Source organism: Rhea pennata, chromosome 14 (genome assembly GCF_028389875.1).
Source record: "Rhea pennata isolate bPtePen1 chromosome 14, bPtePen1.pri, whole genome shotgun sequence".
In the NCBI taxonomy this organism is placed as follows: Eukaryota; Metazoa; Chordata; class Aves; order Rheiformes; family Rheidae; genus Rhea; species Rhea pennata.
In genome coordinates, this window is record NC_084676.1 from 14,229,367 (window position 1) to 14,298,675 (window position 69,309).

Here is a 69,309-nt window from a genome sequence, read left to right on the forward strand (position 1 = left end):
AGAAATATCAGTTGATTAAAGGCACTCACTTTCCCAACCCCCGAACCCCATAGTTTGCTTTTGTTCAACCAAGTCTAATTTCTCACTACCTTCTAAAACAGCAAGTTTTTGCTTTTGCAAGTAACAAAGAACCCCAGGTTGAAGGCAACAGCATTGGGCTGCAATTCCAGCATCTATCACTATACAGCTGATACAGCCAAACTGGAATGCACCTTGCAGGAAAAATACCATTCCAGGTGAGTGAGTACAACCATTTTGAACATATGGTAAAAATAATCTTATCCTTAGTGATTAGCATGGTCAGCTATGCCATTCCAGTGTTTTAAGCAATTGCGCAGTCTGGGTAAGGGGAAGATGGGAGACAACTCCACAGTTGCATTAGGAAAAACTGCTATTTAATGAAGAAGGCAGTGTCCTGCAGGAAGGGAAGCTTTTTACCATCTCAGATTTGAGCATGACCTTTGGCCTGTTACCGCTCATTGCCTTATATCGCTTCTCCTTCTTTTTTCCACATGGCTGTTAAACCACAGTTGTGAATTGTTTCTAACTTTGGGTTGCTTCGTGAAATACCAGATTTGGCTAGGATGCTCCCATGATCTCCATGGTAACATCTCCTCAGTGTTCCTGAAATCTTTACGAGGCTGAGTAGCTACAGGGTTATCATGTTATTATCACTGCCCTCTTACCACTTTGATTTTGTTTTCTGGCTGTACTCATCTGCATGGGGGAAATGTATAATAGAGAAACACTTCTGAGGACCATGCCTTAGGGGAGGCTGGGCTTGTATCCTTCCTCTCTTCCCAGGCCCCACCAAAGCAAGCAAATACGGAAAGCAGCCTGCTCTCCTCCAGCCTTGGAGAGGCCAGTGCGGTGCTCCTCTGCAGAGCTGCTGTCTCTCACGGCTGGACCCACGCTGCTCTTCAGACTGCAGAGTAGTGATCTGAGTTTTGGTGCGAGGTGACCCTCCACAAAGCACTGTGCTAGTTAGTGAGTGACACAGGGTTTTGCTCCAAGTTTAAAGCTCTGTATGGTATTACAGTAAGCTTTCCCGAGGTAGCCACTATATTGGCCTGTGCTTACCTCTCTTACGCCACTCTCTTGCAACAGGGAAACAGTTCCTACGCCTCTGAGTAATAACATTATTTTGTGCAGCCAGACACATTTCCTACGGGGATCTCAAAGCCGTTTACAAACTGCGGTGATGGGCTCCAGCAGAATCCTTGCTGAAGGAAGTAAACATGGAAATTCACTCATACATCCACTGTATAAGGATTAATTTTCTGCAGGATATGGAGAACCAAAGGTTACCTCAGTCCCCCCATTATCAGATATTGTGCCCTGTCCAGCTCCTTCCTCCATCCTCTGCTCCCTTCATCCCAGACAGCAGCTGCATCCAACCATATCCCCTCTTCTGAATGAGGAATTGGACTCAGCACAGGCTTAATATATGTTCAGTTAAGGCACAGAGGTAAGAATGCACTGTAGGGTTTTTCTGAGTGTAAAAGAGGACACCTTTAAAAAGTCATTGTGTTTAAGCCATGAGAAAAAAGCCTTAAAATCAAAGAGGAAAGGAGGATTAGAAATGGAACCCAAACTAAGCTATTTTTTCTTCTTATGTCTCATGCTTTCAAAAGCATATCCCTGAAATCTCCATGGCTAAGAAAGTGTTTGAGTTGGCAGCTCTTTTTTTCTGAGTTTTCACAATTTCCGGTCTTTGGGTTTCTGGTACAACATATGGATGCTGCTGGACAGGGACATCACAAAGACACCAAAGGAGCAGAGCCAGTTTTTTGGCCACTGAATGAATACCACTTTAATATGGAACTACCGAAACGTACTCCAGATAAGTGGAACTTGCTAATACAGTCCCACAAGGAGCAGTCATTGCCAATCGCAATTATCAGGCTAAGTTGGTTTCCAGAGAGACATCCAATTAAAGAGTCCAGCAAATTTGTTACTGCTATTCTCAGATAGGGAAATGCAATACCCACCTTGCTTCTCACTGCTTTTCCCAAGGCAGCTACTGTTGGCCACTGCCAGAACCAAGCTGGAGGTTTGGTCTGATCCAGTGTACCTGTCCAATCCTATCCCACCCTCACCTGCAGAAACAAACGCACTGTAGGGGCAAGAGGCTGTGTCGGATGAGAGCCTGGTCCTTGTTCTTACCTCTACCTGGTGTTGTGAACATGTGTTTTCTTCTTGTTGGCTCCTTGCCGTATTACATCATTCCTGATACCATTACCATAGTAATGGGTTCTCATCAAATGAGAGTTAAATAATACCAGGAATAGAAATGGGTAGAATTTTTCTTGACTTTCCCTACTGGAAATAACAACTACAGCAGCATTCATAATAACAATATTAGGACAAAGTTAAATGCTAGATTCAGTGCTGGTACATACAAAGAAAAACTATTTAGTTCAAAAAGCAGAGCGGCCTCTTCTGCATTTCTTGTAAAACTGAATCTGGAATTGAAGGACCAATATGAGTTTTAGGGTTAAAACTGCAGAGATTTTCTTTTTTTTCTAGAATATGTAGGAAGACTATTCAGGTCAAACAAGCAGGGATATTCTAAGATACTATAAGACTTTCACAAATGTTGCAGCAGACAGGATCAGTTAATGGGATAATAAGAGACACTGATAGAATTGGCTTCTATAACCATTTAGAAGCTCTTCAGAAAGAAAAAAAAACTGAAGTAAAAATGTAGTTCTTCAAGAAGAAGGATGTTGAGACATTACTTAAACTCTTAAGTAAAGCTCAGCATATATAATACAGACAAAGGAATAAACTTATGTCATCCCAGTAATAAATGGTATTCAAATGCAATAGTAATCTGGACAAGGTAGACAAAAGGATTATCAAGAAATTAGCAATGTATCAAGTCATAGACATGAAGTTACATGAAGATGATGAGAAGGTCAGAGAAAATGATGTGAGGATGTTGTAGAATAGGAATATATAATGGTAGTAAACTATACGAGAGATTGACAATAGATTGAGTGATCCTCTAGTACCAAAGATAAGTGAGGACTACGTCATAATTAAGATACAGTCATCAGACAGACAATGGCAAGGAATACATAATTAAAGAATGAAAAAGGAAAAATATGGAGATGGTTTGCTTTGAAAGCATCACATTAAAAAATGTGGCAAATAAGAATCTTGTGAAAGGTGCACTAAAAAGAGAAGTATAGTCATGTCTGCAGCAATGTGCAAAATATATGATAAAATGTAGAGAAGATGTAATGCAGAATATGCAGACATGCTCCAGGGTGTACTAGAGGTACTAAAAGAGGATGTACAAGTTAGCCAGAGGTAGATATAAAGTACAGTATGACAATGGTGGTAGGATTGAGCGTTGGACACTTTGCCAGTGTGAGCTACATATTCCATATAAGCCTGAAAATATGATAAAGAAAGAAGAAGATAAGAATAGTGTAATTTCTCATTTGTTGCTATTAAAATATTTCCTAAAAGTCCTCGCAAGATTAGCATAAACGTAAGGTGTGAGAGTGCTTCACTGTATATTCAGTTCACTGTGGATTTGTTTGGTTGGAAATAGAAAAAAAGTACATAACTGCAGCAATAATATATCTTGTTAAAGGTTGTAAAAAAGAAACAAAAAGTCTAAAAATCATACCAGTTATTCACACAGGCTTGGGATCTCATGAAAGAGGTATCACACCACACAACTGAGCAACTGAATCTACTCGGCCCTTCGAGAGCCGTGCTGGTGGCAGTGTCTCAGATTTAGGGGAAAGCACGGGAAAGGATTCCCTGGCTAGCCTTGCCCTATGCTTGTGCTAGTGGAACGCAAAAGTCAGCCACTGATGGCGACTATATCCTTATGGTTATGTCATGGGAGTGTCACAAACTGGAAACAGGGTAAGTCAGGAAAAGCATCACTGGAGGATCTCACACTACCAAAAATGTTACCAAACTGCATATTCATAGTAATTCCCTTTTCTCCTAGCCTAAGCGTTAGATATACTGTTTCAATATCTTGAAAAGCCATGCTCAGCAATTCATACTTTGCTAGCTGGTACAATTTACTGCAGTCTTATCCTCGAAGCCGTATTTAGCAGCCTATGCAAGGTTCATGAACATCTGATCTGTAAACAAAAGCACAGTGTCTATGTATCCTTTGGATTATAAATTTCATCCAAGGACTCTGAGGGTCAGGGCTTACACTGTGCACTCATTTTGAAAGGGAATATTTTAAATTATATATGTATTTGTATAAAATGGCAGGCTTTTGCCACAAGCTGGGTTAATAAATAGGTATAGTGTACACCTGCCTCATTCACTGTGAAAAGTCACTTTGACCTGCAGAGTCACCAAAAGCCAAAGCTAGAACTGTGTGGGTCAGCTCAGCTTGACTCTTCCTGGGACTGGAGTTACCCATGGACTTTCTGTTCAGTTTTTGTTACACAGTGTTTGCAGTAGCAAATTCCTGGGACTATGATTCAGAGATGGGGTTTTAATTCAGTTCCCCTCTCTCCTACATGTCATCTCTGTTCATAACTATGTCCAGGCCATTTAACTTTGCTGGGCCTCCTTCACTCTGGTCTCTGAGTTGAGCAGAGGTCTTCCCACCTCCATCCTATAGTAATCATGTTTATTTTTTGCATTTTTCTGGCTTCCACAACTGAACATGATGGAGGCATTTGGTCCTCCATAGCAAACATCTAAACTTGACCGTACCAGTTGAAAAATTAAAGGCAGGTTGTGGCACATTTCCTTTTCTCTCCAAGTGTAATATCATTGTAGGAATATGTGCAAAACCCTCCCCTACTGCCTTTTTTTGGGATGGTTTTACCACATGTCGATGGGCTGCAGTATAACCTCCACAGAGAAGGTTACATCCAGCCAGTGTCTTTGCTTCTGAGGCCAAGGCAAAGTTGTCTCTGTCTCGTTGTTTTGGAAAGCCATCAAGGTGACCAAGGGAGTTCATGCTGCACAGCTACCTTCACAACTTTTCTCCTGATCCCTGGTCACGGCACAGACCATGGTCCTGACACCCCTTTATGTCATTTGGCTAAACTGGGATTGAAACATGCCTGGAGCTGCAGCTGAGTCTAATTGGGAGAGACAGCAGTCCAAGTGTGTTTGGAGCCTCCTGTAGCTAAGAGCAGCACAAATGCTCTTTAATATCCTGTATATCATTTTGATTAACAGCTGGGGGACATAAACACTGATATCAGTCTCCACACAGCAGAACTAGTCAGAACAAAGGTAACAGCAAAAAGTCTTTCTCTCATTCCTAAACTCTTTCTGGGGGTGGGTGGAAGTGCTAAACTTTCCCAACTTGGAAAGAGGGAAATGATCATATGAAAAGGATAGTGTCAAAGAAACAGCTTCCATTTTCAAATCCTCCTCCGACTTTGTACTCCCCTCCACCACCTCCTCCCTACACACACATTCTTCATCATAAGCTTTAGGAACTTTCAGGCTGAAAAATGTGATGTTCATAATGAAAGAAGTAGGGTCTTTTTCCCAACACAGTGGCCACACGTACAAAGGCTGGGTCTGCACGCCCTGGTTTGTCATGGTAGCAAAGCTCAGGAAGAGAAGGCCTCTTCGCTTGGGAAATCTCCTCTGGGAGCAATACCCATGAAGCTCAGTTTCAGACTCCCATAATCTCCCATAACAAATAAACCAAGGTCAAAGGAAATGTGTCATAATTCAGGCCTCATCAGGGTTCCTTTAGTTATACTTTATCTTTGGAATGTCTGAGATTTAATCCTGAACATTACTGCAATTAATGCAGGATAGAAGTGTTTACTCTGGTCCCTCGCATTGATATTTTGACAAAATGGAGGTGCTGAGAGCAGAGAATAAAATACATTAATGAGTAATAGAAACAACTGTTCTTTATTCTACACCTCACTAAATTAAATCATTTTCTTCTAGTTTGCTTAGCTCCTGAGTAGGAAGATTGCTGAAAATGGACACGACTATTAAAGAGAGTTATAGCTGGCATAAACAGGCCTTCAAGGAGAGAGACAATAGAACTGTATGAGAAAAACAGATCTCAGTGCAGCCCAATGCTTTGAGTTTACATAGTAATTTGGAAAACCTGCAGGTGATTGCAGGAATACAGACAAGCTAAAAAAATCAGTGGTGCGAATTATTAAAAACAGACGACCAGATCTTCCATTGGTGTGAATGGGCATGGTCCTTAGCTTCTCTAGTAATTAGAGAGAATTATACCTGTGTTTAGATAGACAATTCTGCAGTGAAAAACAAGAGTGAGACAAGAAATTGTCTCATTGTAATTTGGGATGAGTATATTATTTGGTAGTGGTGAAGCTTGGAGTAAATCACCCTGACTGTTCCTAGAACAAGCTGAAAACTCCCTTAAGCCACTTTATTCAATCATAAATATTGTGTGTAGTAATGCATTACCAAAAACAGTTTGAAAAATGTTTTAGAAAGCTAAAAATATGTCTTTCTTTGATGCTGTTTACTTCTAATACCTAAAGCAAGATTTCTTGGCATCATACAGGATTTAGAGAAAAGCATCTGAAACACCTGAAATTACCTTAAAATAGTCATTCTAAATCTAAAAGTTACCTTAGTAAAAATCTAGGGTTTTCAGTCAATGGGAGATTTGCTGTTGATTCCAACAGGTCCAAGAACCCGCCTCGTGGTAATGCTCTCCAATGTGGTGACCTTCCACGGCAAGGGTGAGTGATGGCTCCTCACAAAGTGGAGACTTGGCCCTTTCTGCTCCAACAGAGCTACAGGGATGGATTTTCCAAAGAATTTAGTTCCTGTGCAGATTCAGGCCTCATTGTGAATGAAAAGGTATTCTGAAAATCTAGACACTCACTTCTAACCTCAGAAGGGCTGTGAGATAGTAGCCTGGAGACCTAGTGAGTTTTCTTGAAGTGAAAGTCTGCCGTTATGATGGGCTCATTCTTCCCTGTCCAAGTTATCATCCCAGCACTTCAGAACCACTGAAGCAGTTGCTTCAGAAGCACTTCAGAAGCAACTGCTAATCTCAGTTGGCTTTGCTCTTAAACCTGGGCAGGCAAACTCCCCAGAAACTGCTAGGCTAAATTCAAATTGCCAAGTAGAAGCACAAAGGCAGCTGATGGCTGTGTGTACAGACTGTCTCCTAAGAGCCTTGGGCACCAACATTTCACCCCTCTCCATGTGCCTTAGCAGCCACCACCACCTGTTTTCCGTTCTGACATTTCTGAGGTAGGATTAGTTTGGAATAAATTTGATAGTCTTGTCATGCCCTATTTTAAGGGGATCAGACAGTAACATCCTCTTATTTCTGCACAGAGCCATTTGTCAGCAGGTGCTCACGGTTATTCTGAGTTACATAGTACCTGGTTCTTTTTATAGTACAGACTCATTACATTGATAATTAATCGGATAATGCCTATATGTCTCCTGTTATGTCAGGAACAGGCAGCCTGAGCAGTGAACCATTAACACACCTCACCACTCATTGTCTTACAGCAATGACAAAAGCTTCCCTGAACTTCACTGAAAACTCTCTTTGCAGCTAGACTTTACAGTTGATATGAAACAGTAATTTTTTTATTTAAATGTGATTTTCAATTAGGGAGCGAAGCCTTGTTCTTGCAGCTGGTTGTGGCATTCCCACCAAAGGCGAAGTCTTAAGTGGACAGGATCATGAGCTGAAAGACAAGTGAAAGAGACCCTCTTCGGTGGCTTTCCAGGGTGTGCAGAGTGCTGGGACTTCAGCCCTTTCCAGCTCTCTGAACTAAAGCAATGCAGCAGCCGTCCCACCTGGGCAGAGGACACTTGCTAATCAGTGGCAACCTATGATGGCCGCAAACTGCATCCTCAAAGGCTTATTTCATGCCTCATCAAAAATGAAGCAAAAATTAAGTTGGGCTTTAAATCTAGCATTAGGTGAAATCTTTGACGAGAGCACGTGCAAGCCTTAGGAGCCTGTGCCTAAAGCCTGGCTTTAGGAGAACCCCACATGCATGCGCTCAGCACCTCTCTGGGTCAGTTAACCCTGCAGGAAAGGCGATTTTTATCGGGCACAGATTCTGAGTTTGTGCTTTCTCATTTCCACATACCTAAAGGAATCAGTGATTGGCCAGGCGTCCATTTCCTTTGGTAACATGCTATTTGCCTTGTGTTCCTTGTGTCATTACAAAGTCCTAATATAGGGAAAGGCAATAAAGAACAGACTTTAGAAACAAGGAGATGGCACTGTGCAAGTGATTTCTGCTGAAGCAAATGGAGCCATTCTGTTGCTAGAGAGGAAAAAAAAACAGAAAGAAAAACACAGAAAAACGATTTCATCTCAATTACAATGCTCTTCTTTCCAGTAGAAGCTAAATTTAATGGTTTTCAAACAGTCTGGAGATGAGAATTCAAATTGAAATTTTAGATCACCTGCTCTCAGCCTGCTGATGTATGCTATGACCGCTTGAAGAGGCAGAGATGCACCGTCCGCCGGCCACGTGCCTCCTGCACCAACCCGCACGGCGCGGGAGTCGCAGAGCTCCCACAAGCACGTTGCAAAGGGGTCCCGCAGCCCCGGAAAGCTATAAGCAGCAATTGCTCGCAGCATCGCCAGCCCCTACGCTTCCCTCTAACCTCGAGAGGTCGTTCCTTCAGCGAGCAAGAAAGATCGTGGCATCAGACTGTTTCCCTAAAATTGCTGTGATGAGTTTTCTCTCTCACAGCGTGCAGCTCCCCTGCACAGAATACATCACAGGCAGAGGTAATCAGAGATCCCAGACCAGCAGCCTAACACAACAACAAACTTTCTCTCATCTTTCTACCCAATTATATGCTGCAAAATGCTTTCTCTGAAAGTAATTAGGTTGTCTTGTTTAGTCCCTGCACAAGTGATTACAGAGAGGCTCTTGCTCCTGTGAGTGGTGGAATTACTCACAGCAGATATATCCCAGATAAAAGCCTTACTACTGTCTCAGCGTGCTTCAAGAGCTTATTTGTGTCGTCTGATTTTAAATACACACCAGACACTAAGCTGATGTCTCTTCAGTGCATCGCACCAGCCACTGCAGGAACAACTCTTTGCTTTGTAGCTCTGAACAGGAAGAAGAGGAGCACTGCTGTTTACTAATTAAAAAAAAATAAAATAAAATTTAAATGTCTGTATTCTCATAGGAGCAAGCAAGCCTTCTGATGTAAAGAGCTGCATAGCCAAAGGCTGTGACATTACTGGCGTTCCTGGCAAGGCCCAAGCGTCCACGTCCTCGCTCGCAGATGGCACAGATCGCTGTTATCAATCTCTCTATCTCGCTATGCATTTTTCATTCCGATCTCTGATTCATAGCTCTGGAGTGAGCAGTCTGAACCAGGTTACTGCAAGCCCAGTTTTGGAGGCAACTCGCACAAAGAGCGAAGCCCTTTCTCCAGGCAAGAGAGAGAGGAAGGGCCAAGTGAGCTGCAAAGCAAGCTCAGCTGGTCATCGTAGACCGCTGCCCCATGGGCTTGGCAAGCAGGCAGGTAGGACATATTTTCTTAAACTGTCTGCTTTGCAGGTCACAACTTTAATAATTGTTAGCTTTCTTCCTGCCTGGCGAGAGCCTGATCCTGCCCCTTCCAGAGGCCGTGCGGCTCTGGGTGCTGGGGCTCTGCTGACGGCCACCGCTTTCAGGCTGTGCCTCTGCTCCATAATCGTTTCTAAGGCTGCTCGGCAGCAGGCACCGGAGTACTTACTGCTGCAACGTAAAGCTCTATATACCGCCCTGGTTGTTTTCCAATCATGCTCCTTCTCTGTCTATCCCATAAACTTCCCACCACCATCACCACTCTCCTGCATTTCACTGTGTTATGTCAATTTTTAAAGAGTTCCCCCAGGAATAATTTTATTATCTGTGGCAGGGTAGAGGCAGATTTAAATACACTTAGCTGAAGTTGTCATTCATATTCTCTGAACAGACTGCCTCCCACCGCGGGGCGCTGGGCTTTGTTCACACTGCTCTCCCCGAAGGCCCGATTACGGGGAGCCGGTGATGGGATTTGAGATTGAATTAGGTAATACAGGACTGCGCAGTCTTAGCAGTTTATATTGTTTTTTTTTTTCATAGACGCACAGACTTTAAAGGGAAGGAGGGAAAAAAATCTATTAAATCAGCTGGCTCATGCATGGTTGTTCAATGAGGCAGGACAGTTCCCGTGCTCCAGGAGCGTGTACACACACCTCTGCACACTTTTCCAGGCTGTGCCGCGATACGGGCAGCACTTCCAGACCGGCTTTACCGTGGGAGCTAGGAGAGGAGCTTTGCAAATGCCCCCTGTGCTGTCGGTGCTGACACATCTCGAATAAAGTTTTTTTTTTTTTTTACTTGCACTTGGACAGAAAGGATGAAATAACCCGCGGAACAAAGGCGAAGTGAATAGTGACCGCAAGTACGGAGGAGTTCCTGTGTGCAGCCTGACTTCTGGGAGGGGTGAAAAGCTGCCGGTGCCCTCCGGGAGCCGCTGGCATTATTTCCAGGCGCAGGTGGAGCGTGGCAGCTCGGGCATGGCTCACCTCTGCTGCTGGTCTTCGGTGGCACGAGGTCTCCCTGTGCACGAGCTGCTCGCGGGTGCGCAGCCCTTCTGCGAGCATCCAGCGCAAACTCGGCCCTCGCTGCCTTTTACAGGTCGTTGCCTCCATCCCACCGTGCGTGGATCCTACCTGCTGCCTGTCATGCTTTCTTACCAAAAGATCTCACAGCCTGACACACAGACAAAACATTTGGAAGTAGCTGGATCTACAAAAACAAAGTGAAAACTTCATGATGAACAGATTTACCATCCAGAAAAAGTCAGTTTTAGGGAAATACTCTATTAATCTGTTCTGTTCTACACTGTATTTTTGCAAAAGTTTACGTATGATCTGAACTTGGAGGACTTTACTCTTTCTCTGTAGGTTATGTGGTGCTTCCTAACCCACGATTCCTTAATTCCTTGTTGCCTCACACAAGCATTCACCAACATGATACAAAGCTCACGATAGTCTCTGCTAGTGTTTCAGTCCACTACATATGTTTTACTAACATGCATTAATTCCTAAGCCCAAGACAGTTCATCAGTCGCTTGCTCCAGGTAAACTGAGGCAGATATGTGCAAAGTGCTGGGCTGGGACTGTCACTGCCACAGCCCTGGTTGCAAGGCCAGTGTGCAGCCACTCACCTGGGGTCAGCCCTCTCCAGGCTTGGGATGCAACACTGTTGTGGGGGGAAATGTTTCCCAATTTTTTAACATATGTTTTTAAGTCTCCCCCCCTTTTTTTTAATTTATGTTGCATAAATGTCATCAAATTGAGGACGGACTGTATGCTAAATTACCTGTGCTATATACTCTTGATGCTCAACTTGCACCAGCCGGCTGTAACCTGCTAAAGCAATTCCCTGCACCTCCAAACCAATTAGCGGGCAGCTCCATCTCATCCGGTGCTATTCATTTATTTATCTCAATAAACAAGGGCAAATTGTTACAGAAAATTACTCTGTGTATTTTAATCAGGTGGAATATTAGACAGTGCTGGAGGGTGACGGTCAAGGAAGTTATTCCTGGATACGCATTGCTTTCTGAACGGACACTTCAATTCACTGCTTGCCCAGAGACAGCTCAGGTACGTGGGGCTTACTGTTTCTGCAGAGTTTATTTTCTCCTTATGGTGCCCGACCACCACATTGACTGCTGTTTGCCAGGGAAAAGGACTGAAGTATGCAAACCCTCTTGGAGACTCCCTGGGGAAACCCTGTTGGTTGCACCCGTACCTAAGGCAGGATCATGCCCCGGCTGCCAAGGGGGCGAGCAGAGGCACCCCAGCTCTGCTTCGGGCTGAGCGTGTCTGGACCAAGCCTGCTAGCTCCAGTTCATTAACAAGATCACAGGGACATAAATACAAGAAGTCACAGCTTTGTGTCCCATTCGTGAGCTCCTCTATTCTGTAGGTTTTCAAAATTTTTTTTTTTTTAATTTAAAAAGTTAAAAATGTTGCATTTTCGCAGCAGGGTGAAGATAGCTCTGGGGTCATGCTGGATGTGCCTAGGGGTTGGAGTCGCAGCATGCCTCTCGTGGAGCCGGGGGTCCCAGTGTGTCAAGTCGTTGCAAGGCTCAGGGTTTCCCTCCACTTTCTTTTATATCTGCAAATCCTCTGAGCTAGTCACCTGAAAAGCCTCTCCACATTTCAGCTCCGACTGCACTGGTAACTGCCCCAGTCTGCTTTGTTTTGCTCCTAGTCCGAGGTGTAGTCAGCAATCGCTCAGCATCGAGGCGTTTGTCAGCCCTCGGGCAGGTAACGTCTCCTCTCTGCACAGTTATTACTGTTCCTTCCTCCTTTAGCTGCCTGCTCTTCTAAATCACGGCTTCCTGAGGCAGGCGCTCGCCTGTTTGCAGCGTGTTTGCAGAGGCCGTAGCAGGGAAACGCTGTGTTCACCTGGGACCTTCAGGTTTTCCTCTGTGCAGCAATAACTCCATAAATGGGGTCCACAAAAAAAGCAGTGTAAGGCCCATTGCCTTCCGAGCAATGGCATTTTAACAGCAGTAAATCGCCGCTGAATCACGATTAGTCCTAGCAGGTGGATTTTGGCTGCATAGCCCTTGAAATAATAGTAGTGGGAGGAGCTGTTGTTTTCTTCAGAATATATTTTTGGTTTACAAGCCTTTCCTCATCTTGCGGTATTTGCGGGGCGTGCTCGTGTGTGTGTGCATCGTGTGTGTGTCCATCTATAGGTGGACAGAGAGGAAGACGGACACAGATGCATGCAGGCAGCACACGCACCTGCGCCCACACACGCATGTCAGTAGGGCTATCAGTTAACAGCCAAACCAGCTGCCCTTTTATATTCCCTCCAAAAAAAGGAGGCCATGCTTCATCTTTTTCCATCATGCTCACTGACGGAGGGCTCAAAAGCTTGCTGCATTTCTGATGGGCCTCATAATAAACTTTTCACAGAAGAAACCACTGATGTCTGCTAGTTATCAGCTGTTGTAGGGGCTCAAATGTTTCATTTCCTCCTCTCCACCATGCTCTCCAGCCCTTTCGCTCTCTCCCTCTGTCAGGCAGGTTATTAATATGGCTCTGTGTGAAAATCAACAGCTTCTCCCTTGTGTACATGTCTAAATGTTCCTGGAAATAAACGGCTGAAGAGGGGAGCCAGTCATCCCTTTTTTATAGACAGTCACCACTACGCTGCACAGATTGAATGTGGCAGGAGAGAAGCAACAAAGTCATGGTGCTGAATAAGAAACAGGGTGGATTCCTCCCTCCCCTCCTTCTTAGTTTATTTAGTTTGGAGAGGTTAAAGTGACAAGTCTCACTCTTTTTCGTAAAGCTTCATTGTCATTTTCTAAGCAAGGTCGAGACACAGAACTGAGCCGATAACAGGGCAAGTTCTAGGCTGGGGTAATTGCCCAGACGTGCTGCGTGCACAGATTAATATCATTTGTATGAGCCAAAGTATTTAGCATGTTAATTATTCACTTTAAAGTCTCACTGATTATGCCAATTGATCAAAAAGATCAGGAAAATGTCTTCTCAAGAGATAGCATGGAGCAAGGGGAGGAATGCTACATCGTTAAAGGTTAAATGAGTGCAGCACCTCCGTGAGCTCGAGCCCGACCCAGCTGGCTCTGAACGATGTCACCGGAGCTCCGCGAGGGCCTGCTGACACCGCTGCTTCCTCAGCAAAAATTACAGACCCCCTTCCCTCACTCCATTTTCCTCTTCTAGACCTTCAGCTCTAGGAGCAGATTGAGAAAAATGGTTCCGCTAAAATACCCATTACTTGCAGCATCAAACCACCGCGCTACTCTCATGAGACTGTGCAAGGCTGCGATGTGTCCTTAGGGGTCTCGCTCGGTCCCTCGGCAGCTGGGGAGGCTGTTTCTAAAACGCTGTCCCCGCTCCGATGCAAGGAGCAAGCGGTAGCTCCAGACCACGTCCCTGTGGGTTTGCTTGCACCCTCCTTGCGAAAGTCGTAGGTGCCCTCCGTTGCTGTAAGGCTAAGGAAACAACAACTGCTACTTTGCGATAAAAGCTGAGGCTTCGTAGTGGTCCCGCTGGCGTGATGTGAGCCTGTTCGCGTGGCGGCTGCAGTATGCTCCAGGTGCCCGTGAGGAGAAGTGCTGGGGAGGTTGGTGAGTCTCTTCTTCAGTAGCAAAAGGCATTTATTTATGAATTTGTCAAACTACATGTGATAAAATACGTTTTTTTCACTGTTTAGCTACTTTCGTTCACACCACTCTTTAGAAACACTCTTCACTTTTATTTTTTTCAAAACATTTTTAAGTTTCTAAGAATGCTCCAAATTACAAGATAGTCCACTTTTTACTAGATGAAACTATCTTACCATTCCCCTCCCCTCCCCTCCAAAATTGATTTTTTTGCCTTTTTTCTTTTTTTAAAACAGGGAGAGATGGGTTGTTTTTCCAAGGATCCAAAACTCAGCAATTCACACAGTAATTCTCCTTGCTGCTTTAAAACTAGGCACATCTTCCCAGTGGATTAAGCTGTCTTGCTCAGAAAACTAGCCAGTCCGGAACTCTGCCAAATGCTATATTTACATTTCCAAACTAGAATCTGTTTCTAATACATTTTTATGGGGCATTTTGACCCTTTATATTTATTGTTAATGAGCTTTCATTTCTATAATAGCCTTTCATCCCATAGGATCCTGAAGAGTAATTGTAATAACCTGGCATACAAAATATACGCAGAAATCAATTTGCCCGCCGTTGAAATGTAGCCACGACTGGAGGGGTTGAGAGCAAGCGACTGTTTAGCAGAAAACTGTGCGAGGTTGCAGTGCTGTTCCCGTGGCGGGCGAGGTAATTTCCTGACCTGGCTGTTGGCCAGAAGAGGGGGGTTTTGCCCATCGGGCTGCGCAGCAGCGTGCCCAGAAGAGATGCGCCTGTGAGTGCTCGGGACCTCGGGCGTTTGGGTTGCCCAGTGGCCACCAGCCCTCGTCCAGCAGGGAGACGGTGCTGGTGAAGCATCTGTCAGCGCCGCGCCGCGCCGCATGCAGCCCGCTCGGGATGGACTCGCTCTCCAGGGAGCTTGCGTGAGGTTGAAGCACATCCAAAACGAGAGCTCGTGATCTCCTGCCTTAGAGAGAGAGCGCGGCTTGCTGCAACTTCACAGTCCCACGTAGCGTGAACTCTGCTGGTTTTAACCTCAGGAACTGCAAAGTGCCAGACTGTTCTAGACCGTGTGCAGCTCGAGAAAGCTGGCATTCAGTAAGCCATGCAGACAGAGGAGAGTGGGGAAGAAGTAAGTAGTAATGTTATCATCAATCACTGATTTCCACTGGGAAGCTTTGGCGCTCAGTTTGTCTGAAATGCCATTGACTGAGTGGTGTAAATATTTTATTAATGGCTGCCTCAGTTTTCAGAGTTTCCATTACTGCTTGCACCAGTGTTGCTCACACTTTGTATTATCAGCAAGGGAAACCACGGGGAGCCTTGCTCCAGGCTCTCCACGCGTGCTAATGGAGGCTGCCAGCCGCAGAGCAGGGCCCTCCATGCAGGCGGCAGCCAGGTGCCTGCAGACCAGGGGCATGATGCACATCCGCAGTGGCAGCTCGGGACGCTAGAAAGGGCTCCAGCTCTTACGATGGCAGTCTGGCATGTCAGAGCAGAGCAGAGCACTGGCGACACAAGGATGAGCTGTGCAACACACCGCTCCCTTGAAGAGGCTTTACCATTTCCTCTTGCTCTGCTTTTACCATTCATATTCTGCCTATAGCAGGACAAAAGCCTCTTCAACACTAATCCTGTCCAGTGTCTTCCCAGTGCTGAGCAGTTCAGGCATAATGCCGTTGCATTTATCACATTCCTCTACCTGAACTTGCTGTGGATTATTTTCCATGATGGAGTCACCCACAACTGTCTGCCACCCTCCCAAGTAACATTCTCAGTTAGAGGGATTTTACCTTAACTTGCCTGCAAATGCCCAAGGGCGTGTGTTGTGGGGGCACCAGTGCCTCAGAAAGGCACTGGTCCAGGCCAGAAGGTGACCTGAGTACCAGAGACCTCTGGCTTTGCTGGGAAGACATCCAGTGGGATCCCTTTCGCACCACTGACACTGCACGGTGTTTTAAAGAAACGTACAAAGCAAAAGACATAGGAGGGAAAAGCCTTCCCTGTACCCCCACCTCTCCCCTAAGTCATTTTCTGTGGCCTATTTTACAGGAGCTGAAAATCTATTAGAGCAATGGCTTAATCCGGTTTGACTGTAATAATTAGGGTGCTTTTAAAAAACCCTGACTAATCGTATAAAATGTGATTGTAGACAGTTCAGTGCACGACCCTTACACTTATCACTTGAGGTATTATTGCAAACCAGAAACAGCTGGCAAGCATAGAGGAGGAGGATAAAGGAGGAAAAAATTCACATGCAGAGGGACATGGACTGTTCCTTTTCCGATTTCATAACACGATCCTGACACTACCTTGAGCTGCCTTTCTAGCCCGGATCCAAAGCATGGAATCACCTCCAGGAGTTACTCAGGCCCTCGAATGATACTACTGCTTTTGCAAACTGTGCCCCTTCCTCCCCTCCCGAGCAGGCCTTCCCTTTAGCCCCCTTCTTTCTCGCACTGCTTTTTGTAGCGAGTCCAAAAGGATTGGGATGACTGGCGGAGCTGCTCCCTTCCGGGCACGCTGCAGTCAGCAGATGTTTGGAGCAACAATGGGCCGGCTTTCCAAAACAAGTCCGGCTGCATTAGTCAAGCAGGATACAGTGCTTTAGGGTCATTAGGTTAGAATAGAAAAGCAATGCTTACGTACATGTCTTGGCTGGTATTAATCTCTTTTTCTCTTGTTCTCAAGCCTTCTGAAGCTTAAGCAGCCATGATTGCTTCCTTCCCTTCCTGAACCTATGCCGAGAGGCAGCTGAGTTCCCATCACGGCATCCCCGCATCTTTAGTCACGCTATTTTTTTTTTCCCCACGTGTTCTGCGTCCATTGGTTGCCAGTCGTTAAAAGAGCAGCGGTTGCATTGCCGGGATGCCATTGTCTCTCTGAGATGACTTCCTTCACGTGCTGACGGGGCTCATTCATTCACTTGCACCACTCCAGATGTGACAAACAAATCAGGCACACATCTCCTACAGGAGGGGCCCAGAAAAATAAATTAACTCCTTCAGGCCCAGGGGCCAACTCCCTTCCCCCCCATATATTGGTGCAGAACTCAAAATTTCTCCACTAGACCAGTAACTTACCATGTGCTAGCTTTTCCTGTGTGCCAGAAATAGCCAACACCAGGGAAACTAGAGAAGACTCCTTCTGAGGAACTGAGGGTACAGCAACAATCCAGTGTAATTGTGAAGACAGCCCAAAGGTACAGAGAAGTACAGCACCACTGACCCTGAGGCACAGTCTCAGAGATGAAGAGGTAGGATCTGAACTTTATCTGGCCTCCAAATAAACGTTAGAAGGAGTACGGGGAGGGGTTAGTACCATTAACAGTTTGAGACTTAGTCCTAGCCTAGATGTTGGCTTGCTAAAACACTATTCTGAAAAGATAGGAGCTTTAGACTTCATGGAGAAACAGTCAGGATGAGATGGTACATCACCAAATATGCTACTTTATTCAGCCCTGAAAACACAGGATCAGCTTTGAAGAGGCTTTTAAAGATTGAAATAAGAGGAAGATACAGTTTCAATTTAGTCTCTCTCTCTCTTTCTTGCTGTGATTAAAGTACGTGGCTGATCTTGGAAGCTCTAAAGCAGCTTGTACAAAAATCATACAACATTCACAGTAATGGAACTTTTAGTCAAAGTTGGGCTGTCTGGTTTCTTTTGGTTTCCCATCAGTCTTCCTTTGTGCCTTTTTTTTTTTTTTTTTTCCATTCTGTTCCATATAGATTTGGTCTTTGCTTCATTAAAAAGAAATGACTATCCCCTCTGAGTCACTTATCTAATAATAGCTAGAACCTTTCAATATAAATGATTTGATTCCCTTTCTTTTTCTTAAGTAAACATACTGTTAGGGTATTACTTGGAGAGTGGCAATAGAAATACCATGGTCAAGTTATCCTGTGACTCAACTTTGCAAAGCATACTGAATCTTTTTTAATGCATTTCACAAGTACTTGGTGGTGACCTCTAATACCACAGTGGTTTCTCTTTTACAGTAGCTCAATTTTGCAACTCTGATTTTTTTTCTTTTTTTAAGGGAAGCTACCCAAGGCTTTTATAAGACATTCTTGAGCCTTTGGGAATGAGCCAATTTAATGCAAGGATAGCATTCCCTTTCCAAGAGCTGGAGGATTTGAAGAAACACAATCTGCTTTCTGAAAAGCGTGAGATGAATATAGTTGTGGTTTCATTAGAAAGCAAGCTACCAAGTTTAGATACAGATCTGAACTTTTTCACAGTTCAGCAGGGGCCACATCCAGGCTCCTGGTTTGTCAGCTGTGTTTCCCTGCAGCATTCGTTTTGCGACAGCCCTTCACACTGAGTCTGCTCCGGCGCATGTGAACACGAGCATCAGGAGGAGCTGGCAAAGGACATTGCTGGCAGCCAAAGTTTTATCAGTCACTGGCCTTAAAATGGCAGGGGAGGTCCCTCAGGAGAGTCGGGAACCACTGATGGAAATTGTTAGCCCTTATTTTCAGCTGTTACATCACTGCATTTGAGAAAACATTAGAGAAAGGACCGATGTTGCTGTAAGCTAACATTACACCCCTGAACCATTCTCAGTGTGAGGCAGTCAGGCCCTGCCTGGTCTTTTTGCACGGTCACAGGACAGTCCTGAGATGGGCTCTGCTTCACAAGGCCTCGCAGAGAATCACTTGTGCAATCATCACATTTCTTACCATCACATTTCTTTTCTGTTACCCGTATTGCAATGCTTTATTTCTATACTGCTGCTGATAGGAATAGCGCAAAATACTCATGCCATCATGGTGCAGGCTGGAGAAAAATATTTTTGCCTGTTTCTTTTTTGTCAGAACATTGGGGAAAAGAAAAAAAGGGCTTCATGTAATAATGAACCCAGCAGTTCTGGGCAGACGGCATGATCCATGATCTGTTTGCTTTGAAGATCAGCTTGTTTTTAAATACTGATTATTTATTTTCTATTGAAAAATAGGGAGGAGTACAGGTGATCCAAGGGGCAAATAAAAAGTTCTGGAAAAGCCTCCTGAAAGCTACAGTCATCTCAGTTCCCATGCAAACGAGCATCCACACTCAGCAGTTTGCAGGCATACAAACATCTTCCTCCGCCACCTCCCAGCACGCAGCAGAGTCAGACCAAAAGAATCTGCCAGAGCCACCGAGACGCTCAGTCACATCTAGCTTTATTTTATCCCGTCAGAAAAGTTCAAGAATTACACCAAAAATACTTCAGTCTCTGCTACCTACTGACAAAAAATACACCACAAAATTATAAACTGTTCAGTGGTTTGCTGGAGTTTTGATTTTTGGTGGAGGGAGCGGTTTGTACATTTTAAGTGAGAAATGAATTTACAGGTGGAAGGGGAAGGAAGGAGAGGAAATCAGACAATGGCATTTGGCACTACATTTTTAGCTACTCTATACAGTTATTTATCATGATGCCTGTTAGGACTGAGGAGTTCTGCCCTCATTTACACCCGCTAGTGTCTATGTATGCAAAATGGAGGACAAAACTGCCCAATGTGGGGGACAAAGGGATCGATTCCTAATTTCTGTCCCAGTCTAGCGACAAATCTGAACAAGCAGCCTTAATAAAATGTGACCTTGACCTCCACACGTGTCTGCTCCTGCTGCTCAGTCACTCACACGTCCTCCAAGACCAAGGAGCAGAACCAGCTTGCAGCAATGGGCCAAGCAGCTGCTCTGGGAAAGAGAATCCCTTTTTGATCAAGCATTATAACTCCCACCAGTCTGCACTAATTGCACATGCCATCTATGGGGAGAGGATGTCTTATTGTGTCCAGGACCAGATTAAGCTTGTGGTCTGGTTTGTGTCTGCAGGCAGAGATTCAGTGAAACCCTTGCCCGCTGAGAGCTTGCTACAGCTGTCCCTCTTTGCCTACCCTGAATGACGTTAAACACTAAAGCATCTGAAGCTGAAGGAGAGAAGCAGGAGCATCTCCATTTGATGGGTGAGGAGAAAATTAGGAGCTAAGTTAGAGGCTTAATACTGTCGACATACTACTACCACACTTGAGAGGTACCTCATTCCATAAAGAGATTTCTTTGCCTCATGGTGACCCTTAGTATGCAGGTTCCAAAGGAAGCAGACTCACATAATTTGCCAAAAGTCTTACAAGGGAAGCTGTGCCAGAAGCAGAAATAAAGTCCTGAGCTCCTGTCTTCCAACCCTGCGCTAGGGAGTATATTCATGATTTCACTGCAGTTGCCTCTTTCTGCTCCCACCCTGTGCTGTATCCAAATACCAACTAGGAGCTGATCTGCAGAAGCCACCCAAGAACAGCAGCACAGTGACAGCTTGTTACAAATGCCTAGATCTTTCTGGATTTATTTAGACCTCTAGGCACAGGGGTGTGTGTGTGTGTGCGTGCATGTGTCTGTGTGTGTGCTTGAGGCAGGAGGGGATGCTTGTACTTCTTCATCAGCAAATGAGCTGGATTCAATCTGCAGCAAAATCCCCTCCCCCCACCCCTGCTTTTTGGCAAGCTAAATAACACTGCAATGTGGTTTGTAACAGGTTCTCTCTATCCCCCCCTCAAAATGATTTCAACTATTTTTTCACTGCATGTTATACCCATGTTAAAACTTTCCAGTAATAATACAACTTTGTGGGATTCTCTTTGCTGCTTTTATCCTGTCTGGCTGTTCATCTAATTTGCTTTTTTTGTTTTTTAATTTCTTTTTCTAACAAATAGTTAAGCAATGATTTAAAAATATTTTTACATCGTAAGGTACAGTCAACATCAAACATGCCTTTGTACAAGAGCTTGACTCAGTTACAAATCAACGAGAACAATGCACAAAAAGAAATATCCATTAAGATGACTCCTGCACTTGGGTTCTATTTATTCTTGTCATGCTGTTAGCACAGCGCCCTTTCTCAACTAGAGCAATGCAGTATAGACATGGTGTTTTTCCCCCACCCTCCCACTTTCCCATCACCACTCATTAACTTTAATGACCTTCTGTCTTAGCAGCCTTGGCTTCATGGTTTACCGATCCTGAAGAAAGCCAGGGCGATACAGACCGGGAGCTGGTTTGCTTAGCCATGCTGTAGTGGCTGATGACAGTGTAGAATCTGCCCCGGGAGTTTGAATCCTGTGCTGAGTAGTATGCATCCAGCGAGGCCGGGATGCACCGCTTATGCTAGAAAGAGCGAGAGAGCAAGAGAAGTAAATAGAGGCCCCATCAGGCTTAGGTCTTCTGAAAATCTCAGTGTCAGTTGTTTGCAAGGATGATGTTTGACTCAGATCTGCTGCAGTAAGCATGTTCGTGCAAATCCTACCGCTTTTCATCTGCTGTGAGAATGCACAAAGTTCTCAGATAAGACTCAGTCAGCAGCCTTCAAAACCTGTTGCTATTAGCAATCCTGATGGCAGGCTGATCCGTTCATGGATTGGAAATGGGGACTATAAAATGAAGATCTGACTAGTTAGGTACATTACTGGCATGCAGAGATTAAGGGCCCTTGCTGGAGTCCTAGTAGAGCATGTTGGGCTGCTCATATTACATACTAGATTGTAAAGCTCTGTAGTGTGAAGTCCAGAATTAATCCTCAGACAGGTAGAGGACTGGCAGAGGCAGAGTAAGCTTCTTACGTGCTGCTCTGTTACAGTGTGTTATCTCTGACCTGTAGGATGACCACCTTGAGAGGAGATGGTAGGAACTGTAGCCCAACTTGCTAGCTCTTTTCAGAGCTTCTTGTCTGTGCAGACACTGCCAATGAGTCTCCTCTGCTCTAGTGTGGACACTTGCATGCTAAGAACTGCACAGATAAAACAATTCATTTTGCAATAGCTGTAAAAGAGCAATGAAATAATAATGAATGTTGGACCAGAGTCAAAATAGTATCAAGGCCATAAAGGGCCTCAGGAGTAATTATTATTAACCCAACGCTCAATTCAATTTACTAGCCAAAATCTGTGTCCAAAACCTTTAATCTTTTCAGAAGTTCAGGTTTGGATCTGATTCTGAAATTCATGATTCAGCCCCAACTTCACTTTTATATAACCTAAGAGAATAATTCACGATGACTAATACACCAACATGCTTACTCTGTCTTCCAGCTCACAGACTGCCCCCCATGTAGTCAAGACTCCTGTGAGTTTATGAGTTTATTCAAAGCAGTCAGTGAACTGTTTTGCAAACTTTTTTTTCTTTTAAATGTCAACAGACCAGGCAAAAATTTCTCTGTGGATATTTGATATAAACCCGCTGGATAGAGGGCTTTAAGCAATTAATTTTTGTTCCTCACAGAGGCTGAAAAGCGTCTCAAAAAGTGTAGTATGTGGGTAAATTTGGATTTCTTTAACAAAGGATGCATGTGCCAGCACTCTGGGAGTTTGCTTTGCATTAAAATGTATGCCAGAAAACCTCAGTCTCTTGAATGTGTGGGAAGAAAATGCAGGATTCCAGCTGCAATAAATACATTCACAAATACAAGGGATTGTTCCTGAACATCTGTCTGCAGTGTTCACCAAATGCTAATCCCAACAATTACAATGTAACAGTAGCTGACAGGGGCAGATGCAAGTCCACATTTCCCATAAGAGTTTTCCCATTTCAACACATTCTTGCCAAATGTTCTGTTTGGCCTGGTCAAAAAAAGCAGACTGGACTGTAACCATGTGGTCAATTAGAGTCTATCATTATTTCAGGCAATTCATCTGTCTGAAGTTTCTTACCTTATAAACAAATCCATCTGGGCAACTGTGGTCGTAAGTAAAGGCTTTGTATACCACAAGAAACACTATGCAGGCCAGGAATGCAAGAGCCAGACTTATGAGAATAGTGACCTACAAAAGAGGGATAATATTACTCTACATATTTTAAAATGGCATATGAGCAACCTCATAATTAAATGACTTATAGTAACATCCATCCTAACAGACTGCAGTCTTCACTCCACTGTGTAGTACTTAACTAAGCATGGTAATTGAATGAATGCTATATTCAATAGCCCTGAATTCTGACATCGTTTCTTCCCCTGCCCCCCCCCCCTTAGACCTTCAGCAGTGCATATTCTTGTGTTTAACCCCTTGCAAATTTATGGGCTTTACTAAGGCATTTGGTGTCCTCGGAGGCTTTGTGTTCCCATGCTCTCAGCTGTTCAACAAAAAGCATCATCTGCTGACCCAGCAGGATCAACCAGCAGCCAACCAGAGTCCACAGGCATGGTCCAATCTGTGCAAATACGGCTGCCTTATAACCCTGGAAAGATCTTGACTTTCTGATAGCAGAGGTAGGTGAGCAAGTACAAAGAATAAAGACTTTGTAAAACATGCCCTGTTGCACTTTCTAGGTGATGCTACAAGGTTAAATTCTGCCTTGAGTAGCTTGCAAAAGGAAGGGTGGGAGAAAGGGAATCCTTCTCTATTTATCAAAGCGATAAAGGAAAATATCACAACTACTGACAAAGGCCAGCAAGCATATTCTGCAGTATGTCTAAGAGTAGGCAGGCTGCAGGCATGGCAGGTGTCTCTGCAAGCTTCCCAGGTCCCAGTGCTGAAGGCACCTGACACAATAAGCTTTTTTGGACCCAAATATTCCTCCTCTGCACATTCCCAAACTGGCATTCCCATTGCTGAACTGTGTTGTTTTTTTGCTGCAGCTTCCTTCTCTAAAAACCACCCATGTCTCCATTAAATGACCTTGTTGGTCTTGTTGAAATGTTTGGACTAAGTCCCCGATCCTTGACTTTAGCTGAGCTTTATCCTCCCTAGGGAATGAGCAAGGGTTCCAGACACGCTCTCATTCATCTAGGGAGAGGCTCAAATTCATATTCACTCCATCAGTGAAGTTTCACTAAGGTGCATGTTTTAGTTCGAACATCTGCATCAGCATCAGCCCCATCTCCCTCTTCCCCATCCCCAAATCTTTCCTGGTCCCAGATGGTATTCAGCAAGTGTAGGGTAAGAGGCTTGGTACTTCTGTTGCTTGAATTACAGCAGTCCATTTTGCTGAGGCTGCTGTCTCACACTGATCTGGATTGGCAGAAAAGAACAGCATAATCCCTAGGGCTGCAGTGCTACCATGCAAACCAGAGTGCATAATCAAATGAACTCACTTACTGAGATATTAGGGCAAGCACAGTAACAAGGTAAACATTTAAAATTGTTGCATGGGCAACCCTGTGGGCAGTTAGCAGCAGCAGCTCCCCAGCTAGCTTTGGCTTGCTGGGACTGGGCATTAGCAGCATTCGTTTTGTAGAGTGTTTGCCTGTGCTGGGAAGAGACCGCAATGTTCTTGTGCTCTGTGAGACAGTGTGGGAGCTTACATTAATGAAATTCCTACAGCAAAAGGGTGAGGCCAGGTGTGAGTTTACTGTAGGATAGGGATTCATGAGGAGTTTTACTTCCCCCCATCTCAATCTGTTTGCTCCTGAATTCCCCTTTCTCACTAGAGCACCAGAAGCCCAGTCCTGGACTGCAAGTTCTCCCCCACTGATCACACCAAAAATCCTCAGCTGAGAACAGCAATGGTATGAAGAGGCAGGTACTGTGTGCCTGCCCCTGGCTAACATCCCATATCTGCAAGCATGTTGCATGCAGCCACACCATACAATCCAGGGATGTTCTCACCTTCATGAAGGATCCTCCAACCTCCCCTTTTCCCCCAGTCTCAGCGCTGCATCTACATGTACTAAGAGCGGTCACTATCATTTACTGCCCTAGCAAGGAAAAAACACAAAATTTCCAGCTCTATCTAAGTTACCAAACTATTTGTCCAGCCACTCTTTTGTTGTTACAGTTAAGTCATAATCATCTGTATTTTGTTCATATGGGTGTCTAAGTGGTAAACGTAGAAGCTATTCCTTCACTGAAATATATAGGAGATTGGTGACTGTAGAAAGTGGGGAAATCGAGCAGTTTATGAAGACCAATTTGGGCACATCTCAGAATTCATCAATATAATATTATTAATATAACAATAATATTATATATTAGTAATAGATCAATAAAGATATAATAATTACTTGATATTGATTCACATTGAATTTTGCTCTGATTCTCTGCTCTTGTCATTGTAGCAACTATAATTCTGAGAACCTATATGATATACAAACACTGCACAGACTCAAAGAAGCCACTGTAATTGCTTACAGTGCAAGAGAGACTTCTCACTCTCATCAGTTCTGCAGAAGAATGTGTTGCCTGGTGAGATGTATTCCTAAGCACACAGAGCACTGGGACTATTACTGACAGAAGCTAAAGAAGTTCTGGCACTGCCACCTGCAACGCTAGAACATCCAGAGCTCAATTTTGGTGGCTGTTTTAAGGAAGAGGAGAAGAAAAGAGTGAAGTTAAATCTACATCCACTGTTAAATTTGACCCAACACATCCAGTTCAAAACTCAGGAAACAGACAGGTATGGAGATTCCTAAGTTCATTGTTAAGTCAGAATGTTTTAGAATAATACATAAAAAAGACAAGAAGATTGGGGCTAATAGGCTTTCCCAGAGATCAATAGTTCACTGAAGCTCCAATCCTTCTTTTAGCATAATTATTCATGCTAACCTCCTCCTTGGGTCCTAGTCTGCTGCAAAAGGGGTCAATTAAGCAAAAGGCAGCTTCAAAGGGAAAAGCATGTACTGCTGTATCGCATCAAAGCACATGGTAAGAGAGTCCCAGTGCACTAAAGAGGTAGATAGTAGACAGGTAGTACAGTTGCATGGATTTCATTAGTTTGAGCAAGAAAATAGGACCTCCACTTCTCCTCCAGCAGTGCAGATTTGCATGCAAGTTTGAATCGAAAGTTTGACTGGTATTATGATAGCTCACAGCCTTTCCCTGGGTTGGGATCCCTTGGGTTCCCAACCCAAGGAAGCAATTTCCCTTTCTATACTGCTGCAAACAAAGAAGGCTCATTTAGATTCCAGAGAGATGGAAACAGAATTTGACATGGTTTCTGCCCCAAGAAGAAGTCAGATTATAACTGAAAAAAAAAAATGCAAAAGCCTGACTTTGAAAAATAGTCAAAATGAAAGACTTCCTGGATTAAGTGCGAACACTGTCTACTTTTCCAATGGAGGACCAGAGAAAAAGACCACTTTCCAGTATGACTTATCATAACCCAGTTTTGACAAGCCAACATGGAAGAGTATTTTCCCTTGTAGAATACATGGCCATCAACTCTTCCTTATTTAAAATAAGAGCATGTTAGGTCTGGCAACTTCTTGGGTAACAATCTTAGTAGCACTACAAAGATGACAATGTTACAATTCCCCTTCAAGGTTAGTCTGACCGCACTGAAGACGTACATGTTGTTCTACCAAAGCTAATGTTTAGAGAGCAGTCCTGGTCAAAAATTCAGAAAATAAGAACTGTTCAGCTTTCTGATGTGGCTGTTCTGCCCTAATTACAATGTACAATGAATGAAGAATTCTCTCTTGGGTTAACCTGTAGCTAAAGCCACCCACATGCAGGCACACATAGCCTCCTGCACACATAATTACTACTGCCCTAGCATCTATTTTGTTCTTTTCTCCCACTCTGCATCAGTTTCCTCCACCCCGGAGGGTTCCCTCAGGGCTGAGTCTGCTTAGAGAAGAGGATGTAAAAGAGGAATAGCTCCTGGACTGGGGGATATCTCCCTCACCCTGACTGACTCCTTGTCTGCCTTCCCCAAGAGTGGCCACCAAAGTCTGCTTCAACTTTTCTCACTCTGAGCCAGATAAAGTGGTAAAATTCTTCCTTTATCCTTTAAGAAAGAAAGAACTGAGCTTTTGGGGGCTAGAATGAATTTCCCTTGTATTGTTAAATCCCATGTACATGCACAGCCAATGGAAATGACCATTACTAATGTGACAGGACTGGTTCCTTTCCTCTTGTCTGCCCACTAAGTCCCTAAAGATAATAAATTCCCCTCTGCTCTGCTGCTCTGCTCCAGCAAAGTGCTGACACCCAATTCATTACCTCCCAGGAGCAGGTCCCTCCTGTGAGCCTTCCCCTCCCTCCTGGGTATAATTGAGCCCACTCTCACCTTCCTCCTGTCCTTTCATGCACTTGCAAAATTACAGCATGACACAATATTACACATGATGATACATAGTGTAAAATTGCTCTGGGATGAAATGTCACCTAAGATGTTGAAACTCAGAGGAAAGGGAAGAAAAATCCACCCCCAGATATTTTGCCAAGCCAGAGCTAAGATCCATCTCTGTAGCTATGCTAGAGAATACAAAGCTTCATTAACATTCAAACACCAAAGAATCACAGAGCTGCAATACCTAATAAACCTCCACTTTTTTTTATGAATAACATGAACCTTGGCAGTCTCTAAGCAATATAAACACTCACAGAGGGGAAATAAAATTTAGTGAGCAGATAAAATCTAGGAGTGCTGCAGGCGTGAATCTGTCATGTGTGACTGCTCTACTGGGTAAATGAAGGGGGAGATTTTGCCCTCTCCATCCCCAAAGCTGTATATAGTGACCAAAGATTCACTTAAAAGGAAGGGGGGTTGTCTTCTGGTAGGAAGAAGAGAGAACATTGTTACCACACTAAAAACTCCCCAACAACCACGAAACATGGAAAAAAAGGCTTGATCTAAGGCCCTTGACATCAGTGAAAGATTACGTCAGCTTCCCATCAACAACAGTGCACTTGGCTTGGTTCCTCCCCACCTTTCCCACAGATGAAGTGCATGCTGCATTCTCCCAACAACATGGATAAAAACAGACATATCCTCATAAAACAACAGGACATAAGTTGCCATTAGGTTTTCCTCCGGTGAGATGATATCTAATTGCTACCGTGTTCCTGTCAACCTGGCTTTCATGCAGTATCCATCCAAATATCTTTCTAACTGTGTTTGATTCAAATGGCTGCCCATGGTTCTTTTTCCATCAGAAATTCTCTTTGAAAAATCTTATTTAAAAGCAAACAACAGAACAATGCCACATCCAAACATCAGAGCATTCTTTTAACAGACTCTTCCATCACAAGGTTTCTACATTTTTGTTCCTTATGTTTTCTCTGGCAATATTTTTCTGTGTCTTGACCTTAGTTTTCAGAGAGGCTGTGCACTCTCCCATGGAAGTCAGCAAGAGCTGGGAGCACCTGATCCCTCTGAAAAACGAGCCGTATGGGCTTTGACTTGCACATGGAGATCTGACAACAGTGTTGACAACCTGCTGAGCTACGGAGTCTGCAATGAGCTGACATACACTGGCCTTTGGGCTGGTACGGACTGTCCCACAAATCAGTGAGGTAGTTCAGTGTCTAAGAGCCCCAGGTGATTGAACTCTCTGGAAATATCTGAGGAAAAAAAAAGAAAGATGAGAAAAGCAAATCCTGAACTGAAGTTGGTGGGAATACTACTGCACACAGCAGATATCCATAAGGAACATTTTTCAGGTCGTGTAGGTGGGGGAAGGGTCTGTCAGCAGACGGCAGTTCCCTCAAATTTATGCACTGTTTGAACTGAGTTGACAAACACTTTTTTTTCCTCAGTGGGATTAGATGCAGACTGCTCTCTATTAGTATTCTGCATCCAGCCCATGTTGGTGAGTTGTGGAGGTGTGTTTTTTTTTCAATTTAAGCCACATATTACTTGCATTACCAGCTAGAGGAACATAACTTACAATCATGGCTTTGGTGTCAGGGCTTGTCATTCTACCTTTATGTTTTGTTCACAGGCTCTGCTGATGGTGTAGCATACTGTGAGGACTCAGCATAAAAATGGCAAAAAAATCAGATAGCAAAAATAACACGGGCACTCAAATGCAAGATACCTCACAGAAGATGATGTCTTACAAAACTGTAAAACAACACCTTATAAAGACTTAAAGGATTTTTTCTAAAACAAAACACAGTTAAACTATGAAATTAAGCACAGTTAATCTAACAAACTTACACTGTACAAAATTGCTAGCTGAAGGAGCTTAGTAAGACATTCAGCAGTAGGCATTCATATAAAGAGCCTTCACATGGCTTAAACTAGGACTCAATAAAATAAAAGGGGCGACCTTGCTGAGTTCTCCTATTTGAAGGCATAGATCAGTCATTCAGACCCAGATGCACAAAGGCATGCAGGTGTCTGAGCCCCCTTTAGTTTCCTATAGGACACTGAAATAGGTGATAATTAGGCAACTCCTTTAGGCCCAGGTGGCTTTAGAGGGATAAGAAATGTCCGTTCTGGGCTTTTGTGCATATTCTTCTGATACATCTGGCACTGGGTCAGTAAAATGGGCCAGTTTTAGTCTGAGACAGCACCACGATCTCAGTGGTCCACTACTAAAACTCAGTGTCATCACTGCTCAAAATCGGGCAGCAGCCTTATTATCTGCTCCCTAAAATTCACTTGGAGGATTGCTGTGCTGCCCTCTCTTCTGTCCATCCAGCTGCAGTGGTGACCCAGAACTGCCTGTCTTTGTGGACCACGCACAGGCCCCATAGTTCCCATGAGTCAGAAACCACCCTCCACTTCCTAAGTGGAGCAATTCTCGTGACACATATAGTGTGATCTCCGCCAATCCATCTGAAGAAAATAGTGCAGAAAAATCTCTCCCATACTCATGTAACTCTTCTTATGCAGGGCTTTTCATTAACATAGGTGGGATTTCTTATGTATCTATCAAGCAAGTTCTTTTTCTAACCCTGGCAAACAAATGTGTGAGTCTGGACACCTTTCCTACTGCTCAGAGCACTCAATATATATGCTCATATATGCTCAAGATATGAGTACAGTTCTGAAGATGTTGCAGCCAGGGAGAATAGTGCTGTCTGTAGAAGAATCTGCCAGACAAGTAGCACCTAAAGAAGATTTAATGATGTGCTCAGATAGTTATTTGTAACCATGGAGGAGATCAGAGTTTGCTTCCTGGGTAAAGATCATTTGCCATGAAAAAGTCCCTAAAAATTCTGCACAGTTTTCCTAATCTTAGCAGCTGTGGTGGGAATAGAGGATCTCAGAAGTCAAATGCCTCTGCCCATTCCTGCGCTGTATTCTCATGCTCTCTCCACGTTCAAGTTTGTCAGGAAACAATGCCACTGTGGATGTAAGGTCTGGTTCTCTAAGATACATCCAACGTTGCTAGGTTTCGGGAAATTTTGTGACCTTTTATAGGCAATTCAGTCATAAGAAATTCTGTTGTTTTTAATTTTCTCTTTGCAGAAGAAGAAAGACTCTGAATGCAGAAGAATTCAGTACTAAACAAAATTGCCAGAATTTCTGTCAAGATTATTTTCACTGGAGGGTGCAACAGCAATGAATGACAGGCTTTTTCCATTGTTTACGCTAGTATCATTTCACTCGGAAACCCATCAATCCATTGACAATGCTGTTAACTTGCACACAAGAAGAAAAAACTTGAAATCATCAATCAATTTGCCACACAGTCAGTCCCAGAGGTCCTGCTGCTCAGTAAAAAAGTTTCAGCTGCAAGGGCAACTCACTACAAGTTCAAGAGGATTCCATTTAGGACAGTAATTTTTTTCCATTCAACCCATAAATTTATCAAACTGACAATTAGATGTTAAGATTGACAACATCAAATCTGGACATGAAAGCTACAGCTAAACTGAAAGACTTAGGGGCACTTCCCAGCTCTCAGATCCTGCTGTATTTCCTGGCTGCCTCCCACCTGTATGCCAGGATGAAATCCAAATGTGAACCACCCCACCATCTGAATCAGCTGCTAATGTAAGAAAATCTAGGCATGTAGGCAGGGAGAGAGCCACACGTTGGCAGGTCACTAAGATCGATCAGGAGAAGGAGAACTCAGAAATATACTGCCAAGCATAGCTGCCCCACTGCTCAGACTCAGCCAAAGGAACAGTGTGCTGCACTGCCCTCTTATACAGAATGATTTGCTCTGCTTGTAAAACCTGTCTGGCTGCACTTCCTAGAAAATAGCATTTCACATCTGATTTAGAACAGTCTTTCTGTAATAAGTATCTGTTTCTGCTAATTTTTTGAAAACAATTTAACCTGTGGAACTTTGGAAGGGTGGATCAGGCTAACTGAAAAATAGTGGCACACTTGAGTTTTTGTAATTCCTTAGTATTGTTCAGGAAGATGTAGGATTTGTCTTTCATTATTACAGCACAGCTATATTCCAGATGGTTTCCAGATTCTTAAGCAGCCTATAGGAGATGCTTTGTAAGAGGAAAATGTCTTCAGTTGTGTACCTAAGTCTTCAGAGCTATAGAAAATAATCCTCTGTGCTAATGGCTTCTTAGACGAAGCTTAAGGAGTTTTTTGTTCTTATCTTAGAAGTCATAACTATAAAAAAATTTGGCCTCAATTCTCTTCTTGACTTCTAAGAGCACTGAATGCTATCCATGAGGAAGATGTCTTGGAGTAGGGAAATATCTCACATCTGCTGCACTATTTTATGGAATCCCTTCAGCTCACATAGCTCAGGAATCAAATCCAAATAACTTGCAGGGTTAAAACATGAAATATAGAGAGAGGGTTGTCTCCCCAAAAGTCCCAGAGGTACCCACTTGAAGCAGTATGAGATATCTTTGAGCCATGTATTGTGTCAGCCATATCCCCTTTGGCTCTTATCTATCATTTCTCCACTAGCAAACCTCTCTACATTCACAAATCTAAAAAGAAGCATTTATCTGCTGAGATGACTTGGTACCCACCAGCAGTTCCTCTGCTCTGTGCCTTGCAATACTGTGAGGGCAGAATGAGTGTGGAACAAGAATATCATGTTTCTAAGCAATTTGTCAAATAATTAAATTACGTGCACAATAACTAGCTGGCTCAATTATATTAGCCAGTCTCCATCATGTAATATAATTTCTAGTGGCTGTTTAGGCACTAATAGCCTCAGATCTTTTTAACTGTGCCTGGTGCCAGCTGCGGTCTGCATGACGTCTTTCTGTGCCAAGTCAAAACCCTGGAACAGAAAATTCACGGCTCAGTTTACGAGCCCTCATTCCTTACAGAAGTTCTAAAATACCATTTCCAATAAGGGTGCTTTGACCGTTGAGTATCAGTGAATTTCCACTTAGATAAATAAAAAGCTCTGCTTGTATTACTTTGTTTTCCTTTCTGGCATTTAATGCTGTAAGAAATCTTTCTTCTAACACCTTAATAAAAATTCACTGGAGGACAGACCAAACAGCTGTTTTTTGCCTGCTAACAACAAACGTTTTCAAATATGTGCCATGTCACACGTGACATGCAAAAGTCTATTATTTATCCTATGTTGTCTGTGCAGAAACCTGCATGACTTGCTTCTACAGGAGCAAGCCACACAAACTCCAGTTTCAAGCTCCTGCTGTTAAAGTGTAAAGCCCTTTCCCTCGGGGTACTGCTCCGCACAGTCCCTCCTGCTCAGACTAGGCTGCTACATGCAGATGCTATAGTATTGCTTCTAGAACTCCAACGTGGCAGTGTTCATGGTGAGCGTACTTCACACGAGGACTCACCGGGGTTTGGCTATCAAAGTGTTCCCCGGGTAAACTATGAATTCAAAGCCTTTCCATTTTGAATTAGAAATATGAAGCTTTAGTCCTGTGAATGACTTACAAAAGCTACTATTTTTAAAACAAACAACAAAAATGAATAATCTTGCTGATTATGATGCCTTCAAAGGCATGAGGCCAATTTCATTAGCTGTGGATCTGGCCCAACAGGCTTAATACATCTGCAAGTATTAACAGGAGGGAGCTCAGGTCTGTTTAACATTCAGTCAGCAGCCTGCACTGCTTTATAAATAGAGAAATGGAACATTACATGAAGGGAGAAAAAAGAGAGTAAAGCATTTCACTTTGCTGTTTTTTTTTTTTTTTTTTTTTTTTTTTTTTTAGCATTCTGTGGTTTGGCTGCAACATTCAGAATGCACTTCGTAACAGTGAATAAACTTTGCCTTGGCTTCAGTCAGCTGAAATCTGGCTTCCCCCTCTATCCCATATATTAGCCAAACTAGTTTTAAGCATATTTCTTTCCATCTCAAATGCTGACAAGAAAATTATCTAACAAACAGGGCTCATTGGGGAGGAGGGGAACAGGGGTGCCAGAAGGAAACATAATGTCATTGTGCTGTTGAAAACAAAAATACAGTGTATGAAATCAATCAAACTAAATGAAAACTGCAATTAATTTTGTAATTAGTGTACTGGGTATTTCCATCCAGTCCCTTATGAAAATCTTATCCAAGCTCTTAGCTCCAGTTGTTACAAAACAGCAAAGGGTCAGCTGAAGTTTCTGGTCTATAGCTCCTTTCTCTCTCCAATATATCATGGTTTAGAGAATTCAGATTCAGCAGGTCTACCCTACAAACCCTTACTCATGTGAAAAGTCTCTGGCTCAAATTTTTAGACATTTTCTGCATGACAATTAACATTCTTCTTTTCTCCCCAAATCAATTAAAACTGAATAAAAAAGTCTCTGAACAAATTTCTTCAGTTGATTATTCTGTCAGTGAACATCAATGGCAAAAATAAATTACATTTGAGGTATTTTGTCCACTTTTGCAAAAGAGAGAGATAGAGAGTTTGTGTGTATAAAAAGGATATAAAACATGAATATACTTTAAGGAATGATCCATTTCATAATTTCATATAAAAAACATATCTTTTTTTTTCTTTTCTTTGTTAGGCAGTCCTCAATCCAGTTTACATAGCATTCCAGTTAAATCAAAATGTATGTTTTAGACATGAGAAGTCTTTGTGGCTTGACCATCTTTGGACCTAATCTGTGCCAGAAAAACAGGTATTAGCTGGTAACTATGAGAAAAACCTCAGACTTTTACATAGACAGGGGAATGGAAAGCTGGCAGAGTTTACTGTACCATATCTAGGGATGCCATCAGAACTCTCTGTTTTTCAGTGGCTGAGCCACAAATCCATGCTCAGCTCTCACAGCTCAGAATTGTCACTGATGAGCACAAACGGCACCATCAATCTATCTCCATGCAAGCTGTGAGACTGACTGGGGCACTGACTGGGGCACATATGACCTGTCCTCTGTTGTTCCCATTACTGCCAGAAAAGGTGGAGAAGAAGAATGATTGCTGAGCTCCAGCAGAAAAATGATGAGCAACATTTCTTATTTCCTTCCATATGCACCACAAGTGGGAGTGTAAGAGCAGCCTGAATCCATGCAGCTGCAGGTTTGCATCAGATACAAGAGGACCAGAGGCCAGGCAAGGCAGGGCACTGGATTTGTCTCAGCAGGGAAACCATGACCCTCCACACTGCAGTGGAAAATAATTCTTACTACCAACCTCCAAAGGTGATCCAACGCTCGAGCTCCAGACAAGTCACTCCCTGGAGAAGACTTAGGTGCAGTGAGGACCTGACATGTCTTCAACAGAGATACAGCAGAGGAAGGGAATAACGTAACAGCCCGAGGCACCGCAGATAGAGCAGCAGGGAATTTGAGATCGCTGGGAAAGGAGATTTCCCGATGATAGTTGAATACTCCCAAAGGGAGTGAATAAGCATCCAAATCAGTCGCTGGAGACTAAGAGACATCCTCATACCGAAATCTACCCAAGACCCTCTTTGACTCAATAGGAAACCACTACACCCTCCCCTATGCTGTCGCCAGCAGGACACAAAGATATCTGAATGCTACTGCCGCTGCTTATACGCTCCCTTGTGCCTGCCACCTTTCCAATTTTCCTCCACTTTCCCCCTTGCTTCGCTGGATCACACAGCCCATCAGTGTGCTGTGCAGTGTGCAGCCCGGAAACAACATCTCAGCCACATTAGCAATTATCACCAAAGTGAGAAAAATCTCTGTGTATTAGAGCGTGTTCCCTCCCTCGAGCACCACTCACATTAGTCAGTGTAATGGGATCTTTCAGCAGCCACTCTGCATCTTGGCGATAACTGATGTGATGTGGCAGTTGCCATGGAAACATTGTTATTGTTAGTATTAAAAAGCTGTAAGGAAAATTGTTCTGCTCACACTCAGAGGACCCCTTCTCTGTGAGTTACTCCTGCCCTGTGGTAACTTAACAATTAAAGGATCCTCTAATTTTATTTATCTATTGAATAAGCACAATAAAACACCCCAGATTACTTTTTTGGTATTCATTTCTCTGCAGGTCAGAGGGGGAGCTATAACTGTAGAGCAATAGTCTATAGGTGAAGAGAGAACACAGAGAAGCTTGTGGGAACCACAGTGTGGAAAGGAGTGCAGGAAAAGTGTTAGGGGGCACAGAAATATGGGAATGCCACAGCCTGGGAGGTACAGGAGAGCACAGGAGGTGACCACCTGCCCAGCTACACTGATGATGTGTCCTTTAAAAATAAGGGCGGGTGGACAGCTAGGTAAATGTGCACATTCAGGGAAATGAGGCATTTCTCCAAGATAAGCTCAAGGCGCAGTCATTGGGCAGCACGTCTGGAGGCCACACGGCACTCCTGTGTACCATACTGTGCAAGACACTGGTGCTTATGCCTTGGCAGAACTTACCTATGGACCCAAAAGTGATTAAGATCCATCTCTGCTGAACAGCAAAATCTCCCATTTTCTTCCACAGGCAGCCTTCTCTCCAAACATCAGTGCCTGTCATATGAGGACCCTCCCACTACAAGATCTAGCTAAAGACCTTGAGGATTTGATGGGTCAGATTCTACAGGTGCAAACAAGTAAAGCATCTTAAATTTCAGTAAAGCTGCTACCAACAGGAAATCAGGCCTTGGCCCTAGCCCAGGAAAAAAAAAAAAAAAAAAAAAGGGGGGAAAGGTATCTTTCTTAACTAGGAGCCAAACATTTCAGATGCAAGCTTGTTTTTGATAATGAACAATTACTGCATCATAGTCTGTTTTGTAGGGTGTGGCTGGAGACAGAATTTGTTCTTTTGCATTAGGTCAGAGGAAATTGATTGTTTCAATTTGAGTATTTCAATAAGAGAGACATTTATATGGGTTATACTATATTTTAAGAACCTGATGAAAAGTGTGTTGAATCATTACATCCACTGGATATTGGAACTGCATGTACTACAGTAGTTTTGGGGGTGGAGGGAGAGTAGGGTAGGTTGATCTAGTGATAAGAAATCTATTGTTATTGCATACTCAACAGGAACAGATTACACAGCCAGTGACTCTGAAAATGAATCTTGCCATGTTATAGCAAAAAGAGTGAAGTTCCCAGTCTTGTTCAGTGAAGCAGTGATCAATACTTGCAACTGATTTTTCCAGCTAGATAAATCGCTCACAAAAAAATGTCTTCTTAAATATCTCAATTTCTCCTTAAATATCTCAATTTCTCCCCCACACACCCACTCCCAACTTGTTCTACTGCAGACATGTACATGGTTTAATTACTGTAACTCTGAGAGACTGGTAACTTTACCTTTGTTAAGAAAACGATCCATGAAAAGGAAAGAACTGTGAAAGACTGGAGAGATCAGGTAACTATGGTAGGTAACTGTCACCCAGGTATTTCATTAAATCACTGTCTCCCTGGAAAGGCAGTAATGAATAGTTCTTAGAGCATTTAGTGATAACAGTGGTCAAACTGGATGTGCAGTGAACTCACTTGTGTAATAAAGAGCATAACTTGTGCAAAACCAGTAACTGACTGGTAGCTACATGTAGATTCAGCCTCACTCTCTATGTTATAAACTCCAGCTAAGCCTGTGCTAAAAGGCTTCTCCACCTCAGGCTTTAGTGGAAACCTAAGGGAAATGGAAAAATCTGGGCAAACTCAGGACTAGCACAGGACTGCCTACAATCCTGTTCAGGAAGTCTGACTCGGTCAAGCACAAAATCTGTCAGCAACTATTGTCCTATTCTCCATCTTGTTTCTTCTTAAGTAGGGTACTGATGTCTTGAACCCAAGTTCCAGCTAAGTGACAGTTGATAAAGTGGGTAGAAGGCTTAAGCTTGCTTTCAAACCCACTCTTCACCTCATAACAGCTTCTGTCTGGCTTCTGTGTTATCTGGACTGGTTGAATACATTGCAAGGAAAAAGACAAAAGGAGTCACTGGAAGCCCGGTCCTACAGAAGAAAAAAGACTTTTGATTCAATGGATAACCTGCATGAAAAGCAAAGGAGTATTTGATCTCATTTCAACATTGATAGAAAGAACTAAAGGTGGAAACTCAAGGGAATGATGATACTTACATATGAGAGATTATTCTCAAAAGCTGTAACATAGAGTATCACTGGCAAAGGAAACAGTAAGCCCTATCTCAAATACATAGACTTAGATCTGTTGTTCCAGAAAGGAACAGAATACGTAGAGTCATCACATTTGCAGACTCTTTCTGCTAGCTGCCGTATCAGCACTGATATGACAAAGCACGGTAACATGCACTACTTTGAAAGAAAGCGAAGTAGAAAGCAAACACCAGACACCATTCCCCTCCAGACTGAAAGATCTTGATATACATCATTGCTACAAAGTGAGATCTTTGAGGTTCAAAAACTTCCTAGAGGGACACTCCCCAAAGGCGTAAACAGTCTGGAGGAGACGAGGTCTATAATCACTGCTGGTCAGCTTAGAAAAGTGTTGTCATTGCTTCTCTGTGGAGGAGTAAAACGGTGAAAGAAATTTCTTATGTATGGACAGCTCAACCATAATGCTCTTTTAACATTATTTTCTTGTAACCTGCTACACACAACTACTTAAACATGTGTTATAAAGTATGCATGGGGTGACTCATCCAGCTGAAGAATAAGCCTAATTGGTCAGACTACCAGGACACTGTGTGCTGAGCTATAGAGAATCATAATCTCATCTATTAGGGGATGTGACATGTTGCAGAAGCTATCTAAAATTCCTGGAAGAGGTAGTGTGAAATAAGAACCGTTGCCTAGGGACAGTCTCTTCTTTATGATAATTAAAGAGCTCAGATCTGTACTATTCTGGATGGATGAAAAATATGCATGCGTAAGCTTAGATTCTGTCTTCGACATGCTCATGCTAGAAAGTCGTCTAATAATTTATTAGCCTCTTCAATAAAAGATATCCAAAAGGCAGGATAAAGGGCATTTGTGGATTTGACTGCCATGCTCATAAGGTTCCAAAATTCCCGCCAGAGAGCCTGCTCTTCTTTATAATGCAGCTACATTATTCAGAAAAAACAAGAACTTGGTGAAAAAAATTTCTTCTTCCCTGAGAACATTCCCATACCAAATGACCAGAATTAGAGAGGAAAGAAAAGTACTTCACAGACTGATACAGGAATGTGAAAAACCACTCCAAAGAGCTTATTGGCACTACACCAGTAAGTGTTTATAGTGCCTATATCCACTCCTATATAAATACCAGCAGCATTTTCCCCTACACATATTTATTAATGCTGGAGATTCATTTTGCTATATTTGTCTGAATTGATGATAAAGCCATTTCTTTTGGATGAAAAATAAAATACAAGGCAACCTACTGCATATTCTCCAAGATTCTCTGAGACGTCAAAGCAGTGCAATAGCACCCTCTTGGCTATTTCTTCACATGGTCTTATTGTCCTGTCTCTTTCCCCAGCATAGAGGTACCAGATGCTGAGACACATATCAGTCCACCTACATTTGGATGGACCTTCAGCCTTTATCATGTATCCTGCAGAAATCAATGGGATGATTCATTGCTTCTTCCACTGTACAACTATCAACAACCTGGCTAAAGTATATATGAATACTTTAATTTTAATCAGCATTAGTAAGAACATGTGGATGATATTTCCAACGCATGTCTTACTGGAAAGCTATACAAAGCAACCAGCCAGCAACAGAAAATATGATGATCTCATTTATACTGTCTGGGTTTTTTAAAAAAGCTTTTAAAGGTACAGCCAAACTGAGATAATAAAAGTTAAGTATTTACTATGATCTGCTATTACAAAAAAGAAATGTCAAATGATTTCATCAGTACCAGATAATAGGCCTGCTTATAACCAGAGGGCAGTATTTTTAATAACTTCACTAAAAATATGCACTGGCATAAAAATGTGGTGCAATAAAGAAAAAAAGTACAAAAGGTAATGAAATATTACCTATTATCACAGCTCATTTTGGTCAGGAAATAATACTACAAACTTAATACGATACATGAAAGCCTTATGAAAAGCAGGCAAGGAGAGGCTTATAGTCTTATCCAGTATTAGGCAACAGGCTGAGTGATTAATAAGTTGGCATTGAAGAGCAGAGAATGAAAATCATATGGACTTTAGGGAAAGGAAATAGCTTTAAAAAAAAATGAAACTGTCATGCTGCCAGGCTGCATAAGAAGAGACACGGCTCCCACAGCAACCCCCACCGTGCCGCAAAGGTGAACACATGATGGGTATCGTGCTGGGAGCGCTGCTAAGGCCCCCTGCTTCCCCACGCCAGCTGCCCTTGGCCTCCGCTCGCACACACGCGTAAGCAACGGAAGAGCTAAACCGAAAAGATGGAGGGGAGAGGAAAAAAAAAACAGAATACTTCCAAAGGAGATCTTGAATGCAAGACTAAGCTGGAGATTTGAATAATTCAAAAAAATAAGGTACCCCATAGCAGAAGTAGATGAAATGAGATTTATCCATTGCAGTGCATGAGCTACACTTCTACCTAATGGGTCTCCAACATGCTCAGTGCGTAAGGACGAGGTGTTCTTGGCTGCTTTTTTAAATAACAGAGCCAGATCTTTGGATGGGATTAAAACTTGGTCTTGTGCTGATGCTACCACTGTTCAGGGCTGCCGCAGTAAATTTTAACTATCCAAGGGTGCACTGTTACAATATCAACAATAATGCCATTTATTAAGGGCCACTGGCCCAACATGTCACTTCCAGGAGACTCTAGATTTTACTGCTGTTTCTCAGGTACATTGTATCTGGTTCCGATTTGTATGCTGTTCACACTGGAAAGTGCCTGTGGTAGTTTCCAAAACAGTGATTTCCAAGCTGTGGTTAAATTAGCATTTACTTTACTAGTGGTAGCTATGGAGCTGTACTATTGGTGGTAAATAGATACTACACAAGCAACAAAATCAGTGAAGAATTCAGTCAAAATCAACAGCATGATAAGCCCCAGTAAGTAATTTAGATCAAAATGTGTTATGCCAACTGGAAAAAAAAAAAAAAAAGGAAAAAAAAAAAAGAAAGAAAGAAAGAAGGAAAGAAGCTAAACATTTATTCATATGTTAAAATAAATCACACATTTAAGTATTCTGGATCAAAGCAACAGAAATACCCTAGTAAAATATATGTCAGTGAATTTCTGGAAAAACAGAAAACAGTGCCATTATGTAGTGTTTAGGAGACAGTAGCTCAAACTTTCTCCTTTCAATAAGTTGAATGTCTCATCTTGAAGTTTATCAAAGATGAATGATAACAGTTTTTCCTAGATCACATTACTATTTTAATAGAAACGTTTATTATAATTATTTTCTAGTAATTTAGAATAAAACTGTGTTTTCTAGTATCTAAGCAAAATTAAGAAAAAAATGGACAAAATGAGAGGCTATTCAGTTCCTTGAGTCAATTCCTGCTGAGTTTCAAAGAAAATATTGTATACTCTTTTGCAAAAATTCACGAGTTCAAATCCTAGCTCTTCAAAGGACAGGACTGTTCAGTAAACATTATATTCAACCTCTTAAACCTACTCATTATATTCAACCTCTTTCCCTATTGAATCTGTCTAAACACCTTATTTAAATCAGTGATATTTTCATTGACTTTGAAAATGTGAAATCAGATCTCATACTTTTATCACTCACGTGGCCAGCGGCTTGAGGAAAAGGAACATCATTTTTCAATACAAACAGGAAGAAATACTAGGTGCTACATGCTTGGAGTCTGATTTCAGGAGGAACTGAGCCATTCTAATTTGTTGCAGTAGAAAGGAACTGGGTATAATAATTAATAATTCTTGAGTTTATTCCCATGTCTGAGTACAATTTTGAAAGGAAGCACACTTTTCCTCAGAAAATTCTACTTCCTCTCAACTAAAACTGCTGCAGACCAGGATATGCTCACATGTATCTCTTATCTCTCTTATTTAGTTTGAAATGACTTTTCATTTATAATAAAATTATACAACAGTAAAGTATTTTAAATATTAAAAGAGTTGGTTGGCTACAGATCAAAGGTTTTTTAAATGTTGAAATAAAATGTTTCAATCAATCTTTAGTATTTTTTTAATTAACACAAATGATTTGAAAAAAAAACACATTCAAACCTTTTTTACTTTCAGTTTGGGCTGAAACAAATTTTCATAACTTTTCTTGGGAGAAGACAACCATTTTCTAATGCAAGTCTAATTATGAGAGTATTTTCACGTCTGCCAAAAAAGAAAAAGCTTTACACTCAGCCAGGTAACCTCTCTTTGACCCTAGTGATGGGTAGTGAGTTAAATTTGTTACGTCTTTACTGTCACTTTGATTCAGTTATTCTAAAATGAATGGCACTTGCATCGTAAGGTACCAGGATAAACATTTCTTACCTTTAGTCTTTCTGTTACACCATCAGTGAAACTGACTGTGAATTCAGCAATTTTGGGCACTCTGAGTTTTCCTTTGTTCTTCTGGTCGGGCTGATATTCTGTTCTTGTTTTCACAATTACCTGGAAAATGTCAACAGTTTTAAAGTTTCTGCACAAAGCATGCACATTTTTGTCTTCTAAGCCCCTGTTTTTCTGTATTAACCTTTCCCTGAACCTATGCAACTATCTTATAACTGTAAATTAACACAAACTCATGATACCATTGGGAACTAAAGGAGACAGATCAATAGACGGGCAGATACACAGACCTACTATAGTGTGTTTATCACATTGAATCTTAAAATAGCCGACAACAAAATGTTTAACAGAGACTTTTTTTTAGAACCAAGTAAAAACACTTATATTCTATGGGCAGAACTTGCCAATATCCTTGCCAATATCAGCCAATCCTAAAGAAAGTCTCACTTATTAAAAGCCCAGTCCTAAGAAATTCCACTGAAGTCAGAATAAATTGAAGCCATTTGTTCTCTCATTTATTCATGCTCCAAATTATCAATATTAATCTCGTACTACCACCTTGGGTTTTTTGCAGAAGATCTCATTTTCAATTGCTGACTAATCCAGTTCCTGTTAATTTTATTAAAGAAAAAAAATTGAGAGAAGTGTCTTATTCCAACTGAAAAGCCTGTAAGTGGCTTTTAAAAGGGTATGATCAAATTACCAAAACTGCATCTTCGATCTATGTTGAATTAATTTGTAACCTAGAATTAGCTTAAATATTTTGGATAAAATCCAGCCACTGCAACCAAAAAAAAAAGCACTACTTAATGCCAGCTAATCCCTAGCAACAGGGCTATGCTCTGAAACTAAAAATTCTTCAGAGGAGATCGTATCTGTTCCATGAAACTTCAGAGTCTAAAAGACTACACATGCCTGAGTCTATGCAGCAAAACAGCAGTGTGAGAGCATGTCAGCATAGCTGCACTGCCTTAATCTATCTGGGAAATGTCAGAGAAGAGAAAATGGTCGTATCTTCAAGGTTGGATGAGAGCTAGAGCTAGTTCCTAGAGCGCCTGGGTTGTAGCTGTGAGCACACACTACCCCTGCTCTTGTGCATTTTCACTCTTCTCCTTACCAGCCCTGCTATGCTCACACACCCTACAGTGACAGCTAGGCAGACAGCCCCTCTGTCCTTCTCACATTACAAGAAATTTAGAGACTGCTAAGACAGGCTTTGTTTGGTAAACTTAAACATTTGTTGAAGGACATCAAAGTGAACAGAAGACCTGTCCAGCTCCCTACCCTATGGCCAACTCTTTAGCTTTTTGGCCTCCCATTTTAAATTGCAAGACCATGTAGCTGTCAGCCTTGATAAGGTGAAAGTTTACTCTTAGTGTGGGGACTGGTTGTTTTGGGAGTGACAGGAGTGATCCTAAAGCTCTTACTAAGACATAAAGCCTTAAAGTATTGTAGAAAAAGATTACGAAGTGGTTTAGAAGGTTGAGTTGCCATCTTTTGAAGAACTTACTTTCAAATGAAGATAGCAAACTCTGTTTTGGACCAGAGAGAGTTCCAGGTATTTAATCCTCCTACACTTAATGCATGTGAAAATTAGAGTGAAAGAAAATCAGCGTAATCAGCATGGAGTTAAAAGTCAATTTTCTGGATTCTAATGCAAATCATTAAAGACCCATGAATATTTACATCCTTCAGCAAATTCCTCTCCATAATATTCAGTACAGTAGCACTTGCATCATTACACCTCAGGAAAGAAAGAGGAGAAAAAGCCACCTAAATACACTTATATTAGCATTTGGGGACTCAGGATTTCTGATGACACGGCACAGATGTTGGGATACAGCACATGGGGACAAGGTTGATTCAGTGAAGTTTGGTACAATCCCAGCCCTGCTATTCTCTAAGTGTAGCCCAACACACTATGGACCAATAAGGCAGAGGTCTCTCTCCACTCAAGACAAGCTGGCCCAAGTTAGCTCTGAGTTATGAACAAGTTGTAATTTCGTTCCCTGGCTCAAATGGAGCCACTCAGGACTGTATACAGCTGAACCCAAGCTTTCCACTCTCCTTCCTGGCCTTTTGTAAACCCAGGACGGTAAATTACAGTATCAGCCTTTAATGCCCAGTAACCAGTGTTGAGCAGCCACACTCATGTTCTGTTTTTCAAGCTATCAGCCACAGTTCCCAGCTCCCCTCTCCTCTGCAGACTCCTGCTGTGAACTCTTCTCCATCTAATTGCAGAAACCACAGTTGAAGCCGTGCCACAGCATTCACTCTCCCTCCCTCTGATGCCTGATTTATTTTTAGTTAATCTCTTTGAATTCTCCCAGATCCTTGCTTCCTGTTTAATATAGATCTTAGTTGTAGATAAACTCTTTAAATATACATAAGAAGGCTTTCCCACATGCTCTGACATTAGGTCTTAATGAAGAAACCATGGGGGCGGGGGAAGAATTAAAAGCCTTTTTTCTGTATATAATTTACATTTTTTCCACTGTTTGTCAATGATCCTAGTTTTCTTACTGATATTTTTTACTTGTCTTTATATTCAACGAATATCCTGTAAGAGTTTGACTTGTGCTATTTACAGACAAGGGTACAGTGAGAGACTGGAAATAAACCCACGCAGCCCTTCACAAGGTATCAATGTTTATCACGCCTGTGAATAAATAAATAACCTCAGTCCCCAGCCAACCCAGATACTACTTGAAATCCATTTTGCCGACTGCGCCAGCAGTGAAGTTGAGTATGCATGGAGCCATAGCTATCCTACTGGTCAGTGTTTTACAGAGAAATTTGCAGTGGTATTGAAAAGCTTTAGTATAGGAGCCAAGATATACCCTTTGCTAAATGCCATTTGGCAGCAAAAAAGTTAAATATCTGCTCTCCAGAAGTATCTTTGTCAGACACCTGGTGGAATTACTCAGCAGAAGACAGACGCAGCGGTCGCAAAGGTCTCCTCTTTAAACAGAGCACAGGAATGAAAAGACAGAGGACAACCAGAAAACACAAAACCCGTGGCGTGAGGGTAACATTCAGCAATGTGGCAGCTATTGTAACAACGCAATTTTGCTGAAGGCACTGGGTGCATATTCACAAGAAAATAGCTACCTTTTGTCCAGTCAGCTACAGTCTAACTAAACAAGCCTGAGCCTGGCTCTGCAGTACCGATCGTCCCTGCTTCTCGCAGGAGCTGCCACGCGGAAGCCTCAGCGAAGGTTTCGGGAAGCTGAGTTGTGTTCGCCAAAGGCCTCGTGCCTCCTGCGCTAGCGAGGCCATCGCAGCCAGGGCTACTTCAGCAGCGTGCAGAACAGAAGTGAACTCTGCCAGACGACAGCCTGCACGCACAGTTGCAGTGGAGTGCTCCCCGGCGCTGGCAGCCTCCCGGCATCCGCCAGGTTTGAGGGGCTCTGGAGCAAGTTTAAACGAGAGCTAGCGAAAACACACGACAGCTTTTCTGACGCGCACAGCATTACTAAGAGCGTAAAATTAGGAAAGGAATAATTAATAAGAATTCGTCACTATATTTTTTAGCATTTTTAGTTTTGTTTGCTATTTTGTTTTTTGTTTGTTGGTTCTGTTTTCATTTGCCAATTTTCTGATTTGGATTGTTATGGTGGGAACCTCCTACCACCTCTTTTTCACTTTTTCTTTCCATTTTGTCACTGAGATAACTCCTGACAGTAGAGTCTAGCAGAAATTGTAACCATACTGCTGTTGGACTGTGCAGTAATAAAAACCGCACTGACTCCACAGTCAGTGCAATGATCAGAGTTCATTTATCACTGGCTGCCCCTAGAGCGGTTCCACCAGAGATCAGGATCCCACTGTTTGCATCTCACACCAAGACAGGTATCCTGGGAGAGCTATTGGCATTTATTATAAACCACAGCAAATAAGAAGATCCTGATTTTCTCTTCTTGTTCATTTTGCAGCCTTGCTGATTTCAGTAGTTATTCTTGATTGAGTCTGGTGACAGGGAATATAAGAAGCTGGGTCCTTTGTGGGTTTAAATTCAAAGAAAACTGAAGTGAAAGAAATGCCCATCTCCTCGTTTGCTTCTCTGCAATGTTGTTATGGTGGAAACAATTTGCTGTAAGGAGATAAATTCCATAGTTTGCAGTACTGCAATACTTCTGGTATTTTTTGGCCTCACGGGTACAGAAAATATATGAAAACATATGCAAAATAAATGCAAATGACCAAACTAGTGCTTAAGTAGACAAGTAGCCTCTTGAATACTCCAAACTAGAAGAATTGGCCCGCTTTCCACCCCCTCTGAAGTAGCACCATTCTGCCCATTCTCAGTCAGCTTTCAGCACATGCCTCCCTATTTCCTCATGTCCTCCTGCACACTCCCTAAGACTTGATTCAACTGATAGACCTCATGGTGGAAAGGGTCTGGCACTTGCAGGTTAACATGTTTTTGTGCAGGTCAGCTGTAGACTTTCTAGGGTAGGGAATCCTCTTATTCATCTTATGAAGCAAGCTGCACACCAGTAACTCAATACTAAAGAGCAAGAATTATCCCATCAACTTCTCTTTGCATTAGCTGAGCCTTTGTGATTGCTGCATAAATACCCTTTAAACTTTTTTGGACACTCATCAGTCTTATTGTTCCTTTAGCTCAGCACTGATCCTGCACTGGCTTATTTCTTTGACTCGCTTCACACGCTGTGCTTGTCCAAAGAGAGCAGCTTCCCTGCCAGCTCAGGCCAGCCTATCTGCAGCCCTTTAAAGCCCACTCTGCGGATGGAGTCTAGTTGAACACCAGCTCGGGGGGGATCTCCTGCAAATTTATGTTGCTGGTCTAACTGTTCTTAAAGTTTTCACACAATTTCCTAGAGACTCCCCACCTGCAAACTGCAGGAAGACTATGCTGTTTATGACAGATGCAATAAATAGGACAGCACTAAATTACCCAGGCTTTTCTTCACTCCACATCTGAAGTTAAATTATTCTTTGAAAGTTGCTTCCTAGAAGCTTGCTGACAGACTGTAAGAATACAAGTGTTAAAGAGAGAAAAAAGGCTTCCACTGACCAGCAAAAGACATGTCTAATTACTAGAATCTATCCTTCTAGTCCTTATAGCTTCCTCCAAAATTATCTAGCATTTGAACTCATTAAATTCCTAATCAAAGCACCTAAGTATGTAAGTAGTCCTACTAACATCAGCAGGATTAGTCAGATATTTGAAGTTACGTGTGCATTTAAATGCTTTGCCAGATCAGAGCTTAAGCCTTGTCTCAACCACCTTCGCACAGCCAGTTACAGCACTGTTGCTTGGGGCGCCCACAACAATCTTTGGCAAGACAACACCACACCAACATGTACCCAGTATCCCCATAGTAAAGATGGGGTCCAGGGGAGAGGAAAGGGGAAAAAAGGGGGAGGATATTAGTAAAGATTAATAATGTGCTGTGTCACACCAGCAATTCAAAAGAGAGGAAGAGAGACCAGGGCTTGCTGCTACTCATAGTGCACCGTGTTTTCTCAGTTTTTTCTAAACTGTGCACCTAAGGCGGTAATAGCAGCTCCAGCACATTCTCCATATAAACACAGCATTCTCGGAATTAGGGGCTGTTAGAGGTGGGGAGGAATCAGATACTCTATGGGAAACGGCAGCCCTCTGCAGAACTGCTGTCCTCAATCCTTCTAGGTTAGCACATGAAAGCATGCTCCCCTTGTGTTGAGAGGTTTAACCTTTCTATTCGCTTTCTTGCATCTTCTGATTCTTCATTACACTCCCACATTAAATCCTTTTTCTGTGAGAGTTCGGTAGTAATCTATAGAGAACGAACTCTTGAGTTTCCATAACACAAACATGATAGGACACAAGCCGTTTTCATACTGGTCTACACAAGAAAGATTTTGTCTAGTTTTGCTGTTTACCAATATATATATATCAAGTTCTAAACCTAAATGTGCTTATTATACTAGGCTTAAGGCTGATGGCAGAACTGGAGTCGACAGGAAACCTTTCCTGGTCTTTAATGAATGCAGGACCAGGCACCTTTTCTGTAATGATGATTTGAAAAATTACAGGTATGCTGAGGGGAGAAACAACAGATCAGAGGCTGTGTACAGCAGCAGGAAATCCATCACTGACAACCTTGGGAAAGTAAACAGCAGGAGAGCGTTGAGAAATCTAGATAAGAAAAAGAAAGCAAGCTTCTAACCTACTGAACTATATTAAAAGTATTTGCTTTCAGAGGGAAGCAGCAGCGTAGACGTGAAATGTGACAAATGGAAAATATCACATTAAGCATGGAACCTTAAAAAGAATCTTCCTGCAGTGGGATGAAGTAAGTGTTTCAGAAAATGAACTGATATGAATTCTGAGTCTTGTCTCTGTCTGGCTAAATGTAACATCATTTATTGCCACTTTATATTTGCGTTTGAGCTCTATGGTTTTCCCTGAAGAAATGAGTAATAATATTTAACATAAATGGCATTGTGAAAACTTTAAATTATTCATTTGGAAAAGGACATGCAGCTCTGCTGTAATTCCCACTACACTGCCATGGTGCATGTAATATATTGTGGTTCAGGTGCTGCAAAGTGCAGACCATAAAAATTTAAAATACTACTTCTCGGGATTATTAATAATGAAGAGCCTCTCACTTAGAGAGGTTTTTGGATTGACAGAAGAGAAAAAGATGTGCTTCTTTACCAAGGAGAAAGGTTTCTTCCAGGTTCAAAGCTGGCCTTCCTAGTCCCACAAAATGATTGTAACACACCCCTCAGTTTCCAAATGGGTTAGTCATGCTCACTTAAATAAAAGTGAGACTCTTGGCTTCCAAAGACACTCCTTTCTTCATTCTTTGCAAAGAGAGAATAGAAAATGCAAATCAATTACTGGCACTGACTTTGTGGTTTCCTCTGTCTTGATAACCCAACTAGACATCAGTATCCAAAAAAGCCTTTAGACTGAGTCCCAGCTGTAGTATGCTGTGCAGCTTCCTGATGATACCAAAATGGTGATGCCCCAGTCCTGTCACTAAATCTGCTGTGACTCGGTTGGTGTCTAGGCTTACCTAGAAGCCAAAGAATGGCTAAAATTCCCCACCTGTTCCCTCACAACATTCTCCAGTGATCTACCATCTGTAATCCTTGCACACAGCCAGCTGCAAACGAGATGTGCATATTGCCAACAGTAGCTGAAGCTATAATACTAGCAGTAAAGGAGTATAGGAAAAGAGCTGGAAAAAATCATGTTTCAGGGCTTAAAATAATCTCTTGCTATACCAGCTTAGATTGAAACATTCACAGACAAGAACTGCTCCACACCTGCTGCAGCATCTCCTGCACCTCCTTCTCGCTGAGTTGCACTAGCTACTGCTAGAAACAGGAACATTGGACTAGAGGGACCAGGAATCTGAGACTACCCGGAAATCACCGGGCTGCAAATTCCCAAATTTTTGAAAAATTAGGTGGTCAAAAACTTTCCCAGATAATTATCCTCCCATCCTATGGCAGAGGCGGTTGTGCTTCCAAATCTACTGGATGAAAGCATCTCAGCATGCAGACTTCCAAAAGATTAATAATGATTGTATTTGAAATGTATGTAGTGGTCGTCCCCATGACACCCTGGTCATTACTTGACTATATGAAATGCCTGAAATATCAAGCAGCAAAAGAAAAAAAATGCAAAGGACACCGAGTGATCAAATCAATAATTTCCATAGTCAATGGAGAAAGCCACAGTTAGAGGAAACAGGCTGCTTCCCCCCACCGTATCAGCTCATCTAATGGACGTTGTGCTACAAATGAGTTTCGCAGAGGGTGGTAGAGAAAGAGTGGTCTCCTGAATCAGTGCCAGGAGAATATTCCAGGCACAAGGAACATCAAGAAAGGACAAAGACAGCAAATGTAATCAGCCCCAGCACCACAAATGAAAGGCAGCACAGAAAGCAAAGGCTGCACTGGGAGCTGAAAGCAGCTGAGAAGGGAAAGGCACTGCTTGTAAGCGCAAAGAGAGCTTGTAAGACTGTTCAGCTTAGTCTCCCTACAAATCCCCAGGTGACCATAACTAGCAGGAATCCATGGGAAGCCATGCAGGGGTGACCAAAATTGATTTCAGTAGGTTCAGCAAGGAAAAGATATAGCAAAGAAGACAAAAGAATCAATCACGCAGCAGTAGTGATGGTAAATTGGTCAGGGTAAATTAGCAGAGCTCCACTGATTTCATCTAACTACACTGATTTACAGTAGTCAAGAATCTTGTGCAATCTCACTACATAAACCAGTAAGTAACTGGTAAATGTGTTTTAATCCACAGTCCTACTGAAATGATAGCTTCCACCTGCAGCAGTAAGTTTTCATATTAGAACAAAGAACAGATTGCAACAGGCTTAGTCAAATATTCATACTCTAACATACTTTTTCCTGTCTGTGCCTATTTCTACTGTTTCTATGGAATATAGATCTAGGAATTGCATGGTAGACACAACCAGGTTTAAGACAGGCAATGGAGCTTGCATGAGGCAGGCATGAGCTAGCTTTAAACCATCTAACTAAGACAAAGATAGCAGTGAAATCAAGCAGAAAAATTTTTACACAGGCTACACAAATCCTGACAGTTTCCATACTCAGGAGCTGCAGCCCACACTACCGTAGCAACACGTTATCTGTATGCAAGTGAGGTAGTTTAATGCTCTCCCAGGTGTCTGCGAAGGCTGCAAACACACGTTTGGATTGCAGCATCGTCTTGCCGTGAATGGATCGAAAGTGAGCCGAGGTGCTCGGTGTGCCAGGGGATGTCTGGCAGGACAGCGATTACAACAGAACGAGAACACGAGCTGTCGTGAACCTCACATAGAGCCGTCCGAGACAAACTCATGCGCAAACAAAACCAGAAAGGCTCCCCCAGAAACTCTGCAATGCCAGAGTGAGAGTTGCTGCAAATATTCATTACAGCTTAATGAGCAGAGGCGGTGTTTACATTCAAACCCACATGCCGAAGACGAATGTGCACAAGGAAGAAGGGGACAAATGTCACAGGACAGGGAGGCTCAGGCTCTGGTATTTGTGGGGATTAGGTAGAGTTTCCCAAGCAGGGAAAGGATGAGAAGAGGAAGGACAGCCTGCTCATTCCTTCATATTTGCTATGCTCTGTTTCTTTCCTCCTTTTACTCATGCATTCTTTCCCTTTGCTTCCACATCTTCCCTTTTACTCTTCCTTCCTTCCTTTAACTGCCATGATTACTATTCCCTGCTCCATCTCTTTGCAATTGCTCCTTCACATCCAACCCCAAAGCTTGCAGCGGTGTGAGCAGGAACAGGGACACCAGCACCTGGGACCCGCTGGCGGAGGGTGGCGGTTGTGGCTGAGCTGCTCCAGCCCCAGCACGCGCAGCAGCGCCCCGACACCAGCTCCACACCGCCTCGACTGCACGCTCGAGCTGGCTAGCACCGCTGCGCACTGCTAGGCATTGCAGAGGGCAGACTGACATCAGCATTTCGGGAGAGAGCTGCAAGTGGTCCCCGAGGTACAAAAGCACTCATTCAGCCTACTATTAATTACGCCAGCTCAGCTGGCTAGGACAAAACATTATTTTTCTGTGAAACACATAGGGACAGCTCTGAACACAAGGGACCCTCCTGATTTTCAGGAACTCTTGATTACTCCGTATAAAACCATGGCCCAGGCCATTCAGAGTGGGTTGCGGCCAGGGAGGGTAAGAGTCGGGGGCATGGGGTGGCAAAAGCATTTGCAGAGACCAGTTACATCTATCTTTTCTTTCCTTCCTGTACTGGGAGGCAGGAATTTGTCACCAGACGTACTATTTCTCGAGCCTCCAGATGCATTCACAATCAAGAACAACGGACCGCGCGATAAGCCTTCTGCAGCTTTCCCCACAAATGACACGCCGGATGTTTTTTTCAGCCCTGACAATGGCTTTCATGCACTTTGTGTTCTGTAAAATTAGGATTTCTACTGCCAGAAGAGAGGCATTTCCTGCTGAACTATATTGAAGCGAGCCTATGACACCAAGGGGTCCCCACTCTTGGTCTCATTTACAATTTCAAGGGAAAAGTGTGGTCTGTGAAAAGCTGCATGTCTTTTAGCATTACCACTGCACAGACACGTAACGATTACATCCAAAGCACTTTGTGCCTAGGAAAATAAGCAAACAGCTAGCCTTCTCCCCTTGGCTCTTAAAAGAGAGAGATCTCTTTTTTCATTTTCTGAATACAGAAGAAATGAAATACAGCGACATAAAAAGCCAGGTCAAGGGCTTGTCAGCAGTGATAGCTATTATTCCTGTTACGTGGGTGGATTTCAGCAAAAAGACCACACAAAAAAAGATTTAAAAGCATATTTACCATCTGTAAATGCCCCTCCCAGCAAGAAGAGATGAAGGGGGCCAAGGAAATGCTTGAAGATAGTCAATAAATATAAATGCACAGCAGGCTTAGGACTCTAGGGGAGAAATTACCATACTGGGTACATTTCTTCCCTTGCAGCTATACAACTGCTGACAGAACGACCAAAATGTTGATGCTGCAGGAGGAATAACACAAACTTTTGTAGGAGATACCTTCTTTTGACGGAAAAATAACTAGTTAGACTAGTGGCCACGAATTTTAAAAAAGGAAAAAAAATTAAAAAAAACAGTTGCCAGATTCAAGCTTCTCGAACTCCTACTTCAGCATGCAAACAAGTGCCTGCATTTTTCAGTAGCATCAAGGTGGAAGTCAGGGAGCTGCTGAGCTCTCAGCACTTCGAAGACCAAGCCTGTTAAGGAAGCGTCCTCAAAAAGGACAGCCAGTAAGTTTATGCTTAGCTTAAAAAAAAAGGAGGGGGGGGGGAGCAGCTGCCCCCATCTGCAGTCAGTTTCTTATAGTTTCTATTTCTTATAATCACGGACCTATCTGAACAGAAATAGCCTTCAGGAATTACACACCATATCACATGAGCAAAAATCTGTTTTTTGATAGTCTTTCTTTGTATCCTTGCTTTGAAAATCAGAGCCAGACACAGAAATCACTTTGAAAGAGATTAAGCTATAGAAACTGATGCTAAGAATCACTTACAGCTATTCTCTGAATTATCCAGAAATACTCCTTAAAATTAAGAAAAAATAGGTATTTAAAACCTTTTTAAAAATTAAAAAAGGAACCAACAGGTCTCAATCTGTAAATTCCATGGCTTTTGTGGGTTACTTTTAAGGACCTGCAAATATAAGTATGCTTACAAACAACATGTTTATTTTTCTTTGACTTGCATACAGATGTCTAAGGCTCAGCTAGAAAAAAACAAAAGTTCCTATAAATTAACAGAGCTTGCAAACCATTGCTGTGTGGCATATGGACACTGGAGGCATTACTGCACACGGGTAGTAGCAGCAGTTGGGTTGCAGCAGCACAGATCTAACATACACTTGAATTGCTAGCCAAATGCAGGGCTTCTTTAATGTTAACCTACCAGACAGACTGAAGTTAAGCAAGTATACAGACCCAGGCAGCAATCAGACCTCCTTTCTGCAATTTCGATGCACCCTAGATTGCGCCTAGATCCAGGTTAAGACCACCCCATATATTAAATGAAGATATCCTCTCTTGGTCAGAATAACCCCAGATAAAAAAGGAATATTAAACAGTGATATATATATATATATATATATATGTATGTATGTATGTATGTATTTTATAGCCATCATTTACAGGAGAAGGCACATCAGCTCTTTATTGCAGTGGAAACAAGATGTGATTCACAGCAGCTGATCTGCAGTCACACAGGCACAGAGGCCCAGCATATTGCCTCCTTGTGGTTACAAGCAAGCAGCAATGGATTTACATTTAAGAAAACAGGAGAGCAAAGCCCTTCAGAGCGGTTTCACAGAGACCCCACCAGCACACCAGTTTTGACTCCAGTGATTTATGCAGCATCCCAGGCAAGAGACACGAGAAAGAAGGCTGACTTGTGCTCACTCTTAGAAACTAAAACCAACAGCTGGCAGGTTTTCGGAATACCCTCTATATACAGAAGCTTAAATTGCCTTTTTTTTTTTAATCCTGCTTCCTGACTGCAAAGCAAGTCCAAACAAAAATAGTCCAGAAGACTTGAAATCCATGTCTACTCTTCCTCAGGCTAACCATCTCACTGAAGTCAGCTGTTTTGCTTTACTAAGTACAAAGACGAAACTCTCCCCTATGATTTAACCTTTACCCAAGCTCTTTACATGAGGCAAAACTCCTTGTTAACAGCTCTTTTTGCTGACCCTCTGCCCTAGGTGAACTTCATTGCAAGAGAACTTGTTCTAAAAAGAATAAAGGGGGTGAAAAAAAACATGAATTATTTTGGTCTTATAATAAACGACCTCTCCTTTTTGTAACAGATTTTCAGTCACCACTAACTCTAGGCGTACTACACGTAGGAGCTGAAGCAAAGTCTATAGAAATCGATTCGACTGACTCTTGATGAGTTCTGAATCATGCTTATCACTCCTCAGGAAACAGCCCACTCTTTTGGCAAAGAAAAACACTGATGTCAGTAGATGCACTGACAGTAATGTATGCTAACGAAGGTAACGTGCCTCAACAACATGGGTATTATTGACGTAGGCATGTTTAAACACAAAAATCAGCACGGACTTGCACTAGATCAATACACACCAACACATGTTCACCAACAGGCAGTTGGAACCTGGTGATCATGAAAACACTCATTATCACTTTATTAGCTTGAAAGGATTTTTGTTAGGTTTTCCATGTCTCACCTGGTACATGAGTCATTTAAATTTCACATCCTGTGACACCAAGTGTATAATGTCCATCTCAATAAGCTATTTGTACCATCATCAAACGAGTTACTTTTACACATCTATAATTTTCTTTGAGTCTCTCAGACTTCTTTGATAAATCATGTTGCTTTGCCTTAGTTGTTTCCCTTAATCTTATTAATCAGTTATAGATAAGGGTGAGTTTAGCCTCTCACTTACAACAATTCACAGAAGTGTAACTCTTCTAAATGCTTTGAAGCTGCTCCTGATTGCCATGACACACATGGGAAATGAATCTAGTTCCTTAGGCATAGGCCTGGTTCCCAGGATGGCGAGGCATTTGACCCAGCTCTACTGTAAAATATACACAGTTTGTCTTTCTAAAGAGTTTTATCACATCCATCATCATGTTCTTCTAATGTATTTAGAGAAACTTCATTTTGTCCTACAGTAAAAAACAGGATATAGGTTCAATAATCATCAGTGCAAATTTTACTATTATTCCATTATCCTGCAAGATGTAATCATTCTGTCTGTGCTTTCAAGCGAGTTGGCTCCATCTCTGTGGTATCTGGGAACTACACTGCAGATAGGGCTTTGTTTTTGTAAGGGCTGTTGAGGCACACAGATTTTATGGTCTCATCGTGTCCTCACCAGGTTATATTGATATGCATCGTCACCGCACAGAAATAGACAAAAGATTTCGTAGTACCTATTGTATCTAAAAAGCTGCAGTCACCAAACCCCAGCCAAACACTGATGCACATTTCTGAACATTTTTGTGCTGCAATCAGTTCTGGGAGCGTTGACTGGGCAGGGGGAAGCTGTCCCCTCCCCAGAACAAATGGGGGATGAATGCACGGATTGCTCCATCACCTCCCATCGCATCGGGGAATGTGGTTGCTCTCCTCGGAGGAATCACCGTCACAAATAGCCAAACAAGCTTTGCACAGCCACAGAGAAGAAAACAAACCTCAGCTGAGATAATTAAAATAGCTGCTTATTTCAGAAGAGTTATCATATTACTCTGAATGCCAGCAATTAATCTGACCGATAATAACGCATTATAAACTCATCCTCAGTTTGTCCAGCATTTATAGGGGAAGCACACTAGGCTTTTTCCAGCTGTACTTATGAAGGAATATTGGTTTTTTTGAGGGGACAGGAAAGGTTTGAGAGGACACTTATGTGCTTCCGTGCTATGTTAAAGCAGATAAACACACTAAGAAAGGCAACTCCTTTTTATGTGCTGGGTAACCACTATGCCACAGCTCACGTTATTGGAGAGCAGCGAGTCAGCAGGGCAGTGAAAAGCAGGGGGTGCAGGTGTGCATAACCATGCACGAGCGCGATCTGATTTTGGTTTACCTTTTCCGGCGCGGGGAACTGCAGGTGATTTACTTCCAAAGGTGTGATCAGAGGAACTGTCTGAAAACCATCTTCGCTGGATGGCTGTTTGCTGTTCTTGTCGTTCAAATTACTCCCCAGCTTCACCATTCTTGGACCGTGCTGTCCAGACCTGAAACCAGCAAGACGGCGGGCGTCACGCGAGCGGCGGGAGGACGAGGACTCCCGCTTCGCGCCGTGCGGCTCGGCTCCGCTCGGCTCGGCACGGCGGGGCTGTCGCGGCGGGGTTTCTCGAGACGAAGCGTGCCGCCTCGCGAGCGACTTCGCGCGCGCTGCCCCCGCTCGGGGGTCCCCTCTTTTGAGGGGGTCCCCTCGCCCCCCACACACACACCCCACGCCCCTACTTACTGCAAACCACGCGGTGACTGGCAGCGGCTCGGCCGAGCACTGCGGCGGGGCGGCGCGGAGCGGGGCGGGGGGTTATATACGTTTGTTTTTTCTTTTTTAATGAGGTTTAACTGTTAGTGATGATCACGGTGCTGAAGGGACAGCGCTTCGCCCTGGCGCTCGGCTCGCTCCGCGCAGCGCGACTGAGGGCGGGCGCCGGCAGCAGCTCCCGCCCGCCCCGCCGCGCGCCGGCCCGCGCGCGCCGCCGCCGCCCCGGCCCCGCGGCCCCGCGCGCGCCGCCGCCGCCGCCCGCCGCCGCCGCCGCGGCGCCGCGGCGCCACCTGCAGGCCGCGCGGGGGAGCGGCGGCGGGAGCGGGGCCGCGGCGCGGGGGCCCCCGCCGCCGCGGGGCTGCACCCGCACCAGGGCGGCGGCTCGGGGCCACGTGTGACACTGTGCGTGTGACACTGCGGAGACACACTGCACCCGCACCAGGGCGGCGGCTCGGGGCCACGGGCGCGCAGGGTCACACACCCGCTGTGCGTGTGACACTGCGCGGACACACTGCACCCGCACCAGGGCGGCGCCTCGGGGCCACGGGCGCGCAGGGTCACACACCCGCTGTGCGTGTGACACTGCGGAGACACACTGCACCCGCACCAGGGCGGCGGCCGTGGGTGCACAGGGTCACACACCGGCTGTGCGTGTGACACTGCGCGGACACACTGCACCCGCACCAGGGCGGCGGCTCGGGGCCACGGGCGCGCAGGGTCACACACCGGCTGTGCGTGTGACACTGCGCGGACACACTGCACCCGCACCAGGGCGGCGGCCGCAGGCACGCAGGGTCACACACCGGCTGTGCGTGTGACACTGCGCGGACACACTGCACCCGCACCAGGGCGGCGGCCGTGGGTGCACAGGGTCACACACCGGCTGTGCGTGTGACACTGCGGGGGCACACTGCAGCCGCACCAGGGCGGCGGCCGCGGGCGCGCAGGGTCACACACCGGCTGTGCGTGTGACACTGCGCGGACACACTGCACCCGCACCAGGGCGGCGGCCGCGGGCGCGCAGGGTCACACACCGGCTGTGCGTGTGACACTGCGGGGGCACACTGCACCCGCACCAGGGCAGTGGACCCCTCGGGGCCGCGGGCGCGCAGGGTCACACACCCGCAAGGAGCACAGGCCAGAGATGGCCACATGCCAGCTCTCATGGTGCAGGAACACGTTGCAGCTGCACTGGCGCACAGGAGCCCTTCGGCTGGGGAGGGCCCTGCGCCAGCTGTGAGGAAGACAGGACTGGCACTACCTCTGCGCCACAGAGTAACCCCATTCCCCACCTTCGAACGACATCATTGCCATTGACCACAGTTGCCCCCTCAGCACATGGTGCAAACTCACTCACAGATCCTTGGGGGCTGGCGCGAACGCAGCCGTGGCTGCCATAGCACAGCAGGAACAGCAAGCCAATGGCCCCGCTCGGCGTTGTAGGGGAGTCTCCTTTCATTTGCAGAAGCCAGATTGGTGGCGCATCGCCACCACGTCTGGTACTGCCAAAGAGTCCAAGACTGGTCTGCAAATCAATTCAATTCCACCCATCATCATCAATTATACCACTAGCCTCTGCAAGAAGAGGTTGTAGCGCTTTGCTTAGAAACAGAGAGTGAGTACTTTGGGATGACTCTAGCCTGATTTGTTTATAAATATAGAATTTGCTTCCAGAGCTTGCAATTTGGCGTCTTTTACAAGACCTAAATATACTCCTAAAAGGCATGAACTATTTCCATAAAAGAAGCCTTTGAGAACTCACTTGTGAAAATTTATTTAAAGATACATTTTGGTAGGGAAAGACAAAGTTGAATGCCTACAGCAAGAAGCCCTGAGAGACAACTAGTACAGGTGGGACAGTGCTACGAGCATCACCTTTCACAGGCCACAAAAGCGCCTGTTTCAAGTGACTTTGCCAAACTTTCACATGCTTAGGCTGGAATTTTCTGCACTCCATTTCTGCATCAGGCAAAACCTCTACAGAAAATTTCATCCAAAAGAGTTTCACTGTTTCCAAAAATAAGTTTCTGCCATATCCAAATCCTTTATTTTGAATAACTCTTATTCACAAGGTTGAAATTTTCAGCAGATACAGTTTTTTGATGTCTTCAGAGCCATCTGAATCTACTGATAGCTAAAGGGAGCTAAATTCTGCTGAGGATATTCTGTATAACCCAGAGAGCCCAGCTCACACACTGCCAGCCCTTGAGGACTGCAGGGTTAGAACCACTTCATCACTAAAAGAGTTTTAGTTGTGAGTGCTAGCAGAGGGAAGTTGTGATAAGTCAGCAGATGCTGCTTTCACCTCATGACTTTTCAGCATAGAAGCCCTTTTCCAGGAACATTTCAGTGCCATCATCTGAGAATTTCGGCAGTGTGGGAGGGGTAGATGTGCAGAAAGATACTGCATCCCCCAAACTCCTCCTTAGCACCAAATAAGCTAAGGAGCATTTCCACCACGAGACTAAACTAGTCCTCTAACTACTTAGCATCACCATGCCCCCTTTCAATTTGACACCACCTTTTTGCAAATTGCCAGTTGCACAAACAGACACAAATCACCAGCGGTAAGCTTATGAAGCAGGATGCTCTACAGAAGAAATGGATGTTTAAAGTTGCTGACAAGATCCAAAAGAACGTTCTCTAGGGACACCATTAAAGCAAAGCCAACTGAATACAACACATCAAAGAGTAACTTACAGCCTTTACTGTGGAGTGAATACAGTCTGACATTTCCACCCACACAGAGCAGCTCTGTGACTGGCAGTAAGACAAAGCAGCAATACGAGCAACATGAGACTCCAGAGAAACAAACAATATATTTCTTCTGTCAACCAAAATATATGCTTCTTTTTATTCTTTAATAAGACTCTTACAATATATCATCTATTTCCAGTTAAACAAATCAGAGTAGAGTTACTGTTTTCATTATCCATTTACACTAAAGATTATTGGTTGTCTTTGAGACACTTAAGATTTTTAACAGGGCCTGGCTATGACATTTCACCGTATTTTAAATTCTATAACTTGCAAACAAAATGTATTAGTCACAGCATAGTTCAACTTCCATCCAGTTCAAATCTGAACATATAAATCAACTTCTCTTCAGTGTTCATGAATAATATTTTCCATCCTTGCTCCATGCTCTATGAAATTCTTACGCTATTCATCTCTCTTTAGAAACTGCATTTCAAGCATGTCATGCATTTTTCCTATATAGCTTTAGCACACTATTGTAACATATTAATTCTGTCCATTTCCATATATTGAAAATCTGGGCTCAGATTCTCAATGAAAGTATTTGGAAACATATGGACAGGCAGTGGAAATTACTAAGAGAAGAAACTAGAAAACCTAGTGAGGACAAAGTCCCAGGAATTCAGACCACCTTCAGACAAGTCATATCACGGCAGTCCTAGGAAGAACATCAGCCACACGAGACACTGTTCTGCCGAAAGATCAGGTTTGTTTCTGATGCATTTGCATGAATTCCTCCCAGAAAGACTCTAACAGGCTAGTGAAAAGTAGCGAAGAGTAAAGAACTTCAAGAGAGAGTTTAAGCAAAATGCAGCCCTCAGATGAGTCCTGTGACTTAACAGATGTACACGGACGTGAATTTGGACCTGTATTTTCCTAAAGAAATTAATATGTGGATGGAAAGTAACATTTAGACAGATCATGTCAAAATGGGAAGGATTTCTACTACATCCTCTGCCTCAAATAGAATATGGGACTATTCCCATGGAAATTCCTACCTGAGGGAACCGTGAAACTGCAGACATTATAGTAGGATAAGTCTGATCTCTGCCAATGCTCAAAACTGCCCCTTTTTGCATGTTTCTGGTTGTTTTGCTCTATCTAGGACAACAGAGCCAAGCAAGGAGGGCATTTCTGTTCTTTTCCTTGGAAGATTGCTCCACAGACAGATTCATGTCATAGTCAAGAATTTTATAGTCAAGAAGAAGAAGTAGTTAAAGGAATTTAAAATTCTAGCAGGTATTAAAAAGTGATTATGCATTTTAAGTAAATGCTAACTACTTGTAGTTATTACTATGGAGGAACTCATCCTTTATGCAAAATTACATCACACTGCTGACATCCTATCACACATGTTAGTAACCACAAAATAAACATAAGCAGAACATAGGAAAAATGTCACATTATTCATTTCAAAATACAAGTATTACTATGATTCTTAAGGAGAGGCAGCATTTTTCAGTGCTTTAGTGCACCTTCCTGCATGGTTCTTATAATCTGCCTCCAGTACTTGTTTACGCAAGAAGGCCAGACGTGCAATAAATTTTACACATTCCCAACATTAATGTATTTTTTGTCATGATCTCTGGGAGAATACACAAATCAGACATGTTCATAAGCAGCCCAGCAACACCCGCAGTTCAGCAGAACCACTTACCTCAGACACACAGGAGAGTTCACAATTTAGAGCAGTTAGGAGAGAGAGCCTCTCATTAATATGCCATACACATACAGCATGGAAGATGCAATAAGGCCATGTTATGAGAGGTGCCACAGTCAGTGGGCGGTGAAAGTACTCCAAATCTCTCAGGAAGTATTCAGCCTCTCTCCGGATCAAGACATACTTGCTTTCTTCCTAGGGGCCACCATATCTTTTGCTTCTAAAAAACCAAAATTGTAACTACACACAGCAGGGTTCTACTAGCTACAAGGCCAGCAGAAACTTTCAAACATGATTTTTCACCATCAGATCAGGTGCCCATGATGCTGTCATTAACAGGTGAATAACTGCTTGTGAATATTTATTAAAAATTCACAGTGGGCTTAATATGCTTCAATAAAATTTGCTCTTTTCCTCATAAAGTTAGCTTCCACTTAAGTGATAAGTTCTCTTGCTACTTCAATTTGGTGGAAAGCTTATACTGTTAAACTCATCAAAGTACAGCTGCTTTGGTTTTTGTGCAAACTCCTTTTGTCAGGTATACAACTGCTTATGCAATGAAAATATGCCTAATACACAGAGACTCCTATGTCACTGAAAATTATTCACAAGAGCTATAAATCAACTTGTATCCTGTTTTATGTTTAAGAATCTACTGCACATATTCATAAAATGTCACATATCCCCCTGAAATTTGCTTTAAGTCACTTTCCAAAGGAACACAGAAATGAACTGCTTGCTGAAGGGTACTCCTTAGTTAGAGGCCATGCAAAATTGTATTAGAACCTTTCAAGTTAAAAGAAGAACACTGACTACTGGAGAGGACCCTACAGACAGAGGCAATTAAAGGACGTAAATGTTCAGTGAAGACAAAGGTCATCTTATAATTTCCCAAAATCTGACCATGATAGAAAGTCCACATCCACTTCTCAAATTTTGTTTAAGGGTTGAAATCTTTATATAGAAGAAATCAACAATTAAATGTTATTAACCTTGAGGACTGATTATATTATTATAGACAAGACATACTAACCTCACAGGGCACAGGACTGCAGAAACTCTGCTGTTAGGGCAGAGGAGTCTGATTCATTTCAACACCAGAAGAGATGAGGCATAAGCATAAGACCTGCCTGGCTAGCGAAGGTTGCAGAAAATGGGGTTTTATCTGAATTGGTGGCTTTAGTCCAAATCAGGCAGGAAACAAACTCTTTTGAAAATGCCCACAAACTGGAAATTGCCAGAAAGGTCACTTCAGAAACATCAGAATATTTCCAAAACACGATCCTAAGTTCCCAAACCCGCAGCTAATCAGCAACACTGTCTCTGACAACAGCAGCCACATCTATGAGCATCAGCTCTGCACAGTGGCTGTGGGAGCTCCCAAGCCCCTTTGGCTCCCGTGCAGCCTTGCCACTAAGGACTGCCACCAGAAACCTGTCCCAAAGTCTCCACATCAGAGAGGTGGGAGCTCCAGCAGTCTTGGCTCCTGCAGAGATTCTTAGTGCTTCTAGACATGGCAATCACCTAAATAAAGTTCAGGCTCCCAGGACTTTCAGGCTTTTACAGCAGTTTGGAAGTGCTAGCCTAACAAAACAGGCTGGAGTTTCAAGACTGCAAGCCCTGGACAAATCCTCAGCACCATCGGACAGACTACTCCAAGATAGAGGAGGCTGCATCTCCTGGGCTGACCTGCCAGGAAGAGTGCCCTGAAAACCACAGTGCTCAATATGGCAAGAACTTACCAAATCGGACAACTTTCACACAGAACAGCAGATACATTTTTTTTCCATTTTAGCTTTGTTTTATATCAGTAAATTTCTAACTAGCACTAATAAGGAATACAAAAAGAAAGGCTTACTCTCCACTGCTCAACTTCACACAGAGTCATTTGTATTCAGGAAAACATGGTACAAAGTAACACTAACTCAGACCAACTACAAGATCCTGAGACAAGTGACAGACACTAACATTTGCTGGGAAGAAGAATTCAGCAGCAAAGTCTTCAGTCGTTCCGCATGCCCTGGCTGCTCACTCCCACCTCTATACCACAATATACTTCCTTAGTTCGCCTGACAACTGGTTTAAGGGTTGAGCTCCAAACTATTTTCCAAACTTTTAAAATATGCTAGAGTTTGTGTTCTACGTGGAAAGGCAAATTACGATTGAGAAAAAGGCTGCAAAGACAGAGTACAACCACTACATTGACACATCCTCTTCGGTTCACACTTCAAGTGAAATTTGTTATTAAAATCTTCAGGTAACTGCTATGCAGGTTGAAGCATGTAAAAGAACAACACTGCTGCCTAGGAACAATAGCAGGGCAGTATGACACTTGCTTTTGCTTCTACAGTAGGATCCTCCTACCTGCATGGAGAAGCAGCAGTACAGCCCATCAGCCCAGACTTCTCTGTGCCCCTGTAAAACCTAGCAAAATCACCAAAGTTGGACAATGCTGTGGCTAGACTATCTCACCTCAGTGACCCCTAACACACGAAGCAGAAGCTGGCATCACTCCACTCCCACACATACGACCAGTAAAAGATTGAATCTTCTTCCTAGGGCCTGAGTCTGCCCTTGCACCTTCTGGTTATTCACACACACACAAAGGGGCTGCAGCATGCAAGTAGGACATTATCAAATAACTCAGGCAGCTATTGACAACCAACCTGTACAGACTTCTCAGATTACAAGCAATGTAAGGATAGGGATGATCTAGGTCCACAGTTATGATTTCTTCCTTTTAAAATGGCCCTGAAGGCATCAATCTATATTTATCAAAAGATTCTTAATAAGTTGGGTACATTTCATTCAGAGCTTTAGTTTGATGTACCTCACTATCCTTTAAAAGGATGAATTATACACATGGAAGAAATCATAGGTTTCCAGGGCCCCTTAAATCTGTGCCATAAAGGTATCAACTGCAGCTACAGTTTTCAATAAAACTAGAAACTATAGTTTCTAAAGCTACATATAGTTTTCAAGAAAACTATAGTTTTCAAAGAAAATTAGAGCAGCAGCTCTAGAAATTATAATCTAGGGTTGTACACTGAACACTCTCCATGAAAACATTACAATGGTAGAACTGTGGGAACAGGGAGATCATCTCCTTTATTAAAAATATGCATATATATGTGACTTCAAACATGTATTTTGTAAAAAGTAAAGAACTACAACATTTTTGCTCTGTCAGAAAAATGATCACATCTTGATGTAATAACTTTGCTTTCTCATTTCCTTTTGCAAGCTGAAATGTCAGTTATTTCAAGTAAAATCCAAATATTACTCAAACACAAATCAGAGAACTTTGATGTCTGAGTTCTCATAAAAAAGGCACATTTCACTTACATTTGCAGTTTTACTATTAAGAAAACAGATTAAACCCTTTCAAATGTTTTGTTGCTTAATGACATAATCACTAGCATGTTATTAAAGCTCAGAACTCTGAAATTCCAGTTATTATATCTGCAAACACTAAGACATTATAAAATGAGAAAACCATACTTTCACTGAAAAAAAGAATGTCTAATTGTCACAGGTGAATGTTTTGTCTATAGAGATGAAACCCATATACATATTATTTTTATATGGTCTTCAAGTTCCTTTTAAGAATTTACTGGTTTAAAAGGATTTAACAGTCAATCTAAAGTCTAAATATGAAACTCCACAAGGGAAGAAAATTATATCATGGTATTAAAGTCAGCTAGATAAACAATATGTTCTGATTGTGATATCATCATGTGTTTCAGAGTGAATGATTGATAGAAAACATTCACCTGTTTTCATATTCAAAATACTTGCTGAGATTCATGTATAAATGGTTGAAAGAACAGAAAAGCAATTGCATATTATTTAAATGTAGTAAAATCAAAATTATTCAAATCAGTAAGAATAAGAATGTTTCTACATATTTTATGTGGAGTTCTACTTTACTGAATTTATGTTTGTTTACGATTCTGACAAGCTACAAAACAGTATGATGCACAGCCAACACCGAATGTGAATCTCTACTCTTTTGCAAACAAACTGTCACAGCATCACGCTCATTAAAAAACCTTCTAAAACTATTATCTAAGTGAAATATGAGATTTAATGACTTCAAATAAATATCTCACAACAGAGACATTTAAACCATGTTAAAATCAAACCTCTTAAACAGTAGAAACACATACACCAAAGAAAAAACAGAGGACCTAATCCAGTGTTCACTGAAATCACTTGTAATCTTGCCAGTGACGTCAGTAAGAACTAGATCAAAAGACAAAATATCACTACTTTTTTATTTGTCATATTCAGTCTTCCTTTGTTTTCTTGCTACACCCAGCCAAAGATGGACTCCTCCTAGAGGAAGAAAGCAGACAGAAGTGGTACATTCTCTGTAATATAAAAAAGTCAGATACAAAGTGTGCCAAACAAATACTCTCCAAATTCTTCAGGTTATATGTTAGACTATCACAGAACGATTTAGTTCAATAGGGTACATATCACATTTCTAGACCGCCCATGCACAGGCCACATCTATGTACATGAAATCACTTCATGTAGCCAGTTCAGAGCTCAAGGGGAGCTTCCATAGTATCTAAACATAAAGGCAGCTTTAAACTTTGCTCCAAGATATTATGCACGTACTTCCCAGACATGCTCTTCCCAGAAGAGCTCAGACTCTTCTCAGAGCAGAGCTACATATATTTATGCTGATAAAGTTGTGCTCTTTGTACCAGATACCAATACCACTCTCGATCATAGAAGAATGTCCTACATTCATAAAGCTAAAATAAAATCATTTGATCATAAAGCTGGTAAATGAAATGATTCCTAAATACTGTGGTATTCTGGCATCTGCACTTGTGCTCTAGTATCTGCTGAAGGGAGATACAAAATGTGTGTATGTCAGGAAATACCATACTTCAAGCGCACTAACCCAAGTTTCTTAACATGCGAGTAATCGTCTGGGGGTAAAGAAGAGAAAGTGTATGATGATTCGCTCCCGCACTCTAGCCAAAAAGTCATTAACAAGCTATGGAGATCAGAGCAACAAACAGCTCTAGTAGCAGAAGTAGGCTACAATGAAATGGGAAGAGTCATCAGTACATACACAACGTGCACACAAACACACAGAGAGATCTGAAGTGCAGGAACAGGGACTATGGCTTTGAAAGGGCAAAATCCACCTCCCAGCCCTGGGAATGCACACAGCCCTTCCTGCTGAGGACAGCGCACTGCTGCTTCCCAGACATGACTGAGAGCTTGAAAAATGTTTGAGCCCAATGTTAATAAAACTGAAGATGATTGTTACTTATTTATAATATTAAACAATACTTGTGCATCTTTTTATTTTGATTATTTTATCATTTAACTAATTGTATCATTTAAGTGTGCTTGGCAGTTAATGGACTACATGCATACCCTGTCCAGGTAGGATGCCTCATTCTGCGAACTCTGCTTCATAGCACTGCCTGTGGAAGAATAGCATATACAGGTATGTCACCATTTTTCAGTCATACTGAACCTAATCTTAACTGTAGCTTTCTAGGAATTAAATAGGTAGCATTAGAACTCAAGTAGATTTTTGTCTCTCAAGAAAACTATTTATAGGGTCAATAAAGTGCAGCATTTATTTTCTAGCTCTAAAAATCTAGTAAAAAAAATGAAAAACTGAAGCCAGTTAATTCAGATTTGCTGACTCATATCTAAATGTCTGTGAGAATTATTCCATTTGCTTCTTGTTTAATTAAAAAATTCAGATTAATGGAAGATAGCTCCTTGATGTGATGTTGTTTAAATTCTGCTAATTAGAAAGAAGATATTAGAGTTGATGCTTTTCAAATAAATAGAACTTTATAGCAGATTCTCAATTAAAGCTCCTGAAAAATGAGTAACAATTAGACTGAGGATAGAACAAGTGCTTGGGTGTTTTTGTTTGGGTGATTTTTTTCAAGTCAGTAGAATTACAAACAGAGATAATACTGTTCTATCTTCCCTTCCCCATCCCTTCCATCCCCCCAGATGACAAAAAGAAATGAGTAGAGGAAATGTGAACAAGTCTTGTCCATTCAATCTTGAGATAAATACAAGCTTGACAAAGCAGCACACTGCATATCCATAACAAAGAGAAAAGTAGATTAGCAGCTACTATGTTAAGATGGGAAACCCACCAAGGAGATCTTATACCAACAGAATTCTTGGCTTTTTCACAAGAATTTGAAATTTCAAAGGCAATCACCTATTAAAAGTTTCTACTCCTCCTTAGCTTCTGTTCTCCTTTTCTTTAAAAGCAAGTAGACAAAAGAAAAACCAGGAAGAATGTTCTTCAGGAAATGCTAAATCCTATATCTACATTAATGGCTGTGCACACAAACTTCCACAATGACCTCAGCTGTGGGGAAAAGTATATTAAAGGTGTTAGATCAAACCTTTAAAAAGGTAGTGAAGCACAGTTTTACAGTGGCCTCTGCAACAGGCTTATGGAGGAAAAAGACCTAAGTGACTACCGGGAAGAAAGACGCCACCAGGCAAACCTCCTCTGGCCTGGCAGGAAAGGAGTAGCTCAGGAGGAAAAAGTTCATGTCTGACCCGTGTGTCATTCTTAGATTTCATAGGAACTTACTTGTACAGGCGTGAATCAGATACAGCGTCAGAGCTGCCAACATTTGCTATCTTCCATTAATGAGAACAAATAAGCCATAATATCAATGAACTATGAACAATATATAGAATCAGGTAGCACTGTAATTGATGAAAAAAGTAAGAAAGATTAGCAGAGCTGGGAAACAGTTTCTGTATGAAGGAAGGGTTACTATACACAATCTTCTCAGCTTGAGAGAGAGAAAACTGAGTAGAAATATGACAGAGGCCAATTGAATCATGACTAGTATCAAGATTATGAATAGCAGATAATTAATACTAAGCATCCTACAATACTAGAATTAACTGGGTAGCAGTCTTAAACAGAAAAAAAGTGCTTTTCCACATAATATATAAATTGTGGGATATATTGTTGTAACAAGTTGTGGAGGATAAAAGTATAAATGGGCTAAACAGAAAATTAGAGAAATAACTTCAGGACAAGACTTTTGGAAGCTAATGAACAGCGGGCTGGATAAAACCTCTGATTTCAGAAAGTCAGTGGAGCTTTCACTATCAAAAGCTGAGGGGAGTACCCAGGGAAGAATAATTCTGTACTTCCCCTCTTCTGTTATTCCAATAACATCCACTCTTGGTCACAGGCTAATGGAGTAGACAGATTCCCATTCTGAACCAGAATTGCACTTCTTTTGTTCTTATAATAAACATTTTTGAGGGAATATTTTCTTATTGTGTATGTGGAAGTCTAATCTGTATGCAACATACAAACTTTTACTAAAATAAGTACTGGCAATGATTTACATACATTTTGGTATATATCTTAACATGCATACCTGTGCAAAGCTTCTACTAACACAGCAATGCAAGCTAAGCAGAAGCACTGAGGGGTGAAGATGCCATTTTAACTTATCTCTTAATGGATTAGTATATTTTCTTCCCTAAAAACTAATCACATTGTGATGCCAGAAATTCCATTTATATTTCTAAGCATACACTGTATTATCTTAAATTGTACAGCAACTACAATATCTCTAATTGAAGCTGTCTCATTGCAGAGCACCAGTTTTAATTCCCAAGCCATTTTCCAGTAATGAAATAGCTGTATTCAGGCACAATATGAGGACATGTTTGATGGTTATGTTAAATTATATTACAGCTACCTTTGGGGAGCATCTAATTTATTTATTGGCTGAATGAAACCAAACACTATTTTCCAATTTCCCAATGTGAAAAAAATCATTATTCATCCAAGTACTGCCTTAGATTAGTCTGTGAATAATAGTTTAATTGCATATTTCATATGTTCAGAAAAACTTGCAGATATTTTCAGAGTCTTTTATGTTCATGTTACAGACTACAGCAAACACTTCTACCACCCCTTCCTGCCAACTAATATACTTTCTACAAGACTCTCAATGGAGCACAAGAGCTGTTCAAATATGGCTAGAAGTGTTTAAGGTATGCAATGAACTCCATGATTTGTGAATTGTAAAGCATATTACCCAAACCAAACAACTTAATGGAGCTTAAACCTAGGGATCTTAAGTCAAAGTACTTGCTTTCTCTAATAAAATAAAACATTATCAGTTCATTACCTACCTTCTCCATCACACTGACGGCAAGCCAACAGTCGACTTCTGAACTTCTCATTTTCCTCAAGCATTTTTGAAATTACTTTCCAGACTCTAAGCCAGACTTTAGACTAAAAGATAAAATTGAACTTTCTCAATGAAGCATGTAAAAACGTTTGTATTAAGACATCTCCTATAGAACAGAACTTTGAATGCACGAGGATGACTTTGAAATCCAATTTTTTTTTCATAAGAGCTTCTGGGGTGGAGGAGGGAGGTAAGAAGAAGAGGATGAACAGTGGAAGAGGGATATATTGGAAGAATCACCTTTATATAGAAGACAAAAATCATGAATTATTCCATAGTTTTCCATGAGCCCTCCTCTTCCTTTCTCATCTAGCACTCTTGTTTACCCAGGACTTTTTTTAGCTATGTAAAAACTTGCGTAGAGCTACTAAATGTTCTTTAAAGTCATCCAGAAAGAGTAAAAATAAGAATAATACAAAAGTGCTCACTTTTTCCAGGACCAAAAACTTTCCTGCCTAATCCCTCCACGGGAGCACAATTCAAACCTAGTGCTCAGATTCCAACTCAGCAATGACCGAGGCTGCTTGATAGGAAATCAGTATCTGTCTTAAAGACATTGATGACCTTTATTTTAGAGGCATAAATCTCCATCTATAGCTGGCACATTTTAAACTTTTGTCATGATAAACTTTAAACTGGGACTATTGGCAAAGGAAAAGGCATTCAG

The 69,309-nt window shown here is 42.5% G+C and overlaps 2 protein-coding genes across 2 annotated transcripts in view; both read right to left on the reverse strand.

Annotated features, from left to right (window-relative positions):
- Window positions 1-21,063: 21,063 nt before the first annotated feature.
- On the reverse strand, window positions 21,064-56,146 carry NSG2 (neuronal vesicle trafficking associated 2). Its single transcript, XM_062587493.1, has 5 exons — window positions 55,956-56,146; window positions 55,569-55,719; window positions 41,455-41,574; window positions 22,794-22,904; window positions 21,064-21,255 (listed from the first exon to the last, which is right to left on the reverse strand). The coding sequence occupies exons 2-5, from the start codon at window positions 55,695-55,697 to the stop codon at window positions 21,064-21,066; spliced, it is 552 nt and encodes a 183-aa protein (XP_062443477.1). The 5' UTR covers window positions 55,698-55,719; window positions 55,956-56,146.
- Window positions 56,147-64,673: 8,527 nt separating this feature from the next.
- Window positions 64,674-69,309, reverse strand: part of C14H5orf47 (chromosome 14 C5orf47 homolog) — a 7,263-nt gene continuing 2,627 nt past the window's right edge. Inside the window, exons 3-5 of the mRNA XM_062587719.1 lie at window positions 68,584-68,686; window positions 65,806-65,855; window positions 64,674-64,740 (exon numbers count right to left, since the gene is read on the reverse strand). Coding sequence (XP_062443703.1) covers window positions 64,714-64,740; window positions 65,806-65,855; window positions 68,584-68,686 — 180 coding nt within the window. The 3' untranslated portion in view covers window positions 64,674-64,713. The remainder of the gene's footprint in view (window positions 64,741-65,805; window positions 65,856-68,583; window positions 68,687-69,309) is intronic.

Bases quoted from the DNA above. Each gene is read 5' to 3' on its own strand.
- NSG2 (XM_062587493.1), bottom strand. From the start codon at position 55,697: ATGGTGAAGCTGGGGAGTAATTTGAACGACAAGAACAGCAAACAGCCA. The intron at 22,905-41,454 runs GTAAGAAATGTT...CCTCTTTTGTAG, and splicing joins GTGTAACAGAAAGACTAAAG to GTCACTATTCTCATAAGTCT. The intron at 21,256-22,793 runs GTAAGAAACTTC...CGCTCTTTCTAG, and splicing joins CAGATGGATTTGTTTATAAG to CATAAGCGGTGCATCCCGGC.